The sequence below is a fragment of the Canis lupus genome, chromosome 5 (genome assembly GCF_048164855.1).
Source record: "Canis lupus baileyi chromosome 5, mCanLup2.hap1, whole genome shotgun sequence".
NCBI classification, from domain to species: domain Eukaryota; kingdom Metazoa; phylum Chordata; class Mammalia; order Carnivora; family Canidae; genus Canis; species Canis lupus.
The window spans coordinates 12,629,513-12,701,601 of NC_132842.1; the positions used below are offsets into that span (position 1 = coordinate 12,629,513).

Consider the following 72,089-nt stretch of genomic DNA (forward strand, 5'->3'; position numbering starts at 1 on the left):
TCAAGCTGTAGTATCTAAAAACTAAAGTAATCAAAATGTATGGTATTGGCATAAAAACAGACACACAGATCCGTGGGACAGAAAAGAGAGCCCAGTAATAAACCCAGACATATATGGCCAATTACTTTACAACAAAAGAGGCAAGAATATACAATGGAGGAAGACAATCTCCTCAATAAATGGTGCTGGTATAACTAGACACCTACATACAAAAGACTGAAACTGGACCATCATCTCATACCATACACAGAAATTAACTCAAAATGGATTAAAGACTTGAATGAAAGACCTGAAATCATTAAACTCCTAGAAGAAAACATAGGTGGTAAGCTCTCTGACATCGCTCTTGGAGTTTTTTTTTTTTTTCTTTTTGGATCTTATGATTCCAAAGGCAGTGGCATCAAAAAGCAAAAATAAATTAATGAGACTACATAAAATTAAAAAGCTTCTGCACAGCAAAGAAACCAACAATAAAAAAGGCAATCTGCTAAATGGAAGAACTGCCAATTCTATCCAATAAGGTGTTAACAGCCAAAATATATACATAAATTCATATAGCTCAGTATCAACAAGAAACAAACAATTCAATTTTAAAAAATGGACAAAGGATCTGAATAGATGTTTTCCCAAAGATGACATATACAGATCACCAACAGGCACATGGGAAAATGCTCAACATCACAAATCATCAGAGTAATGCAAATCAAAATCACAATGAGATATCGCTTCACACCTGTGAGAAAGGCCAATATTAAAAAGACAAGAAATAGCAAGTATTGAGGAGGCTGTGGGCAAAGGGGACCCTAGTGCACTGTTGGTGAGGTTGTAAATTGGTGCGGCCACCACAGAAAAGAATCTGGAGAACAGTCAAAAACTTAAAAATACAACACTCACATGATCCCACAATTCCACTTTTGGGTATTTATCTGAAGATTCAAAAAGATACATGTACCTCTATGTTCATTGCAGCATTATTTACAATAGCCAAGATATGGAAATAACCAAAGTGTCCTTTGAGGGATGAATGGGAAAAGATTTACACACACACACAAGAATACTATTCAGCCATAAGATAAATAAAATAAAACCTAGCCATTTGCAACTGGCATGAACCTGGAGGGTATTACGCTAAGTGAAAGAAATCAGAGAAAGACAAATATGGTATGATTTCACTTATACCTGAAATCTAAAAAACCAAGTCAGAAATACAGAGAATACACAGGTGGTTGCCAAAAGGGAAGGGGGTGAGGCTGCATGGGTAAAAATGGATAAAGGGGATCAAGAGGTACAAACTTCCACTTATAAAATGAAGTCATGCACAGCATGGTGACTATAGTCAATAATAACGTATTGCAAATTTGAAAGTTGTTTTCAGAAAATACATCTGAAAATTTCTTACCACAAGAAAACAAATGGCATGACTGCATGCAGAGAGATGTTAACTAGACTTACTATGGTGCTCATTGTGCAAGGTATACAAATGCCAAATTTTATGTTGCACGCCTGAAACTAGTATGTCATATGTCGATTATAATTTAATAAAATGAAAAAAAAAGAAAGGAAATAAAAACATGTACTGATACATGGAAAGACATAGTTTGATAGCCACAAACCCTCAATACAGGAGATTCTAGAGCTTTTTTACTTTAAACAGGTGAAAAATCAGCCTGGGTGACAAGGCTGAGCTGGAAGATGGACAGTAGAACAAACAAAATGGTGGTTATACTAAATGAATACTGACGTTGATGTAAAGCAAAATAAGGATGTCTTCAAGGTTGTGAGGGGTTTTTGTTTGTTTTCTAGAGAGAATTAAAATACAGGACACAAAAGCACTTACGTTGACAGGAAAGTATATGTGGCAAAAGTGTTCTAAGATCTCTGGATCTTTTCCAGATGACAATAGACAGATTAAGATAGGATTTTACAATAAAGGATTCACATCATAATTTCTAAGGTAGCCACTAAAAGAACAGAAAGAGAATGTATTAACTTCACAACTGTATGCAGGGAAAACCCTCACCAATCCAAAAGAAACAAAGAAAAATCAGGACAAGAAAACACAAAATATGTTAGATTTTAAATTTTAAAAATCATACATTATAATGAACTGTACTGAAGATATTCTAGTTGAAAGTAAAGACTTCGACTTGTTACCTATGAAAGCTCCAACTGTAATTCATAAAAGCTATAATAAAGCAGGAATACAGAAGAGTTGACAATAAAAAGATAGGAAAAGATATCATGCAAATAGCAACAAAAATGTATCTACTTTAAAATAAAGTCTATTAAAAAGTATAAAGTGTAGTAATTCACCCGCAAAATAACAAATTTATATTTAATAACAAATTTAAATATATGCAACAAAAACTGAACAGAGGGTGCCTGGGTGGCTCAGTTGGTTAAGCACCTGCCTTCAACTCAGGTCAGGATTCCAGGGTCCTCGAATCAAGGCCCGCATCAGGGTCCTCGCCTGCTTCTCCCTCTCCCTCTGCCTGTCACTCCTCCTGCTTGTTAAGTGTCAGATAAAATAGTTACCAATATCCTTATCAAAAAAGAAAATGTCCAGGCCCAAGTAACCCAACAAGTCAGTTCCGCTAAAGGAAAAACTAACTTCAGTCTTTCATAAACTTATCCACAGAAGAGTAGAGAGTTCCACCTCACAACATAAGGCTACCCAGGGTATTGTGAAAATCTGATGAGAGAGAACGAGAAAGCAAAATTATAGGCTGAAGTCTCATAAAAGGAGACATTAAAGTTATAAATAAACCATGAGTAAACTAACTCCAGCAGATTATATGAGAAGAATAATAAATCATGAACAAATTAGGTTATCTCAAATAATGGTCCAATGATAGTTGAACAGTCAAAAATCAGTAAAAAAAAAAAAAATGTAAAAACCCAATGAACTTTGCTATGTTGAGATTGACAGGAAACAAATCATATGATCATTACGATAAATAAATAAAAACCACTTGACAAAGTCCAATGGCTAGTCACTTAAAAAGTCATTTTACAAAGAAGAAAACTTCCTAAATTGAGTAAACGGCAAATACGAAAAAAATCTAGAGCAAATATGACAAAGAAGAAATGTTGAGAATTTCTTTTGAGATCCAGATTCACAAGTTACAAACAAAAATCCAGAGTAGTGAAATCAAAGTGAAAATGGAAAAGGGAATAGCTTTTTGGTCATAAGTAAGGAAATGTTTCATGAACACAATTCAGAAATCACTAACCTAAAGGAAAATGGTGCTCGACGAGTAACTTCTGCATAGAGAATAGGGGAGGACAGAACAAAGCATGAGATGACAAGCTATAGAAGAAGAGAAGGTGGTTTTAACACAGAACTACTCCAATTCATATGGTATAACCAATCCCATGTCTGAAGTTCAAAAATAAGGACTTCAGCTATAGCACCTGGGAGCTTTCATAAATCATAAACTAGGTTTTATGTCTAGTGTAAAACAGGAATCTTTTTTTAAACATCCACCGGTAAGGAGGTTGAAGAGATTGTGAACAGGAAGAAATAGGTTGCTTTCAGGATGCTTAGTTTCTTGAACCAGATGGTGATCACATGGCTACTGACATTTTAACCAATTTTAAAACTTTTAAAAGTTTTACGTAAAAAATAAATAAATAAATAAATGTTTTATGTGTATTTCTGTATGTATATTTCATGTTGTAAGATGTTTGAAAAAAATCAATTAACTTATACAACTAAAAATCACATAGGTACTATGCACAAAAGGAATGATTCCATAAGATCAGATGAGGAAATTGCAATAAGGCTAAGTGGTCACTGTGAAGTGACAGAGTTCAACCCAGGTTGAGCTGCCTACTGAGGTCATGCTGTTCCCAAACACATAGGCTTCTCTTTTAATAGAGTGGTGAATAATCACTCATAAATAGTGTACTTCCAGGGGCTTAGGAAATGGATGCTTCTGGGGATGAGTAGGAGACCGTGACCCAGAAGAGTTAGAGTAGCTTGGGTGAGTGTAAATAGGAGGAGATAGCATCAGGTTGTAATAGGCTGTGAGCGCTCTAGGCCCTAAGGTTCAGAAGATGAGAGCAAGGGGTCAGGTCATGACATCCTACAGGGGGTATGTACTTGTGCTGGTAGCCACTCTGCCAGCCACGTACCAAGGTGAGGTCTCCCATTCCGCAGAGTAGCTCCTGCTCAGCCTGTGTAGTTCCTATTATTACTATTGTTTCATAACTTCTATAAACAGCAGAGGGCTTGGACCTCTTGCCCTCGAGATCGAGTCACATGCTCTTCAGAGTGAGCCAGACAGGCGACTGGAGAATAACTATTTTTATGCCCATTTTTGTGGATGAGGAAATTGCGATAAGGCTAAGTGGTCACTGTGAAGTGACAGAGTTCAACACAGGTGGAGCTGCCTCTTGAGGTCATGCTCTTCCTAAACACATAGGCTTCTCTTTTAATAGAGTGGTGAATAATCACTCATAAATAGTGTACTTCCAGGGGCTTAGGAAATGGATGCTTCTGGGGATGAGTAGGAGACCGTGACCCAGAGGAGTTGAGTAGCTTGGCTGAGTGTAAAAGGGAGGTGAAACTTGTGGCATGTTTCCTTTAAATTCCCAGAATTTATATTGTGCTTCTTGGTGTAGTGCTGACAGGATGCACAATGGAAAGAACAGGCATGTGCGACTGTTCTGCCCTGACACGGTGCTGAGACGAGTCTTCAGGACAACAAGGGCAACACCGCTCACCGTTATGCGGCCTTTGAGGGGAATGTGTCAATACAGAAGCTGCTTTTTTTTTTTTAATTTTTTTATTTATTTATGATAGTCACAGAGAGAGAGAGAGAGGCAGATAGGCAGAGGGAGAAGCAGGCTCCATGCACCGGGAGCCCGATGTGGGACTCGATCCCGGGTCTCCAGGATCGCGCCCTGGGCCAAAGGCAGGCGCCAAACTGCTGCGCCACCCAGGGATCCCAGAGAAGCTGCTTTTATACAAAGGAAATACAGAGGCCAAAAACAAGGTACATATCAACCTGTTTTTTTTTTACAAGTAGTTGAGATTATAAATTATATATATATGTATATAGATTCAAAAGATTTTATATATATATATATATGTATGTATTTATGAACATATCGACACCGAATTTGATACATCAGGTTCTGTCATCATGGAAACAACTCCAAAACCACGGCAGGGGCAGGGAAAGAGAAAAGTAATGCATATAGAAAGGCAACATTCTGTCCACTAGCCGCCCTTCCACCCCAGAAGGAAAATCTTCCCATTCGTGCCTGGCAGTACACGGTTTGTTTAGGGCCCACAAAGGTTTGAAGATCTAGCAGGGAGTGTGGTGATGATGATGGCCGAATGTTGTGCAGGGGCTTAGGAAGTGGATGTTTCCGGGGATGAGTAGGAGACCGTGACCCAGAGGAGTAGAGTAGCTTGGGTGAGTGTAAAAGGGAGGTGAAACTTGTGGCATGTTTCCTTTGAATTCCCAGAATTTACTTTGTGCTTCTTGGTGTAGTCCTGACAGGGTGTACAATGGAAAGAACAGGCATGTGCGACGATTCTGCCCTGACACAGTGCTGATCCAAATGTTATGGACAAGAGCCACACCGCTCTACATTATGCGTCCTTTGAGGAGAATGTCTCAATAGAGAAGCTGTTTTTTACACAAAGCAAATAGAGATGCAAAAAACAAGGTACGTATCAACTTTTCGTTTACAAAGGAGTTGACATTATAAATATATATATAGCGGCAAAAGGTTTTATTCTATATATATACATATATATGAAAATATCGACACTGAGTTTTATACATCAGGTATTGTCATCATGGAACAACTCCAAAACCAAGGCAGGGGTAGGGAAGGAAAATGTAATGCATATAGACAGGGAACATTCTGTGCGCTAGCCGCCCTTCCACCCCAGAAAGAAAATCTTCCCATTCGTGCTTGGGAGTACACGGTTTGTTCAGGGCCCACAAAGGATTGAAGGCCTAGGGGGGAGTGTGGTGATGATGATGGTCGAATGCTGTGCAGGGTCTTAGGAAATGGATGCTTCTGGGGATGAGTAGGAGACCGTGACCCAGTGGAGTAGAGTAGCTTGGGTGAGTGTAAAAGGGAGGTGAAACTTGTGGCATGTTTCCTTTAAATTCCCAGAATTTGCATTCTGTTTCTTGGTGTAGTGCTGCCAGGCTATACAATGGAAAGAACAGACCTGTGCAACTCTTCTGCCCCGACACGGTGCTGAGAAAAGTCTTAAGGACAACAAGGGCAACACCTCTCACCGTTATGCGGCCTTTGAGGAGAATGTGTCAATAGAGAGCTGTTTTTATACAAAGGAGATACAGAGGCAAAAAAAAAGGTACATATCAACTTTTTTTCTACAAAGTAGTTGACATTATAAATATATATATACATATAGCTTCAAAAGGTTTTATTCTATATATATGTACGTATATATGAACAGATCGACACCGACTTTTATACATCAGGTCCTGTCATCATGGAAACAACTCCAAAACCAAGGCAGGGGGAGGGAAAGAGAAAAGTAATACATATAGAAAGGCTACATTCTGTCTGCCAGACGTCCTTCCACACCAGAAAGAAAATGTTCCCTTTCGTGCCTGGGAGTAGATGGTGCGCTCAGGGCCCACAAAGGATTGAAGGCCTAGAGGGGAGTGTGGATGATGATGGCCGAATGCTGTGCAGTGGCTTAGGAAATGGATGCTTCTGGGGATGAGTAGGAGACCGTGACCCAGAGGAGTTAGAGTAGCTTGGGTGAGTGTAAATGGGACGAGACAGCATCAGGTTGTAATAGGCCGTGGGCGCTCTAGGCCCTAAGGTTTAGAAGATGAGAGCAAGGGTATCAGGTCATGACATCCTACAGGGGGTATGTACTTGTGCTGGTAGCCACTCTGTCAGCCACGTACCAAGGTGAGGTCTCTCATTCCCAAGAGTAGCTCCTGCTCAGCCTATGTAGTTCTTCAGTGCGGTGGTAGGTGTTCGTGGTGAGTTGGTGATGACCACACTTGTCAGTGTCCCGTGCTTTGTTTGACATTCATTACCTTCAGCGCTGCCCTTGCAGAAACACTGTTGTGTGCCATAGATAGGGTCGATTTTTCTTATTCTGAAGGTCAAGCATTTTCTAAATGAAAATATTTTAAAATAATTGTCTAAGCTTTTGCTTTAAATAACTTTATATTTTTGAAGATTTTATTTATTTGAGAGAAAGATAGCATGAGAGAGAGCAAACATGAGTACGGGCAGGAAGGCTGAGGGGTAGGAGAAGAAGAGGCCTTCCCACTGAGCCAGGTGGCCTGATGCACGGGGCTTGATGTCATGACCATGACCAGAGGAGATGCTTGACCCACTTAGCCACCCAGGCTCACCATAATACTTCATCCTTCCTTCCTTCTATTTTTTTTGTTTTTTTTTTTTTTTAGATTATTTATTTTTTTTTTTTCAGCTCACACTCAGGGGTTTTTTATTTATTTTATGTTTTTGGGTTTCCTTTTTAAAAATTTTTTTGGTTGGAGTTCAGTTTGCAACATATAGCACAGCACCCAGTGCTCATCCCGTCAAGTGCCCCTTATTGGTGCCTGTCACTCAGTCGCCCCACCTCCCTTCCCACCACCCCTTGTTTGGTTCCCAGAGTTAGGAGTCTGTCATGTTTTGTCACCCTCACTGATATTTCCCACTCGTTTTCTGTTTTCCCCTTTATTCCCTTTCACTTTTTTATATTCCCCAAATGAATGAGACCATATAATGTTTGTCGTCCTCCTATTGACTTACTTCACTCAGCATAATACCCTCCAGTTCCATCCATGTTGAAGCAGATGGTGGGTTTTTTTTTTGTTTGTTTGTTTGTTTGTTTGTTTGTTTGTTTCTAATTGCTGAGTAATTTGTGGTATATGTACACAATGGAATATTACTCAGCCATGAGATTTTATTTATTTTAGAAGAAGTGAGTGAGCATGTGCAAGCAGGGGGTGGTGTGGGGGCAGAGGGAAAGAAAGAGGGTGAGGATCTGAAGTAAACTTTGCGCTGAGCCTGTCTCAGGGCTGGGTCTTATGACTGTGATCATCACTTTATATGAGACCAAGAGTCAGATGCTCAACGGACTGATGAGCCACTCAGTTGCCCCTAAATAATGATACCTCTAAAGAAGCATTAGAGAATGCCGCTTTCTTTTATGTGTTTATGGCAAATAATTATGAGAACACAGAATGTGTTCTGAAACTTTATTTTCAAAATATTTTCTCACCCAGTTTATTATTTAGTGTCAAACAACAGAGGAAAGCAAAATTTGCCTATAAATAGGCTTTGTCTTAAAACACAAAACAAATGTATTTTACAATATAAAATCTCGCTGCTGTTGAGAAGTTCCTATTTGATCAAAAAGTGATTTATTTACACAAAACAAAAAAATTTACAGAAAACAAAAACATATCAGAATTTATGATAAAGTGGCATTTTAAGCTAGGTGAGAAAAGATGGATTATTTAGAAGAAGGAAATAACTATTTTTTTAAACAGTTCTTAAATGTTGGGACGCCTGTGTGGCTTAGTTGCATTAGCCTCTGTTTATTTTTATTTTTTTTGTGTTTGTTGATTTCAGCTCATATTCTTCCATCTGTCTCTGTCTCCCTCTTGCTCTCAGAAAAAAAAAAAATTCTTAAATGTTGCACCACACTGCAAACTAAATCTTGGATTGATTAAAGATTAAATTGGGGAATAACCGCAAAAGATAAAAATAAAGAAAATGTAAGGCTGGGCCAAATGGGCGAATTATGAGGCATGCAGAAACGCGTTTTCATTTCATCTAGGGAATATGAATTGTTCTCCCCTTGTGAGCTTGCGCTTGATGATACACATTGCCACGTCTGACAATGAGAACAGTTTTCTGTTGGCTGCATCCGCTCCATTCCATGGAGACTGACAGGGGTCCCGAGGGATGTGGAAGAGGAATAAACTGAGGGAGAGCATTCGTTAGGGAAGTATTCTGGGGGAACGTGCTTTCATGCACTCTGGCCCTAGTCGTAATAAATACTACTTTTTTTTTCCTTAAGATTTCATTTATTTATTTATTTTTTTTTTTAAATTTTATTTATTTATTCATGAGAGGCACAGAGAGAGAGAGAGGCAGAGACACAGGCAGAGGGAGAAGCAGGCTCCACGCGGGGAGCCCGATGTGGGTCTCGATCCCGGGTCTCCAGGATCACGCCCCGGGCTGAAGGCGGCGCTAAACCGCTGAGCCACCCGGGCTGCCCCTCATTTATTTATTCATGAGAAACTCAGGGAGAGGGAGAGGCAGGCTCCCTGTGGGGAGTCCTGCGTGAGACTTGATCCCAAAATCCAGGATCAGGACTTGAGCTGAAAGCGGACACTCAACCACTGAGCCACTCAGGGACCCGGAAGACTGCTTTTCCACACCCCAGAGTCTTTCGCAAATGTCCCACAACACTCAGCCATCCCGCAATGTTTGAGGGGAAGCCAGCCCAGCTCAAGGGGATCGGAGATTTGAGAGGCTTGGGCCTCCTGGCACATGCGCTTTGGGCACTCTTGGCCATGGGCTCCTTGTGAGCAGGCGAGTGACGCCAGTTTCTGAGGTGCGCAGGCGCATTTGTGTTTAGCTGCATTGCTGGGGTACATTTGTTCTGCAGAGAGAGATTTTGAACCCCGGATCTCGGTCGCTGGGACATCGCCAGGAGGCTGGCTTGGCTTATCTGCAGCACTAAGTGTTGAGCTCTAGAGGTGGCGAAAACCTGTGTCTGTGAAGCCTGAAATCTTTGCGATGACGAAAATGTTTAGCTTTGGGGGTAAGAGGGGCGAGCTGCCCTTGGGCTTCAACATCAGCCCGCAGAGGGCCGGCTGGCGGCGCCTGAATAGTACCAAACTCGCCAACCCAGGGCCCCGGGAACCACATCCCAGAGATCTCAGATCCACAAAGCTGCCAGCAGAGGCAACGCAGTGTAAAGTGCAGGTGCCCCATATAATATCTTTACGTTGAAGTGACTCAATATATATTTAATGTATGAATGAGTGAACGTGAAAATTCATGGACCTATATATGCAAAAAGTACTCATTTTGTTTTATTTTTTAAAGAACGAATTTGTGAGACAGCAGGAGCAGGAGATGGGGGGGAGACAGGGAGGGAGAGAGGGGGTAAAAAAATCCTTTAAGCGGACTCTGTGCTGAGTGGGGAGCCCAATGCTAGGTTCAGTCCTGACAACCGTGAGATCATCACCTGAGCCAAAACCAAGACTTGGATGCTTAACCAACCAACTGAGCCACACTGATGCCTCATATATTTCATTTATGTTTTTGTTTTTCCTCTGATGTAGATTCTAATAGCTTATTGAAAATCCGGGATACAATCCGTTCATATGAAAGATTAAAAGAACTTGAAGAAAATGACTGTGAACAACTTACAAGAAAAATTTTTTAAATGGGATATAAGGTCAATGGATAACAAAAGAAGTTATCAGAAATAAAAGAAATCACAGAGCATCAAAAAAAGGAATGGGAACGAAAACTCAGCAGTTTGAGGTATAACATCTTGGTTTTAAGGAAATATTTCAACTATTTACTTTTGTTTGTTTGTTTTTAATAGACTCCACACTCAGCGTGGGGCTTGAACTCACAGCTGTGATCAAGAGTCACATGCTCTACCAACTGAGCCAGCCAGGAACCCCTTGAAATATTTACATTTATACTACAGATGTGAAGGAGAAGTTTTGTAATTGCTAATTTGCCTTCTGGGATTTTCTAGGGAGGAATGCTTCTTTGGAAATGTGAAGTATGAGATTCTTTGAAATGACACAGCGAGTTCTTAACAGTGAATACTTCTACTAATAATTCAATGTATATTCCAAGTCAGAATTTTAATGACCACATAGAAATCCATCATATAGAAACCTCTATATTATTTAACAATTTGAATGATGGTTGTTTTCCTTTTTTAAAAAATAAATTTATTTTTTATTGGTGTTCAATTTACCAACATACAGAATAACACCCAGTGCTCATCCCGTCAAGTGCCTCCCTCAGTGCCCGTCACCCATTCACCCCCACACCCCGCCCTCCTCCCCATCCACCACCCCTAGTTCGTTTCCCAGAGTTAGGAGTCTTCCATGTTCGGTCTCCCTTTCTGATATTTCCCACTTATTTTTTCTCCTTTCCCCTTTATTCCCTTTCATCATTATTTATATTCCCCAAATGAATGAGAACATATAATATTTGTCCTTCTCCGATTGACTTATTTCACTCAGCATAATACCCTCCAGTTCCATCCACGTTGAAGCAAATGGTGGGTATTTGTCATTTCTAATGGCTGAGTAATAATCCATTGTATACATAAACCACATCTTCTTTATCCATTCATCTTTCGATGGACACCGAGGCTCCTTTCACAGTTTGGCTATTGTGGACATTGCTGCTATAAACATTGGGGTGAAAGTGTCCCGGCATTTCATTGCATCTGTATCTTTAGGGTAAATCCCCAGCAGTGCAATTGCTGGGTTGTAGGGCAGGTCTACTTTAACTCTGAGGAACCTCCACACAGTTTTCCAGAGTGGCTGCACCAGTTCACATTTCCACCAACAGTGTAAGAGGGTTCCCTTTTCTCCACATCCTCTCCAACATTTGTGGTTTCCTGCATTGTTAATTTTCCTCATTCTCACTGGTGTGAGGTGGTATCTCATTGTGGTTTTGATTTGTATTTCCCTGATGGCAAGTGATGCAGAGCATTTTCTCATGTGCATGTTGGCCATGTCTGTGTCCTCCTCTGTGAGATTTCTGTTCATGTCTTTTGCCCATTTCATGATTGGATTATTTGTTTCTTTGGTGTGGAGTTTAATAAGTTCTTAATAGATCTTGGGAACTAGCCCTTTATCTGATACGTCATTTGCAAATATCTTCTCCCATTCTGTAGGTTGTCTTTTAGTTTTGTTGACTGTATCCTTTGCTGTGCAAAAGCTTCTTATCTTGATCAAGTCCCAATAGTTCACTTTTGCTTTTGTTTCTTTTGCGTTCATGGATGTATCTTGCAAGAAGTTACTGTGGCCGAGTTCAAAAAGGGTGTTGCCTGTGTTCTCCTCTAGGATTTTGATGGAATCTTGTCTCACATTTAGATCTTTCATCCATTTAGAGTTTATCTTTCTGTATGGTGCAAGAGAGTGGCCTAGTTTCATTCTTCTGCATGTGGATGTCCAATTTACCCAGCACCATTTATTGAAGAGACTGTCTTTCTTCCAATGGATAGTCTTTCCTCCTTTATTGAATATTAGTTGACCATAAATTCAGGGTCCACTTCTGGGTTCTCTATTCTGTTCCATTGATCTATGTGTCTGTTTTTGTGCCAGTCCCACACTGCCTTGATGACCACAGCTTTGTAGTACAACCTGAAATCTGGCATTGTGATGCCCCCAGCTATGGTTTTCTTTTTTAAAATTCCCCTGGCTATTCGGGGTCTTTTCTGATTCCACACAAATCATAAAATAATTTTTTCTAACTCTCTGAATAAAGTCCATGGTATTTTGATCGGGATTGCATTAAAAGTGTAAATTGCCCTGGGTACCATTGACATTTTCACAATATTAATTCTGCCAATCCATGAGCATGGAATATTTTTCCATCTCTTTGTGTCTTCCTCAATTTCTTTCAGAAGGGTTCTATAGTTTTTAGGGTATAGATCCTTTACCTCTTTGGTTAGGTTTATTCCTAGGTATCTTAGGCTTTTGGGTGCAATTGTAAATGGGATTGACTCCTTAATTTCTCTTTCTTCAGTCTCATTTGTAGTGTATAGAAATGCCATTGATTTCTGGGCATTGATTTTGTATCCTGCTACGCTACTAAATTGCTGTATGAGTTCTAGCAATCTTGGGGTGGAGGCTTTTGGGTTTTCTATGTAGAGTATCATGTCATCGGCGAAGAGGGAGAGTTTGACTTCTTCCTTGCCAATTTGAATGCCTTTAATGTCTTTTTGTTGTCTGATTGCTGAGGCTAGGACTTCCAGTACTATTTTGAATAGCAGTGGTGAGAGTGGACATCCCTGTCTTGTTCCTGATCTTAGGGGAAAGGCTCCCAGTGCTTCCCCATTGAGAATGATATTTGCTGTGGGCTTTTCGTAGATGGCATTTAAGATGTTGAGGAATGTCCCTCTATCCCTACACTCTGAAGAGTTGTGATCAGGAATGGATGCTGTATTTTGTCAAATGCTTTCTCTGCACCTAATGAGAGCATCACATGGTTCTTGGCTTTTCTCTTGCTGATATGATGAGTCACACTGATTGTTTTACGAGTGTTGAACCAGCCTTGTGTCCAGGGATAAATGCTACTTGGTCATGGTGAATAATTTTCTTAATGTATTGTTGGATCCTATTGGCTAGTATCTTGTTGAGAATTTTTGCATCCATGTCCATCAGGGATATTGATCTGTAATTCTTTGGTGGGGTCTTTGTCTGGTTTTGGAATTAAGGTGATGCTGGCCTCATAGAACGAATTTGGAAGTGCTCCATCTCTTTCTTTCCAAACAGCTTTAATAGAATAGGTATGGTTTCTTCTTTAAACGTTTGATAGAATTCTGCAGGGAACCCATCTGGCCCTGGACTTTTGTGTTTTGGGAGGTTTATGATGACTGCTTCAATTTCCTCCCTGGTTATTGGCCTCTTCAGGTTTTCTATTTCTTCCTGTTCCAGGTTTGGTAGTTTGTGGCTTTCCAGGAATGCGTCCATTTCTTCTAGATTGCCTAGTTTATTGGCGTATAGCTGTTCATAATATGTTTTTAAAATCGTTTGTATTTCCTTGGTGTTGGTAGTGATCTCTCCTTTCTCATTCATGATTTTATTAATTTGAGTCTTCTCTTCTCTTTTGAAGAAGGCTGGCTAATGGTTTATCTATCTTATTAATTCTTTCAAAGAACCAACTCCTGGTTCTGTTGATCTGTTCCACAGTTTTTCTGGTCTTGATTTTGTTGAGTTCTGCTCGAATCTTTATGAACTCTCTTCTGCTGGGTGTAGGATCTATTTGCTGTTTTCTCTCTCGCTCCTTTATGTGTAAGGTTAGCTTTTGTATTTGAGTTCTTTCCAGTTTTGAATGGATGCTTGTATTGCGATGTATTTTCCCCTTAGGACTGCTTTTGCTGCATCCCAAATATTCTGAACGGTTGTATCTTCATTCTCATTAGTTTCCATGAATCTTTTTAATTCTTCCTTAGTTTCCTGGTTGACCCTTTCATCTTTTAGCAGGATGGTCCTTAACCTCCACGTGTTTGAGGTCCTTCCAAACTTCTTGTTGTGATTTAGTTCTAATTTCAAGGCATTATGCTCTGAGAATATGCAGGGGACGATCCCAATCTTTTGACATAGGTCCAGACCCGATTTGTGACCCAGTATGTGGTCTATTCTGGAGAAAGTTCCATGTAGACTTGAGAAGAATGTTATTCAGTTGAGTTTGGATGTAAAGTTCTGTAGATATCTGTGAAATCCATCTGGTCCAGTGTGTCATTTAAAGCTCTTGTTTCTTTGGAGATGTGCTTAGAAGACCTATCGAGTATAGAAAGAGCTAGATTGAAGTCACCAAGTATAAGTGTATTATTATCTAAGTATTTCTTCACTTTGGTTATTAATTGATTTAAATATTTGGCAGCTCCCACATTCGGGGCATATATATTGAGGATTGTTAAGTCCTCTTGTTGGATAGATCCTTTAAGTATGAGATAGTGTCCCTCTTCATCTCTCACTACAGTCTTCGGGGTAAATTTTAGTTTATCTGATATAAGAATGGCTACCCCTTTCTTTTGAAGACCATTTGAATGGTAAATGGTTCTCCAACCTTTTATTTTCAGGCTGTAGGTGTCCTTCTGTCTAAAATGAGTCTCTTGTAGACAGCAAATAGATGGGTCCTGCTTTTTTATCCAGTCTGACACCCTGTGCCTTTTGATGGGGTCATTTAGCCCGTTCACGTTCAGAGTTACTATTGAAAGGTATGAGTTTAGTGGCATCATGATATCTATTCAGTCCTTGTTTTTGTGGATTGTTCCACTGAACTTCTTAAAGGGCAATTTTAAGAGTTCCCCTTAAAATTTCTTGCAGAGCTGGTTTGGAGGTCACATATTCTTTCAGTTCCTGCCTGTCTTGGAAGCTCTTTATCTCTCCTTCCATTCTGAATGAGAGCCTTGCTGGATAAAGTATTCTTGGCTGCATGTTCTTCTCATTTAGGACCCTGAATATATCCTTCCAGCCCTTTTTGGCCTGCCAGGTCTCGTGGAGAGGTCTGCTGTTACCCTAATACTCCTCCTCATAAAAGTCAGGTATTTCTTGTCTCTTGCTGCTTTAAGGATCTTCTCTTTATCTTTGGAATTTGCAAGCTTCACTATTAAATGTTGTGGTGTTGAACGGTTTTTATTGATCTTAGGGGGGAGATCTCTCCATTTCCTGCATCTGAATGCCTGTTTCCCTTCCCAGATTAGGAAAGTTTTCAGGTATGATTTGTTCAAATACATATTCTGGCCCTCTGTCCCTTCGGCGCCCTCGGGAACCCCAATTAAACGTAGGTTTTTCTTCCTCAGGCTGTCGTTTATTTCCCTTAATCTATCTTCATGGTCTTTTAATTGTTTGTCTCTTTTTTCCTGTTTCCCTCTTTGCCATCAACTTGTCTTCTATGTCACTCACTTGTTCTTCCACTTCGTTAACCCTCGTCATTAGGACTTCTAGTTTGGATTGCATCTCATTCAATTGATTTTTAATTTCTGCCTGATTAGCTCTAAATTCTGCAGTCATGAAGTCTCTTGAGTCCTTTATGCTTTTTTCTAGAGCCACCAGTAGCTGTATAATAGTGCTTCTGAATTGGCTTTCTGACAGTGAATTGTAATCCAGATTTTGTAACTCTGTGGGAGAGAGGACTGTTTCTGATTCTTTCTTTTGAGGTGAGGTTTTCCTTCTAGTCATTTTGCTCAGTGCAGAGTGGCCAGAAACAAGTTCTATTTGGAAAAGGAGAAAAAGAGAGGAGAGAAGGAAGGAAAGAAAAGAGACAAAAAAGGAAGAAAAAAAAAAAAAGAATAAAAAGAAATAAAAAGAAAGGAAAAAAAGGGGTGGGAGAAGCAAACAAAAGGAAAAAAAAAAACTACGGGGGAGTATCTTCTGATTCTGTATACTTTAAGTTCCTTGACTTCCCTTTGGAACTTGTCCGTCTACTTGGTCTTCTGGGGGAGGGGCCTGTTGTGATTTTCAGGTGTTAGCACTTGGGGGAGCTGCTGTGCCCCTGCCTGGTGCAGGGCTCAGTGGGGGTTGTTTACCCCGTGAGGCCCCAGGAGGAACAACCGTAGTGGCCGGGCCAGCTCTGGAGCCCTGGAGTCAGCTCCCATAGTAACTCCCGGAGCTCTCCGTCAGCAGGGCCTGGAGGCTCCGGGGCGGGCCGCTGATCTGCTCAGCTCGGGGCAGGAGCGTCCTTGCTGTCCTGGGCCCTCCCAGCCTCTGTCTGTCCCGGCGGGAGGCCGGATCCTGGGCTGTGTCCCGGCGCCCAGTCCTCCCGGCCTACGCTGTTGGATTCGGGCTCCCCGTGGCCCAGCCCCCTCCGCGGCGCCGTCGCCTGAGCCCCACCGAGGTGTTTCCGGAGCCGCGCAGACCCCTCCGCACAGAGCCTCTTCCTCTGCCCGAGCCCCTCCGAGCTACTCCCCGTCCCGCCGTGCGCGCTGCAGCCCTTAGGGAGCTCGGCGCACTCTCCCGGGGCGCAGGTGTCTGTTAGTGTCCCCGGGAGCCTGAGGGCATCCCCGCCCTCCTGGGTCCTGCTCCAACTCCCCGCGAGCCCCTTTCCGCCCGGGAAGGTCGGTGCAGCTCCTGCTCCTCCGGGACGGGGCTCTCCTGTCCTGGGGACACTCGCCCCGGCTTCAGCCCGGCTCCTCGCGGGGCCCCTCCCCGTTGGAGGCCTTTTGTTTATTTTTTTCCCCGTCTTCCTACCTTGATTAGAAGCGCGAACTCTTCTCGCTGTAGCATTCCAGGTGTTCTCTCTTTAAAATCTTAGGCCGAATTCGTAGATTTTCAGGATGATTTGAAGGTTATCTATGTATTGTGGTGGGGACAGGTGATTTGGGGACCCTACTCTTCCGCCATCTTGCCCCTCCTCCGTTTTCCATTTTTCTATATTTCAATTAATGCTATAAGGAATGCCTTTTATTTTGTTTCTACATTTTTGATTACCTGGAATAAATTCTTTAAAATAGTATTGTTGGGTAAAAGTATAAAAATTTTTAGCGAAGTCTCTGATCCATATTTTTAAATTGTTCACAGGAAAGTTTATATTAATTTACATGCCCACGAACAGTGTGTAAAATGGTCGATTTTTCTCTAGACAGAATTTTTTTTTTTAATTTTTATTTATTTATGATAGTCACACAGAGAGAGAGAGAGGCAGAGACACAGGCAGAGGGAGAAGCAGGCTCCATGCACCGGGAGCCCGACGTGGGATTCGATCCCGGGTCTCCAGGATCGCGCCCTGGGCCAAAGGCAGGCGCCAAACCACTGTGCCACCCAGGGATCCCCAGAAAATTTTTTTTAACTTCGGTTTTATCTTAGCATATGTAGGGATTAAAAAGCAAAAAGGAAAATGATTAATGGTTAAGCTTTTCCAACATTTCTCTCCTATTTAAAGAAAATTAATTCAAAAATCTATGCTGAAAGCACATATTACTTTTTATTCTTTACTTAATATGGATCCTGTGTTCTAAGAGAAGTTTTCAAATGATGTAAAATGTATAATAATCAGCAAGGTTGAGAATATTGGAGAAGAAACATAAAAAGTATGGGGCAATAGATATTAGACTCCCTAGTCTAGTGCTGGATCACAGTCATCTGCTGATGCCGTCTTACACTGCAGATCATTTTTAGAGGTACCTGTGACATTTTGTCAAGTAAAAATCTTTCTAGTGAATTTATAAACTTGTTGATAAATAGCAACTTCTTTTTAATTAGTAACTCAGTGATCTGTCCTAATTGAAGAATACTTACGACTATGTGGGGAAATGGTAATTTTCAACTCTAACTTCCCCAAATAATTTCAGAATTCCTTTCCTTCCATCATTTACCAGAGTTATTACTGACTAAACCTTACTAAGTGACATAATGCTTTCTCATTGCCTCTTTTCAACTATATTTGGGAGAGATTGAAGTGAGAAATTAACAACCGAAGCCCTAGAAAGGAAAAAAAAATTGACAATAGAAAAATTTCATTTGGATAATGAAACATATGTGGAACCAGATTATAAAATAAGCTTTTTATTGCTAACAAAACAAATTTTAAAATGAACACATGCATTTGCAGATTGACCTTAAAACAAGAACAAGAAAAAAGAAAAAGTGCTGATACGTTATATGAAAAGGGTAGGGAGCAATTAACAAGTAAAGAGCAATATAGTAAAGAAGTTGAAATGAAACAACTTGAACTTAATCTTAGAACACTAGACCTGAAGTTGAAGAGTGTAAAAGTTTATTTGAAGCAGGTAAATTTTGGACAAAAATTGTGTATTTCCATATTATTTATAATGTCCCTTTGGCTTAATCCATTATTAGATTTAAAATAGATTAAACATTTAATTTTATCCTAATAGGAATATCCGAGGAACTATGATATTTATAGCTACAGTTACTACCTTTTTGGAATTCTTGGCTTCTCATATATGTTCTATGTATATTTTCTGAACAAAGGGATAGAAGGTAAATTGAGATAAATGTGAATATTGGTTTTCTTTCTTTTTTTTTTTTTTTAAGAATTTATATATATTTTTAGACAGAGCATGGGCAGGGTAAAGAAGTAGAGTGAGAGGGAGGGAAAGGAATCTCCAGCAGACTCTGGTCTGAGCACAGAGCCTCACTTGGGGCTGAATCTCACAACCCTGAGATCATGAGATCATGAGATCATGACCTGAGCCAAAAAAAGAGTTGGACCTGAGCCCCCAGGTGCCACAGTTTGGGATTTTTTAATGTTAAAATAGAGGCTAGATGATGAAACAGGTTAAAAGTTGTATAAAGAAATTTTTTTTTCTTCTCAGTACTGTCTACTTGTATTTTTACTCTATGACAAATTTAGCTGTCATTTAAATGAAAATTTGAGTTATTCATGCAGGATGAATGAAAATCCTTATTTTAGGGATCCCTGGGTGACGCAACAGTTTGGCGCCTGCCTTTGGCCCAGGGCGCGATCCTGGAGACCCGGGATCAAATCCCATGTCGGGCTCCCGGTGCATGGAGCCTGCTTCTCCCTCTGCCTGAGTCTCTGCCTCTCTCTCTCTCTCTCTGTGACTATCATAAATAAATAAAAATTAAAAAAAAAAAAAGAAAATCCTTATTTTAAAAAAAGTCTACTTTTGAACAGTTTTTTAACTTCTCTTAAGGCTTCTGACCTTTTTTTTTTTTTTTTTTAAATGATATGATCCAAAATCCTAATGAAAATGTCTCTCTAGGTTATAGAAGAGCAAAATGAAGTTCAGAGGCAACTTTCTCAAGAACCAAATGCCAGAACATTACAAGATGGAATTCTGAACAATCAACATTGCAAATGGAAGGAGATAGAAATGTCTCCTACTGTCTACGGCCATACCACCCTGAACGCGCCCGATCTCGTCTGATCTCGGAAGCTAAGCAGGGTCGGGCCTGGTTAGTACTTGGATGGGAGAAATGTCTCCTACTAAAATGAATTCTGAGGTATTTTCCCTAGTTATTTTGAATTACATGTGTGCATAAATTTTTATGTATGTATAATACATTTTTGGAATTATTTTCTTCATGTATGTATATATATTTTAAAAACCAACACTGTACGTCATGGAAAGTACAGAGGGTTTTAAAAGAATATATATATATATTCTTATATATGTAGGGGGGAGTGGCATTTTTGGCCCATTAGTTAATTTAAGTGCATTTGTCTGCAAGGGTCAAATAGTGACATCCATAATGTCCTTATCTAAAGAAGTTTTTATTATTTTGGAAAATAGTATGGAATTTATGAGCTTTCCATAAGCTCAAAACTCGTGCTACTAACAACATATGTTTTAGTTTTTGGCAATTACTTGACCACCTCTGTATTAATAGAGAGGTTAGTTTCACACTTCCACTGATAAACAGGAGGAAAAGTGTAGCCCATTCAGAGACCTTACTTCAGAGACCTTACTTCAGATGTTCCTCTCCTACTTTTGAGAAGAGTAACAATTTGCTCCAAATAGTATCCGATTTCATTACAAGGAGCTTTTGAAACAATCATATGCTGTAATATATACTTACTGATAATTTATTGATAAGTCTTTTGTTCTTAATAAAATAGCTCAGTGTATTTTCCCCTATTTTACATTTATTGCCATTTTAAATTTTTTTTTTTTTTTTTTTATTTATGATAGTCACAGAGAGAGAGAGGCAGAGACACAGGCAGAGGGAGAAGCAGGCCCCATGCACCGGGAGCCCGATGTGGGACTCGATCCCGGGTCTCCAGGACTGCGCCCTGGGCCAAAGGCAGGCGCCAAACCGCTGCGCCACCCAGGGATCCCCATTTATTGCCATTTTAAACATCTGAAGAGGAAATAAAATTTGTTGCAGCCAGATAATCTCATGATTTTTCTAGGAGCTACGTAAATTTTACCTGAGTTAGCATTGGTATTTTGAAATGTAAGGCTGCTGCTGCTTTTTGTTTTTCTTTGTAAGAAATTTTATGGATTCATTTGACAGGGAGAGCACAAGCAGGGGGAACGGAGGCAGAGGGAGAGGGAGAAGCAGGCTTTCTGTGGAGCAGGGAGCCTGACATGTGACTTGATCTCCGGACTCAGGGACCATGACCCAGCCAAAGGCAGAGGCTTAACTGACTGAGCCACCCAGCCACTCCTGAAATATAAGGCTTCTTTTGTATTTATGACTTGAAGCAGGCTTTCTGTGGAGCAGGGAGCCTGACATGTGACTTGATCTCCGGACTCAGGGACCATGACCCAGCCAAAGGCAGAGGCTTAACTGACTGAGCCACCCAGCCACTCCTGAAATATAAGGCTTCTTTTGTATTTATGACTCACACTAGAGAAGTAGTGCAGTTAGATGCCAGAACAGTAGTAGTGGAGTACCAAAGACCTGGGGAATGTCCTGCAGATCACTTATGTATTTTTAACCTCTCCATTCTGGAATGCTGGCAACTAAAAGAGATCATCAATATGTACAGAAGGGTTTGTAGTACCATGTCTAGATTTATTAGTTATCAGTAGATATAATAATTATAACTGACTATAGAAATGTTAGATAAGTAGAATATTATGGAATATTCTCAGGAAAAAAAGGTTAGGAAATTGAATCTGTCCAAATATATGCAGAGCTAAGGATTTTCCTGTGGACTACGTTAGATATCAAACTGTAAACTCAATTTTAGTGTAGTCAGATGTATTAGTCTTTTATTTCAGGCTTTCTGGGTTTGTTGTAAATCAGAGAAGGACCTTTCCAATTCTGAGATTCTTAGGATTTTGTCATGATTTTTCTTTCGTGCATTGTCTTCAATTAAATTTTTGAACTTTGGGGAATTTATGCTTGTATAAAAGTTTGAGGCTCGGATCCACCTTTATGTTTTTCCACTTAACTACAACCTATTCCTTGTGTAAACATAGATTATTCTTTAATTTCAGAGAAAATCATGATAATGTCATTTTATTGAGTTCCAGCTAAAAGACTCTTGTTTTACTTAGGTTTCTCCTACTCATGAAAAAGAAAAAGGTCTGTTACATAAAAACCACGTTGGGGGCACCTGGGTGGCTTAGCGGTTTAGCGCTGCCTTTGGCCCAGGGCCTGATCCTGGGGTCCCGGGATCGAGTCCCGCGTCGGGCTCCCTGCGTGGAGCCTGCTTCTCCCTCTGCCTGTGTCTCTGCCTCTCTGTCTCTCTGTGTGTGTCTCTCATGAATAAATAAGTAAAATCTAAAAAAAAAAAAAAAAAAACCACATGTTGCAAGATGAAATTGCCATGCTAAGACTGGAAACAGACACAATAAGGAATCAGAAGCACGAAAAGGAAAAGAAATATTGTGAAGACACTGAAATTGAAAAAGAAAAGAATGAGTCTTCAAAACGCCATAAAACTGAATGAGGTAACATTAACAAATACACTATTCCAATCTACTGGGCAGCTGAATGTTGTGACAACTGAGAATACCATGCTCAACTCTAAATTGCAGGATGAAAAGCTAAACAGAGAAAGACTGGAAGCAAAACTTCAATCATACCGAGCTAGACTGGCTATTGCTAGACAGGATCATGATCAAAGTCAGGCATGAGAAAGAAACCTTAGCACTTGATTTCCAGAGAGCAGAAGATGAGTGGTGTCATTTACAGGACAAAATGAACTTTGATGTTCTAACCTAAAAGATACCAATGAGGTGCTTTCTCAGCAACTTTCTGAAGCTGAAAGTAAATTCAATACCCTGGAAATTGAGCTCCAGTATACAAGAGATGCCCTCAGAGAAAAGACTTGGGCTTTAAAACATGTACAAAGAAACATAAAACAAACACAGCGTCAGAAAAAGGAAATTGAACAGAAATATCAAAATGAGCAAGGTAAAGTGAATAAATACATTGGAAAGCAGAAATCCATAAAAGAGAGATTATCTCAACTACAAAGTGAAAATATGTGGCTCTAAGAGCAACTAGATGATGCCTACAGCAGTGTGCAGTGTAAAGAAAGACTAGAATTGATCTCCAAGACCAGGTTCAGGTTATTGCAAGAAATCTTCAAGCTGAAAGTGAAAAACAAAGTCTTATACTGCAAGGAAGAAATTGTGGGACCCAGGAAATTTAACAAAAATCCCCTACCCCTGGACAAGCAGAGCAGGACTAACTCCATTTTGTGCTACACCTGCCACCTCCTGTATCACCCCCACATGACCTGCTTATTGCTTAAGGCGCTGCCCCACCATAGTCAAGCCGCTGGGCACACCCTAATCAGAAATCGGCTCATAACAATGTAACCCTGCTTTGTGCCCGCCAAAACTGCGCACCAATTCTGACCAAAGTAATAGGCCAGCTCAAATGGATACTATAGGGTAAGGTGTAATTCAATTGGCCACCTGCATGTGGACTGACAGGACTGTGCAACTTTCTGTGTATCCCATTGGCCACTGGCCCCTATAAAGCTGCTACGCCTCTTAGTCTCAGGGTCCAAGTCCCTGCTCCGCTGTGTCGGGGACACTTGGACCCAAGCTCAAGCTTGTAAATAAACCCTCATGTGTTTGCATCGGTGTCGGCTCCTTGGTGGTTTCTAGGATTCGCAATCTTGGGCACAACCGATGCAGGGCTTGATGCCAGGACCCCAGGATCGTGACCTGAACTGAAGGCAGATGCTCAACTGCTGAGCCCTCATTGCCTAGATTCCTCAGGCTGTGGCTTTGACTCCCGTGAATTATTCATCACATAACTAGGAGCCTGTGTCTCCCATGCCCCTTCACCCATTCTGCCCATGCCCCCCACCCACCTCCCCTCTGACAACCATCAGTTTGCTTTCTGTACTTATAGGCCTGAGAACCAGTACTTTTTAAAAATGTAAATTCATGGACCCTTTGAGAAACTAACAACACAGAATGTGAGTGGGCTTGAAGAGCTATGCCTTGCATTTTTAAGGCCCCTCAAAAGAAGTAGCTTAGTGTGTGACTAAAAATAACATTCGGTGTGTTGCATTGACTGTCCTGAATCTGGCTTCCCCAGTGCCATGTGTAAGCAGCTGAGAAGGTCCTCAGTGTGGGCAGTGACTAGCACCATGATTTTAACAAAGCTGAATGACAAATTTGGAAATCTCATTCTTTGCTCTTTCAAGCATATCTATAACTTATCTTTGGCAGGTTTTGTCTCATCTTTATCCATCAATTATGATTTTTTTCCACTGTTTCCACTGAGGATTAGTTTTCTGTAAGAAGTGATTTTGATTTTCAAATACAGAGAAATCTTATTTTTTTTCCTCAAGACATTACCATGGAAGCCAGTCCTTCAGAAAAAAAATATATATATTTTCTTCGTTTTAGGTTTTATATAGTCCCACATTGTGTTCTAGTATATAAAATAAATGATTCAACTTTCTATAGTGGTTTGGGAAATTAACTACAGTTGTATAATGAGTAAGTTCTATGCTATTTGCCCCAGTTTAATGGAGTGCAAAATATTATTGCTTACATCTATCTCGAGGAATGATTAGAATGGAGTACTTCTAGTTTCTGGGGCAGTGGAAGGGTCATCATGGAAACAGCTGAGGCTACTCAGATTTGAAAAGGACTTTCCACACATAGCTGGCTCACTTGGTGCAAATCTAAAGTGCCTGTGTGACTCACACCTGGCTTGGTGATATTTTTGACCTGTATGTCCCAACCAGGGTTGAGTCCTGCTCCAAGAGTCACTGCATTCAGGGAAGTTCCAAAAGCATGGTGCACACATGAGATGCTCATGGTTCCCTGTAGCTCCTTGCAGACAAGCTGCAGTTTACAGGTCAGGGGTCATTCTTCTACCCCAGGTACTGTTGCTTGGCACTGTCGTCTCCAGAGTACAGAGCGAGAGAGCATGCTCCTCATGCAGCAGGAGAGCGGCCACTCCGACGCACATAGTGCTCAGGAGCAAAAATGCTTTCAAATACTTTCCGGGTGAAACATACCATTTCTCCCTCTTCCCCTTTCTACTTATTTCACTAAGGAGAAAAAAAAAAAGTTTAATTACACAAGTAATACATTGTCAAAGATGCATAGATAAAAAAAGGAAAAGAATTCTTTACCCGTTTTTCCCCTGCCCCCAATCTCATTTCTTTCACCGTTTGACGAGTATCCTTCAAGAATGTTCTGTGCATTAAACACCTATATAGGGATGTGCGTAAACATATTGTTTAATGCATCGAGCACTTCTAGATGGATATGAATAAATATATAGGGATGGACATACAGAAATCTATGTCTTTTTGTTTCCTTTTTAATCAGATTCTGTCCTACTCTGTGGATTGTTCTATAACTTTCTTTCTAGACCATGTAATGTGTCAGAGCTGTATTTCCATGGTGTGTGTGTGTGTGTCTGTCTAGATAACCTTTCTATACATACATCTGTATCTCTGTCATTCTTCTAAACTAAGGCATCCTCTTCCATCATATCACAGCTCAATGAACTATAGAATCATAATTCTGTTGATGAAAGCCCCAGCTTTGCCCCTTTTGTAATATTTTGGAAGAAAAGATGTAAATATTAAATGGATGTTATCAAATTGTCCTCCAGGGATCCCTGGGTGGCGCAGCGGTTTGGCGCCTGCCTTTGGCCCAGGGCGCGATCCTGGAGACCCGGGATTGAATCCCACGTCGGGCTCCCGGTGCATGGAGCCTGCTTCTCCTTCTGCCTATGTCTCTGCCTCTCTCTCTCTCTCTGTGTGACTATCATAAAAAAAAAAAAAAAAAAAAAAAATTTAAAAAAAAAAAAATTTAAAAAAAAAAAATTGTCCTCCAGAGGGTTTAAAGCACTTGATGACCGTGGACAGTGCACTAAAGATCTTTCTCTTGTAATTTTTCTGAGCTTCGGTATTATCAGCCTTTATCATTTTTATCCATCTGAGGGGTAAAACATGGCGTCTTAAGTGTTAAATGTGCATTACTACTCCTATTGAGCCTATTTCCACTTGTTTGATGGCCATTTGTTCCATGATTTGTTAATTCATCTCCTTTCCCATTTTTCTATTGATTAGCAGTTTCTTATGTTTTTTACACAATTTCTTTGTGTTTTGTATATGATGGGGCATTTTAGGTTGAAACACCATTTTTTTTCTGGCCACCCATTTGTCCTCTTTTTTCTTAAATGGTATTTCTTTTATTGAAGTTGGTAACTTTTATGTGGACAAATCAATCTTTTCTGTAGGGTTAATGCTTTTTTTCTTATGCTTTCCTACCTACTGCAAGATCATGAAGCTATTCTCTAAGATTTTCTTCTGATAGTGTAAACTGTTTTCACATACTTGAATTTTAGCCCAACTGTCATTTATATGTGGAGTGAAACTGTAATTCAATTTTATTTCCCATGTGAACAGCCAGTAGTCCCCAGATCACTAAAGGATAGACTACTCAGTCTACTGAGTAGTAGACTCAGTAGGATAGTCTGCTACTACCCAGTAGTTTATCCTTTAGACATAAATTTGTAATATCCTCTTTCTTGTACACCAGTATTACATATGTTTTGGTTTTTCTTTCTTGGCTTTTTAAAAAAAAATAATTTTAATGGACCTTATTTTTTGGAGCAATTTTAGATCTATAGAAAGATTATGAAGATAATACAGAGTTCCAGTATGCCTTATACCTTGTTTCCCTGATCGCTAACATCTTCCCTTAGATTGGTACATTCATTTCAGTTAGTGACTTGATATTGATTGATACACTGTTATTAACTATAATCTATACTTCATTCAGATTTTCTTAGTTTTCTGCTAATCTGCTAATATCCTTTTTTTTTTTTTTTTTTTTTTTTACTCCAGGATCTCCTCTTACATTTAGTTGTCATTGTCTCATTAGGCTCCTTTCAGCTGTGAAGGTTTCTCAGACTTTCCTTGTCTTTGGTGACCTTGACAGTTTTTAGTCATACTAGTCAGGTGTGTTGTAGAATTCCCCTCTATTGGCATTTGTCTACCTAAAGCACCATTTTTATCATATCAAGGGTACATACAATCAACTTGATTTGTGACTGTTGTTATTAGTCCCCAGGGTGAAATAGTCTCTGTCAGGTTTCTCCACTATAAAGTTGTTCTCTTTTCCCATTCTTTGCATACTGTATTGTTTGGAAGGAGGTCTCCATGTGCAGGCCACACTAGAGTAGTGTGTTATGCTCACCCTCCTTTAGAAGTTAAAGTATCTCTGTAATAAATTTGGAATATTTTCTCTTTCCTATTTATTCAGTCATTTCTTCATATCAGCATGGACTGGTGAACATTTATTGGTATTTGGCGCTCTAATCCAGTACTAAATTAATTTTGTTGTTCACACTGTTCCAGTTTTGGCTGTAAGGAGCTATTTCAGTTGGGTCCCATCAATGTGGGCTTGCTCGTTTCATTTTAACAGTTACTTATTTTGGAACTGCCGGGTGCCCCAGGCTCATTTTACAATGCTCCATTCCTGGGAATCAACCGTTTCTCCAGGGAGCCCTCTTGCCTTTGTTTGTTTGCATCTTTTAAGATTTTATTTATTTATCCATGAGAGACACACAGAGAGGCAAAGACACAGGGAGAGGGAAAAGCAGGCTCCATGCAGGGAGCCCGACGTGGGACTCAATCCCGGATCCCCAGGATCACGCCCTGGACTGAAGGCAGCGCTAAACCGCTGAGCCACCTGGGCTGCCCGCCCTCATGCTTTTTACTGCGCAGTGAGATTTGATCCCAGGATCTGGGTGATGGTCTGTACATTGCTACCAGAGTGTTCTTTCTTGTATGTCCTCTCATCTGACAAAGAAATACATATATATATACACTAACTCATGTAGAAAATACACATTGTCAACACTTTTTTGCGCAATCAGCTGTAACTATAGTGAGCTTAAGATGAATTCTTACTGATGTCACTAACTCTAAGTCATTAACAAACGGATTGTTTTAGCCTCCTTCCCTTGTCACCTCCCACTCCCAACAGTGAGAAGCCTGCTTGTCACCATGCATTTCCTCATTCAATTCCAGCGTACACATGAAGCAATATCAGAATCGCTAATCTACACCTCATGGAAAACAGCTTGTATCAACCAGAGTTGATGTTGTTTTTATTCATCGGATAGTATTATTCTGTTTTTCATCCACAAATATGGGCATAAAAATAGTTATTCTCGGGTCACCTGTCTGGCTCACTCTGAAGAGCATGTGACTCGATCTCGAGGGCCAGGGGTCCAAGATAAAACAGCCTGTCAGCACTGCACCAAGAAGCACAAAATAAACCCTGGTATTTTAAAGTAAACATGCCACAAGTTTCACCTCCCTTTGACACTCACCCAAGCTACTCTACTCCTCTAGGTTTCGGTCTCCTACTCATCCCCAGAAGCATCCATTTCCTAAGCCCCTGCACAGCATTCGGCCATCATCATCACCACACTCCCCTCTAGGCCTTCAATCCTGAGCGCACCATCTACTCCCAAGCACGAATGGGACGATTTTCTTTCTACGGTTTAAGGGTGGCAAGCGCACAGAATGTTGCCTTTCTATATGCATTCCTTTTCTCCTTCCCTACACCTGCCTTGGTTTTGGAGTCGTTTCCATGATGACAGGACCTGATGTATAAAATTCGGTGTCGATGTGTTCATATATGTGTGTGTGTGTGTGTGTATATATATATATATGTAGATAGATAGAGAGAATAAAACCTTTTGCTGCTATATATATATTTATAATGTCAACTCCTTTGTAAACAAAAAGTTGATACGTACCTTGTTTTTTGGGTCTGAATTTGCTTTGTGTAAAAAACAGCTTCTCTATTGAGACATTCTCCTCAAAGGACGCAGAATGTAGAGTGGTGTGGTTCTTGTTGTCCATAAAATTTGGATAAGCACCGTGTCAGGGCAGAATCGTCGCACATGCCTATTCTTTCCATTGTACACCCTGTCAGGAATACAGCAAGAAGCACAAAGTAAATTCTGGGAATTCAAAGGAAACATGACACAAATTTCACCTCCATTTACACTCACCGAAGCTACTCTACTCCTCTGGGTCACGGTCTCCTACTCATCCCCAGAAGCATCCACTTCCTAAGCCCCTGCCGGCACAACATTCGGCCGTCATCATCACCACACTCCCTGCTAGGCCTTCAATCCTTTGTGGGCCCTGAACGCACCGTGTACTGCCAGGCACGAATGGGAAGATTTTCTTTCTGGTGTGAAAGGGAGGCTAGCGGACAGAATGTAGCCTTTCTATATGCATTACTTTTTCCCTTTCCCAACCCCTGCCTTGGTTTTGGAGTTGTTTCCATGATAACAGGACCTGATGTATAAAAGTCGGTGTCGATGTCTTCATAAATACGTACATATATATAGAATAAAACCTTTTGAATATATATATAGATAGATATAGATATATATAATTTATAATCTCAACTACTTGCAAAAAAAAAAGGTTGATGTGTACCTTGTTTTTGGCCTTTGCATTTCCTTTGTATAAAAGCAGCTTCTCTATCGACACATTCTCCTCAAAGGCCACATAACGTTGAGGTGTTGCCCTTGTTGTCCTTAACACTTTTCTCAGCACCGTGTCGGGGCAGAAGAGTAGCACAGGGTTGTTCTTTACGTTGTATACCCTGTCAGTACTACACCAAGAAACAGAATGCAAATTCTGGGAATTTAAAGGAAACATGCCACAAGTTTCACCTCCTTTAACACTCACCCAAGCTACTCTACTCCTCTGGGTCACGATCTCCTACTCATCCCCGGAAGCATCCACTTCCTAAGCCCCTACCTGCACGGCATTCGGCCATCATCATCATCACACTCCCCGCTAGGCCTTCAATCCTTTGTGGGCCCTGAACGCACCGTGTAGTGCCAGGCATGAATGGGAAGATTTTCTCTCTGGTGTGGAAGGGCGTCTGGCAGACAGAATGTAGCCTTTCTATATGCATTACTTTTCCCTTTCCCTGCCTTGGTTTTGGAGATGTTTCCATGAGACAGGACCTGATGTATAAAAGTCGGTGTCGATCTGTTCATATATACGTATATATATATAGAATAAAAGCTTTTGAAGCTATATATATATATATATATATATATATACACCTAAAATGTCAACTATGTTGTAGAAAAAAAAGTTGATATGTACCTTGTTTTATGCCTCCGTATCTCCTTTGTATAAAAACAGCTTCTGGAGGAGGCACAAGGTAGCGGAAGAGTAGGGTCTCCAAATCACCTGTCCCCACCAAATTACCTAGATAACCTTCAAATTATCCTGAAAATCTATGAATTCGGCCTAAGATTTAAAGAGAGAACAGCTGGAATGCTACAGTGAAAGAGTTCACCCTTCTATCAAGGTAGGAAGACGGGGGGGGGGGGGGGGGGGGGGGGGGAAGAAACAAAAGGCACCCAGAGGGGAGGGACCCCGCGAGGAGCCGAGCTAAGGCTGGGGCGAGTGTCCCAGGAAAGGAGAGCTCTGGCCCGGAGAAGCAGGAGCTACACCAATCTTCCAGGGCGGAAAGGTCTTGCAGGGATTTGGAGAAGGACCCCAGGAGTGAGGGGATGCCCTCAGGCTCCCTGGGATAGTAACAGAGCAACTGCGCCCCGGGGAGAGTGCACCGAGCTCCCTAAAGGGCCGCAGCACGGGCATGGCTGGACCAGGGAGCAGCTCAGGGGGGCTCGGTCGGTAGCTCCGCGGAGAGGGGGCTGCGTGGCCAGGGAGCAGCTCAGAGGCGGCTCCCGCAGAGGAAGAGGCTCTGTGCAGAGGGGGCTGCTCCACTCTGGGAGCAGCTCGGAGGGCCTCGGGCGATGGCTCCGCGGAAGGGGGCTGTGCCACCTGGAGCGTGAATCCAACAGCACAGGCCCGGGAGCACTGGGCGCCAGGACACAACCCAGGTTCCGGCCTCCCCCCGGGACAGGCAGAGGCGGGGAGGGCCCAGAACAGCAAGGACGCTCCTGCCTGGAGCTGAGCAGATCAGCTGCCCGTCCCCGGAGCCTCCAGGCACTGCAGACTGAGAGCTCCCTAGTTACTGCAGGAGCTGAATCCAGGGCTCCAGAGCTGGCCGCCGCCAATAATGATGTTCCTCCTGGGGCCTCACAGAGTAAACAACCCCCACTGAGCCCTACACCAGGCAGAGGGCAGAGAGCTCCAAGTGCCAACACCCGAAAATCAGCACAACAGGCCACTCCCCCAGAAGACCAACTAGATGGACAAGTTCCAGGGTAAGTCAAGGGACTTAAAGTATACAGAATCAGAAGATACTCCCCCCGTGTTTTTTTCTTCTTTATTTCCTTTTTGATTTGTTTGCTTCCCCCACCCTTTTTTTCCTTTATTTTTCTTTCTTTTCATTTTTCTTCCTTTTTTCTTTTTCCTTTTTCTCTTTTCTTTCCTTCTTTCTCTCCTCTCTTTTTCTCCTTTTCCAAATACAACTTGTTTCTGGCCACTCTGCACTGAGCAAAATGACTAGAAGGAAAACCTCACCTCAAAAGAAAGAATCAGAAACAGTCCTCTCTCCCACAGAGTTACAAAATCTGGATTACAATTCAATGTCAGAAAGCCAATTTAGAAGCACTATTATACAGCTACTGGTGGCTCTAGAAAAAAGCATAAAGGACTCAAGAGACTTCATGACTGCAGAATTTAGATCCAATCAGGCAGAAATTAAAAATCAATTGAATGAGATGCAATCCAAACTAGAAGTCCTAACGACGAGGGTTAATGAGGTGGAAGAACGAGTGACATAGAAGACAAGTTGATGGAAAAGAGGGAAACTGAGGAAAAAAGAGACAATTAAAAGACCATTAGGATAGACTAAGGGAAATAAACGACAACCTGAAGAACAAAAACCTACGTTTAATTGGAATTCCCGAGGGCGCTGAAGGGACAGAGGGCCAGAATATGTATTTGAACAAATCACAGCTAAAAACTTTCCTAATATGGGAAGGGAAACAGGCATTCAGATCCAGGAAATAGAGAGATCCCCCCCTAAAATCAATAAAAACCGTTCAACACCACAACATTTAATAGTGAAGCTTGCAAATTCCAAAGATAAAGAGAAGATCCTTAAAGCAGCAAGAGACAAGAAATGCCTGACTTTTATGGGGAGGAGTATTAGGGTAACAGCAGACCTCTCCACAGAGACCTGGCAGGCCAGAAAGGGCTGTCAGGATATATTCAGGGTCCTAAATGAGAAGAACATGCAACCAAGAATACTTTATCCAGCAAGGATCTCATTCAGAATGGAAGGAGAGATAAAGAGCTTCCAAGACAGGCAGGAACTGAAAGAATATGTGACCTCCAAACCAGCTCTGCAAGAAATTTTAAGGGGGACTCTTAAAATTGCCCTTTAAGAAGTTCAGTGGAACAATCCACAAAAACAAGGACTGAATAGTTATCATGATGCTACTAAACTCATACCTTTCAATAGTAACTCTGAACATGAACGGGCTTAATGACCCCATCAAAAGGCGCAGGGTGTCAGACTGGATAAAAAAGCAGGACCCATCTATTTGCTGTCTACAAGAGACTCATTTTAGACAGAAGGACACCTACAGCCTGAAAATAAAAGGTTGGAGAACCATTTACCATTCAAATGGTCTTCAAAAGAAAGGGGTAGCCATTCTTATATCAGATAAACTAAAATTTACCCCGAAGACTGTAGTGAGAGATGAAGAGGGACACTATCTCATACTTAAAGGATCTATCCAACAAGAGGACTTAACAATCCTCAATATATATGCCCCGAATGTGGGAGCTGCCAAATATTTAAATCAATTAATAACCAAAGTGAAGAAATACTTAGATAATAATACACTTATACTTGGTGACTTCAATCTAGCTCTTTCTATACTCGATAGGTCTTCTAAGCACAACATCTCCAAAGAAACGAGAGCTTTAAATGACACACTGGACCAGATGGATTTCACAGATATCTACAGAACTTTACACCCAAACTCAATTGAATACACATTCTTCTCAAGTACACATGGAACTCTCTTCAGAATAGACCATATACTGGGTCACAAATCGGGTCTGAACCGATACCAAAAGATTGGGATCGTCCCCTGCATATTCTCAGACCATAATGCCTTGAAATTAGAACTAAATCACAACAAGAAGTTTGGAAGGACCTCAAACACGTGGAGGTTAAGGACCATCCTGCTAAAAGATGAAAGGGTCAACCAGGAAACTAAGGAAGAATTAAAAAGATTCATGGAAACTAATGAGAATGAAGATACAACCGTTCAAAATCTTTGGGATGCAGCAAAAGCAGTCCTAAGGGGGAAATGCATCGCAATACAAACATCCATTCAAAAACTGGAAAGAACCAAATACAAAATCTAACCTTACACATAAAGGAGCTAGAGAAAAAACAGCAAATACATCCTACACCCAGCAGAAAAAGAGAGTTAATAAAGATTTGAGCAGAATTCAACGAAATCGAGACCAGAAGAACTGTGGAACAGATCAACAGAACCAGGAGTTGGTTCTTTGAAAGAATTAATAAGATAGATAAACCATTAGCCAGCCCTATTAAAAAAAGATGGAGAAGACTCAAATTAATAAAATTATGAATGAGAAAGGAGAGACCACTACCAACACCAAGGAAATACAAACGATTTTAAAAACATATTATGGGGGATCCTTGGGTGGCTCAGAGGTTTGGCGCCTGCCTTTGGCCCAGGGCACGATCCTGGACTCCTGGGATCGAGTCCCACGTCAGGCTTCTGGCATGGAGCCTGCTTCTCCCTCCTCCTGTGTCTCTGCCTCTCTCTCTCTCTATGTCTATCATAAATAAATAAATCCTTAAAAAAATAAAATAAATAAAAACATATTATGAACAGCTATACGCAAATAAATTAGGCAATCTAGAAGAAATGGACGCATTCCTAGAAAGCCACAAACTACCAAAACTGGAACAGGAAGAAATAGAAAACCTGAAGAGGCCAATAACCAGGGAGGAAATTGAAGCAGTCATCAAAAACCTCCCAAGACACAAAAGTCCAGGGCCAGATGGCTTCGCTGGGGAATTCTATCAAACGTTTAAAGAAGAAACCATACCTATTCTTCTAAAGCTGTTTGGAAAGATAGAAACAGATGGAGTACTTCCAAATTCGTTCTATGAGGCCAGCATCACCTTAATTCCAAAACCAGACAAAGACCCCACCAAAAAGGAGAATTAATTATAGACCAATATCCCTGATGAATATAGATGCAAAAATTTTCAACAAGATACTAGCCAATAGGATCCAACAATACATTAAGAAAATTATTCACCATGACCAAGTAGGATTTATCCCTGGGACACAAGGCTGGTTCAACACTCGTAAAACAATCAATGTGATTCATCATATCAGCAAGAGAAAAACCAAGAACCATATGATCCTCTCATTAGATGCAGAGAAAGCATTTGACAAAATACAGCATCCATTCCTGATCAAAACTCTTCAGAGTGTAGGGATAGGGGGAACATGCCTCAGCATTTTAAAAGCCACCTATGAAAAGCCCACAGCAAATATCATTCTCAATGGGGAAACACTAGGAGCCTTTCCCCTAAGATCAAGAACAAGACAGGGATGTCCACTCTCACTACTGCTATTCAACATAGTACTAGAATCCCTAGTCCCAGCAATCAGACAACAAAAGACAGAAAAGGCATTCACACTGGCAAAGAAGTCAAACTCTCCCTCTTCGCCGATGACATGATACTCTACATAGAAAACCCAAAAGACTCCACCCCAAGATTGCTAGAACTCATACAGCAATTTGGTAGCGTGGCAGGATACAAAATCAATGCCCAGAAATCAATGGCATTTCTATACACTACCAATGAGACTGAAGAAAGAGAAATTAAGGAGTCAATCCCATTTACAATTGCACCCAAAAGCCTAAGATACCTAGGAATAAACCTAACCAAGGAGGTAAAGGATCTATATGCTAAAAACTATAGAACACTTCTGAAAGAAATTGAGGAAGACAGAGAGATGGAAAAATATTCAATGCTCATGGATTGGCAGAATTAATATTGTGAAAATGTCAATGGTACCCAGGGCAATTTACACGTTTAATGCAATCCCTATCAAAATACCATGGACTTTCTTCAGAGAGTTAGAACAAATTATTTTAAGATTTGTGTGGAATCAGAAAAGACCCCGAATAGCCAGGGGAATTTAAAAAAGAAAACCGTATCTGGGGGCATCACAATGCCAGATTTCAGGTTGTACTACCAAGCTGTGGTCATCAAGATAGTGTGGGACTGGCACAAAAACAGACACATAGATCAATAGAACAGAATAGAGAACCCAGAAGTGGACCCTCAACTTTATGGTCAACTAATATTCGATAAAGGAGGAAAGACTATCCATTGGAAGAAAGACAGTCTCTTCAATAAACGGTGCTGGGTAAATTGGACATCCACATGCAGAAGAATGAAACTAGACCACTCCCTTGCACCATACACAAAGATAAACTCAAAATGGATTAAAGATCTAAATGTGAGACAATATTCCATCAAAATCCTAGAGGAGAACACAGGCAACACCCTTTTTGAACTCGGCCACAGTAACTTCTTGCAAGATCCATCCACGAAGGCAAAAGAAACAAAAGCAAAATGAACTATTGGGACTTCATCAAGATAAGAAGGGCCAGGAGTCCAAGCCCCCTGCTGTTTATAGAGGTTATGAAACAATAGTAATAATAGGAACTACACAGGCTGAGCAGGAGCTACTCTTGGGAATGAGAGACCTCACCTTGGTATGTGGCTGGCAGAGTGGCTACCAGCACAAGTACATACCCCCTGTAGGATGCCATGACCTGATCCCCTTGCTCTCATCTTCTAAACCTTAGGGCCTAGAGCTCCCATGGCCTATTACAACCTGATGCTATCTCCTCCCATTTACACTCACCCAAGCTACTCTAAGTCCTCTGGGTCACGGTCTCCTACTAATCCCCAGAAGCATCCATTTCCAAAGCCCCTGCACAGCATTCATCCATCATCATCCACACTCCCCTCTAGGCCTTCAATCCTTTGTGGGCCCTGAGCGCACCATCTACTCCCAGGCACGAAAGGGAAGATTTTCTTTCTGGTGTGGAAGGGCGTCTGGCAGACAGAATGTAGCCTTTCTATATGCATTACTTTTCTCTTTCTCTCCCCCTGCCTTGGTTTTGGAGTTGTTTCCATGATGACAGGACCTGATTTATAAAATTCAGTGTCGATGTGTTCATATATATGTACATATATATAGAATAAACCTTTTGCAGCTATATATATATAATATATATATATTTATAATGTCAACTACACTGTAAGAAAAAAGTTGATCTGTACCTTGCATTTTGCATCTGCATCACCTTTGTGTAAAAAATAGCTTCCCTATTGAGATATTATCCTCAAAGGCCACATAATGGAGAGTGTTGTTGCCCTTGTTGTCCATACGATTTGCATCAGCACAGTTTCAGGGCAGAATAGTCGCACATGCCTGTTCTCTGCATTGTACAACCTGTCAGCACTACACCAAGAAACAGAATGTAAATTCTGGGAATTTAAAGGAAACATGCCACAATTTTTTGTCATTTCTAATGGCTGAGTAATATTCCATTGTATACATAAACCACATCTTCTTTATCCATTCATCTTTCAATGGACACTGAGGCTCCTTCCACAGTTTGGCTATTGTGGACATTGCTGCCATAAACATCGGGGTGGAGGTGTCCTGGCGTTTCACTGCATCTGTATCTTTGGGGTAAATCCCCAGCAGTGCAATTGCTGGGTCGTATGTAGGGCAGATCTATTTTCAACTCTTTGAGGAACCTCCACACAGTTTTCCAGAGTGGCTGCACCAACTGACATTCCCACCAACAGTGCAAGAGGGTTCCCCTTTCTCCACATCCTCTCCAGCATTTGTTGTTTCCTGAACAGGCCAATACCCAGGGAGTAAATTGAAGCAGTCATCAAAAACCTCCCAAGACACAAAAGTCCAGGGCCAGATGGCTTCGCTGGGGAATTCTATGAAATGTTTAAAGAAGAAACCATACCTATTCTACTAAAGCTGTTCAGAAAATACAAAGAGATGGAGTACTTCCAAACTCATTCTATGAGGCCTGCATCACCCTAATTCCAAAACCAGACAAAGACCCCACCAAAAAGGAGAATTATAGACCAATAATCATGATGAACACAGATGCAAAAATTCTCAACAAGATATTAGCCACTAGGATCCAACAATATATTAAGAAGATGATTCACCATGACCAAGTAGGATTTATCCCCAGGATGCAAGGCTGGTTCAACACTTGTAAAGCAATCAATGTTATTGATCATATCAGCAAGAGAAAAACCAAGAACCATATGATCCTCTCATTAGATGCAGAGAAACCATTCGACAAAATACAGCATCCATTCCTGATCAAAACTCAGAGTGTAGCGATAGAGGGAACATGCCTCAGCATTTTAAAAGCCACCTATGAAAAGCCCACAGCAAATATCATTATCAATGGGAAACACTAGGAGCCTTTCCCCTAAGATCAAGAACAAGACAGGGATGTCCACTCTCACTACTGCTATTCAACATAGTACTAGAAGCCCTAGTCCCAGCAATCAGACAACAAAAGACAGAAAAGGCATTCACACTGGCAAAGAAGTCAAACTCTCCCTCTTCGCCGATGACATGATACTCTACATAGAAAACCCAAAAGACTCCACCCCAAGTTGCTAGAACTCATACAGCAATTCGGCAGTGTGGCAGGATACAAAATCAATGCCCAGAAGTCAGTGGCATTTCTATACACTACCAATGAGACTGAAGAAAGAGAAATTAAGGAGTCAATCCCATTTACAATTGCACCCAAAAGCCTAAGATACCTAGGAATAAACTTAACCAAAGAAGTAAAGGATCTATACCCTAAAAACTACAGAACACTTCTGAAAGAAATTGAGGAAGACACAAAGAGATGGAAAAATACTCCATGGTGTTGGATTGGAAGAATTAATATATTGAAAATCTAAATGCTACCTAGGGCAATTTACACATTTAATGCAATCCCTATCAAAATACCATGGACTTTCTTCAGAGAGCTGGAACAAATTATCTTAAGATTTATATGGAAAGGTAATTTTTTTAAATTAATGTGGCTATGAACTGCTGCCATCCTTAACGTCAGAAAATATATTCCTTCTAATTTTTGCTGTGACCATTCATCTACTCAAGTTAAATTCCAGCTCATGAATATTGTCCATTAGGAGCCTAAACCTTCCTGCTATTATTTCATATTCTTCGTCTAAACAAGGGCAGGACCACGTTGGCTTCATTAGTGCACACAGCCAGATCACCACCATTAAGGGAAATATTCTAGGTATTTTTGGTAGAATCTTTAACAACTTCCATGCCTATCAGGGAAGTGGAACAAGGCTGATTTGTTCTGCTTTGCAGAAGGCAACAATTTGATCTCTGGTTTATGAGACGGTGCTCAAGATATTTTTCCATATGTTTTCCCACCAAGAGAATCTGACATCAGCATGGTTTTACCTTTACCAGTGAATGCAGGATTTTCTCACCAAACATATCCCAGAGGAAGGTCAGGTCTTCCTGGCTGTCCACACGTGGCCCCAGCTGGCCTGGCACAAGAGCCAACAGCTCATACAGACCTAGAAAGTGAAAATAAAACACAAAGCGTAATCGTAGAGTGATCTCATTAATTTCACTTAAGGTGTGTGTGAAGGATGGCTGGAACATGTCGTTTTTACTGGATCAGTATTCTGGGCCATCAAGCAGAATGCTTCTCTGAGAAAGCCAAGGAACCTTTTTGATTTTTAAAGCCGAAACAAATATGCAGCATCAACAGGCTAGCCTAACCTCTTGTTTGTCAACATTCTCCAGGCATCCAAGTGGACACAACCCGAGGCAGAAAACGTGTACAAGCTTTCAGAGGAAGAAGAAAACTAAATTGTCACTACATTTCCCTCAGTGTTAGCCGAAGAGCAAAATGAGTCATGAATAGGAAAAACTTCCTTAGAAGAGCAGAAAATTGATAGAGTGGCCCATTAAAAAGGTTTTGTGGTTTCCAAAGAGTTCCTAATGATATATAGCTTCAAAACCATTTCCGTTATCTACATCCAAATTCAAGTTCCAAAAAGCTAAGGCCTATTAAGCCATACGTGGTGTTGCTTTCTTGTAGCTGCTCATTTCTCAAAAACAACCACAAGCTACACAGAACTGAGTTTACCTTTAACTCCAATCTGGGCGTATGCCGTACCCTCTGAAAGCGTTAAGAAAAAGGATGCAGGTTCCTAGGGGCCCTCCTCACTAGAAGCTTCCTGGGGCTAGACAGTAGCACCCTATTCCACCAGTAGCCTGTTGCAGAAACCCTCCACCTCCTTTGGGGGCCATCAGACTCCTGTTCAAGAACTGTTACAACAGTGCCTGCCTGGGGCCTCTTCAGGGAGGTAACCTAGAAGAAGTCAGTATCAACTCTCAGCACACATTTCACTTTCCAGTGGGATTATACGAGGTAAAAAGGAGAAACTTCCTTTTATTTCTGTCTGCTGTCTACAAGAGCACCGAAACCCCCTGGGATCTACGACACAGGAGCGTGTTGTTACTCCTGCTCTGAAGTGCTGCTGTTCATCACAGGGACAGCTTTACAAGATATGTAACTAGCAAAGAATAGTAAATTATGGCCTGCTGATTAGTATATCTATTATCTTCCTAAAGTATTATCATATTCTGATAATCAGTGATCATTCACCAAATGTATTCGCTTTCCCTTGGAAAGCTGGATCTGTAACTTGAGACGTTAAACTCAAACATTCCTGGGACTGCATGTGGCCAAAAAGATCTATTCTACTTTAGGGGGAAGAAAATGTCTCCCTATTACATTCTTAAGTATTCTTGATGATTTACACTTATTCCCTTAAAAACCTGGCATCGTGCCTAAGCTAGCTCTTATTTATGATTTCATAAAACTATCTGTAAGGTGTCTCAACATAATTCGATGTATAATAATACAGGTCTCACTTTACACATACACAGATACACACACCTTCAAAAACACGACAATTGCCAAGATCAGTGGTTAAGGTCAGAGGTTCAAATTGAACATTATGTAAAAAGGAGGTAGAATTTCAGTATTTTATTATTGATTTCAGGAGCAATAAAGGGAATTCCTTGTTCCTGGGAAATATGGTTAGTTTAATCAATAATACTAGTTCAACTATAACATAATTTATGAGGTATAGTTCTTGGGGGGGGGGGCGTTAACTGAGGTAATATATTAGAACAGCCCCGGCACATGGTAAATAGTCTATTTCATATGTAACTCGGTGAGCTTCAGCTATTGTTGTTATTATTACTGTTATTCATCAGGACTGTTATTTCTTTTAAGATTATTTTACAGAGAGGCAGGGGACAGGGGCAGAGGGAGACAGAATCTTTTTTTTTTTTTTTTTTTTTTATGATAGTCACACAGAGAGACAGAGAGAGAGAGAGAGAGAGAGGCAGAGACATAGGCAGAGGGAGAAGGAGGCTCCATGCACCAGGAGCCCGACGTGGGATTCGATCCTGGGAGGGAGACAGAATCTTAAGCAGACTCCACGCTCAGCATGGAGCTTGACACAAAGCTCCAAATCATGACCCTGATCATGGTTGGAGCTGAGACCAAGAGTCAGACACTCAACCCACTGCATCACCCAGGAGTGCCCATCACTACTGCTATTGAAAAATCAAAACTCTGAGTCAAACAGACCTAGATTCAAACAAGGTCTATACTTCATTTACCTCCCATAACTTACCTCAGCCTTCTTTCCATCATATGTTCAAAAGAAACGGTAATCTACACATGTAGTAAACTGGACAGGAAAAAATACACAAACGTATGCACATACACAAGTGTGTGCATATAATACAGGTAAAATCTGAAAAAGCCTAAGGGGCTGCATCAGTGACGACGTACCCACGTGGTTACCATAACTATGCGAGATGTCACCACTGGAGGAAGCAGGGTCAAGGGTACACGAGATCTGTATTACGTCTTTCAACACATGAATCCACAGTTATCTCAAAGTACAGTTAAAGCAAGAGGAAAAGTGGTGGTTAATGTGATTGTTATAAGAATGCAAGGGAACAAGGCACATAGTCCTGTGGTTGGCACAAAAGAGGCATTTGATGAATTTTTTAAAGATTTTATTTATTCATGAGACAGACAGAGAGAGAGAGGCAGACATAGGCAGAAAGAGAAGCAGGCTCCATGCAGGCAGCCCAAAGTGGGACTCGATCCCAGGACTCCAGGATCACACCCTGGGCTGAAGGCTGACGCTTCAGCACTGAGCCACCCAGGCGTCCCTGATAAAAACGTTTTAAAAATTGGGCAGCCCGGGTGGCCCAGCAGTTTAGCACTGCCTTTGGGCCAGGGCTTGATCCTGGAGACCCAGGATCAAGTCCCACTGTGGGCTCCCTGCATGGAGCCTGCTTCTCCCTCTGCCTGTGTCTGTCTCTGTGTCTCTCTTATGAATAAATAAAATCTTAAAAAAAAAAAACGCTTTAAAAAATAATAAAGTGACTTCTTAAGACTTCCTCAAGTGGCAATTGCCCCTTACTAGAATTCTGTCTATACCTTTACTCAACTTCACTTCAAAAAGTTTGGTTCTCTAATGAAGAACCAAGAGAAGCAGAGGAATAAGCATCCGCATAAAACACATAAAGTGAAAGATCCCTATAATTTCTAATCTGTGGATAAAACCTGAAAGGAGTCTGGGGGACTAACCAAATAGCAAATCACTTCGAGATTGATGACATACGCCTTATTATCTAAATTAAAATAGAAAACACAGGGACACCTGGGTGATTGAGAAGCTGAGCGACTAACTTTGGCTCAGGGCGTGATTCTGGCCCAGGATCCAGCCCCACACTGGGCTTCCTATGGGGAGCCTGCTTCTCCCTCTGTGTCTCTGCCTCTCTCTGTCTCTCACAAGTCAGTAAGTAAAATCTTTTACAAATAAAATAGAAAACACAGGTAAGAAAATCAACTTCTGAAGATGATCGATTTTTTTTTAATTATACGGCCCCGATATTTAAACTATGGCTTTTTAAAATCATAAACAAGGAAAAAATTTTTTAAAGCAACAGATAAGTCCTAGGAGATCATGAAAACCAGCCCAGCGCAGCCCGCGACCGTGCGCCCCGCTGCTCGGGGTCCTTGCCCGCGCCCCGCCCGCGGCTCGCACCTTCCTCAGCGCAGACATCCTCGGGCGCAGAGCGACATGGCCTTAGTCACGGTACCCAGCCCGGCGCACGCTCGGAGCCCCTCGCCGGCGCCTGCGCACTGGGCGCTCGGGAGACCTGGCGCGCTGGGGGGCGGCGGAGGCATCTGGGGAGGGGCCAGGACCCGCCGCCCGCCGCCGCCCGCCGCCGCCCGCCGCCGCGCAGGCCCCGCCCCGGATGCCACCTGTGCTGCGCGCCAGAGGCGGCGGGTAACCCGGGGCGCGTGCCACTCGCCGGCAGCCCCGCGGTCCCAGCGCCGCCCGCGCGGCCGGTGCCAGGGCGCCGCTAAGTTAGCGCGCGGCTCCACACGTGCCTCGGCGCCCCGCATCCGTTGGACGGACCGGCAGCAGGTGCGGCGGGCCGTGTGGCCGGAGGCTCCCGAGCCGTCCAGGGACCGTCCGTCCTGCCGCTGGCGCTGCCCCAAACCCGAGCCGCTTCCGTGTTCCCTCGCCGCTGCCCCGCGGGAGCCGGACGCCGCCCCCTCCTCAGGCCCCGCAGCTCCCCCAGCCCGCCCGTCCGCCCCGCACAGCCCGCGCCGCACCCACGCCCCGGGAGCGCAGGGTCGGGGAACCCCCGCCGGCGAGGGACGAGGCCGCCGCGCAGCACGACCCGGCCACGGCCCCGCGGCTCGCACCTTCCTCAGCGCTGACATCCTCGGGCGCTCGGAGTTCAGCAGGCGCAGGGCGACACGGCGGGCGGCCCGACCTCCCGTCAGTCCGCGGGGCAACCGCCGCCGCGCGCTCCGACCGCGCTCCATCTCGGCGCACGCTCGGAGCCCCCCGCCGGCGCCTGCGCACTGGGCGCTCGGGAGGCCTGGCGCGCTGGAGGGCGGCGGGCGCGCGGAGGCATCTGGGGAGGGGCCAGGCCCCCGCCGCGGAGCCCAGGCCACGCCCCCGCCGCCCGACGGCGCGCAGGCCCCGCCCCGGATGCCACCTGTGGCGCGGGCCGTCGCCGGCCTCCCGAGAGTCCCGGCACCTATGTTCCAGGCTGTACCTTAGGTCCTTCACTGCATCTTCTGCCTTGAGTGCAAAGACAAGACAAGAGCAAGCACACATCATCCCAGGAGGGTTTAAAAATAATGATAAGCACAACACTTTTTTGTTGCCCAATTTTTTTGTTTGTTTGGTGTACCTCACAGATACCTTGATTCATGTCACAAAGGAAATGACATGTTTACAAGTTTACAGCAATGCTCCATGTCCCCATCTAACAGAGCTTGCTGAGCTTTACAGCCAGACTGATGTTCCATCTGGTGTGTATTCTAAGTAAAGCTGCTTAGTGATGACCATGAGCAGGTGCAGGACTAGAAGCTTTCAGAGCTTTACTTCCTTCATCAGCACTCCTAATTTTATAAATGATGAAGCCCATCAACCCCATTCCTACTCAAATCTTCTGATAAACTTGGGTAGAATAGGGCTTCATGGGGACCCAAATATTTTTAAAAAGACTTTGAAACATTTGGTATAGGACCCCTGGTGCATGCCTCAGGGATCTGCCCGGCCAAGGACTCGGAAAGGTCACTGGGTGCTATATTGCCTAGTTCTTAAAGCACTGACCCTGAATGAAGGCTCAGGAACCCCACGCACTGTCTGGTTACATTTAGGTAATCGAAAATCCAGTAGTCAAAATGTCCAGTCTTCTGTAATTAGCAAAGTTGTGAACATGACGTGAGGTTAATTAGTTTTCCTATCTAGAACTTGAGCCTGTGGCAGATGGTTTGCAGTGGGAGAGTGAATATAGTCATTAAAGCTTCGCTATTTTTAATCTCCCCTCCTTCTCACTATTCTGTAGACATTTTAGAGGAAAAACCCCTGTTATTATGTTCATTATATAGCTTGATGAATTTTCACAAAGTAAAACAATGTAAAAAGTCATGTAATGCAGATTCTTTGGGTGTTGTCCATTATGAAATATCTTATTTTTTTCTTTCTCTTTTCCCTCAATACTTGAAATACTTCCCTCCACTCCTTTTCCTGCTTGCATGGTTTCTGAGTAGGATGTGATTCTTATCTTTGTTCCTCTATAGGTAATGTGTTATTTTGCTCTCCTGCTTCTTTCAAGATTTTTTTTTTTTTTTTTTTTTTTGGTCTTTGATTTTCTTTGGTTTGAAGATGATATTCCTAGGTGTAGATATTTTGACATTTATCCTCTTTGGTGTTCTCTGAACTTCCTGGAGCTGTGGATAGGTGTCTGACATTAATTTGGGTAAATTCTCAGTCATTATTGTTTCATATTTTCTTCTGTCCCTTTCTTCTCCTTTTGGTATTCTCATTATGTGTACGTTACACCTTTTGTAGTTGCCAACAGTCCCTAGAATTCTGTTCTCCATTTCTCATCTTTGTTCTCTTTGCTTTTTAGTTTTTGATGTTTCTATTGCTATATCCTCTAGCTCACCGATTCTTTCCTCAGTTATGTACAGTCTGTATAAACTTATGAAAGTCATTCTTCATTTCTCTTACAGTGTTTTTTTTTATCTTTTTTTTATCTCTAGCATTTTGGGAGGTTCTTTATTAGAATTTTTATCTCTTAGCTTACATTGCTCCTCTGTTCTTGTATGCTTTCTACTTTATCCATTAAAGTTCTTAGCATATTAATCAGAGTCATTTCAAATACTCAGTCTGATGATTCCAATATCCCTGGCATATCTGGTGCATTTCTGGTGTACCAAGCATCCTGGTGCTTGTTCTGCCCTTTCAAACTGTATTTTTGCCTTTTGGTATATCTTTTAATTTTTTCTTGATAATCACACATGGGTACTGGGTAAAAGCAACTCCAGTGAATAGGCCTCTACTGGTGGAGAGGTTTGGGAAAGGGGAAGCATTTTAAGGTCGGTGATTAGGTCTATATCTCAGTCATCCTGTGTTTCTGGGCAGTGAACTTTGCAAGGGCTTTTCTGTTTCTTCTTCCCATTTAAGTGAGACAGGATGACACCAATGAACTAGAGTTGGGTATTGTCTTTTTCCCAGGCAATTTAGCCTTTGATAATACCACAGCAGCTTAGGTTCTGGTTAACTAGATTTCCCTAAGAACAGGCCTGTGAAGAAGAACAGAGTACTCTGGTTTATTTCAAAATGGTTCCTTAGGGATCCCTGGGTGGCGCAGCGGTTTGGCGCCTGCCTTTGGCCCAGGGCGCGATCCTGGAGACCCGGGATCGAATCCCACGTCGGGCTCCCGGTGCATGGAGCCTGCTTCTCCCTCTGCCTGTGTCTCTGCGCCTCTCTCTCTCTCTCTGTGACTATCATAAATAAATAAAAATTTAAAAAAAAAAAAAAAAAAAAAAAAAAAAAAAAAAAAAAAAAAAAAAAAAAACAAAATGGTTCCTTATTCTCTCCTTGCAGAAAGCCTGAGGGGATTGATTTTTTCCCACTATTTACTATGGGAATCTGGTTGAGCTCCTAGAGGTGAATCTCACAATGTTGTGGATCTTCCCTCTGCCTTGGTCCCCTTGGAGTTTTTAACTCTGAGAGTTGTCTACACTGAGCCTCCAGCAATTCTTTCAATTACAGTTCAAAATTTCTTACCCCAGCACTGGTTCTTGTGGCAATTTCTTCATGAGTCTCTGCTCTGGGAAGCTCTGGTGATCTGTGTTCACCCATCTCTCCAGTCGAGGCAGCAGTTTGTCTTTTGTCTTCTCCTCTCCCCCAAGGAGAGTTGTTGATTTTTTAGTCTGTTTAGTTTGTACTTGTTGGAACACAGTGGTGACTTCCAAGCTCCTTAAACTTTCACCATCATTATTGATGTTCACTTGGTATAGAATTCTAAGTTGTATTAATTTCAGTAATTATATATTTTTTTAAATTCTAGACTTTCCACTTAATTTTTCACAGATTCAGTTTCTCTGGTGAAATCATCATCTTGATTCAGTTTTCCTGAACATACTAATCACAGTTATTTTATTTTATTTTTTTAGATTTTATTTATTTATTCATAGACACAGAGAGAGAGAGGCAGAGACACAGGCAGAGGGAGAAGCAGGCTCCATGCAGGGAGCCGGATGTGGAACTCAATCCCGGGTCTCCAGGATCACACCCCAGGCTGCAGGCAGCTCTAAACCGCTGCGCCACTGCGGCTGCCCAATCACACTTATTTTAAAGTCCGCGTCTGGTAGCTCAAATATCTGGATCACCCATAGGTCTGTTTCTTTTAATTCTTTTTCTTTTGTGTCTCTTTATACCCTTGGTAACCCTGAATGCCACACATTCTGTTAACAAATATTAGAGTCTATGGATGCTGTTATATTTTTCCATAAAAGATTTTGTTTGTTTTCTGGCCAAATAATTAGCTGATTTAAGGCTGAGTTTCTAGTCCTTGTAAGATCTGGTCCATTTTTGCTTTGTTCTAACTCTAGAGTGTGATCCTGCAGAGATTCTGCACTGAAGAATATAATTAAAGAATATAATTATATATAAATTATATATATAAATTAAAGATTATTATTAATTATATTAATTATTATATTATATTAATATAATTAATATAATATACTAATATAATATATTATATTAATATATTAATATACTATATAATATATAATATAATATATTATATTAAAATTATATTAATTATATTAATTATATATTATTATTAATTATATATATAAATTAAAATTATATATAAATTATATATATAAATTAAAGAATATAATTAAACTTCTGATTTTATTCCCCAGTGTGATGTAGTGCCATAAGATATGCTTAGCTTTTCTGTTTCCCAGGAGCTTCTTTCTGTCTTGTCTCTCCAAATTTGGCCACTTTGTTATACACATTGGTAAATGATTAGATTGATGTAAGTAGTATAGAAAGTCATGCTCACTTCGGTGATTTGTTTCTGTTTGGTAGCATCACGGTTTTTTTAAGTCCCATCTCCCCAAATAAGTGCCATGCCTTCTAACATCTTTGATGGCTTCAAAGAGATTGTTTTTAGTTGTTGTTTTGTTTTGTTTTGCTTTGTTTTTCCATTCCATCTAATTTTTCTAGTTGTTCTCATTTGAAGAATTGGTCTGCCAGAACTAATACATTAGATCCGGAAGTGTTTTAGATGTAGTATACATCATATTCTTTCAGATTCTATTGGCCAAAAGAGATCTCATGGCTCCTCCTAGATACAAGGTGGGCTACAAAATGTAGTCTTCCTATGTGCCCAGGAAGAAAATTAAGTAATTTAGTGAAAATATAACATGTTTTTCTGTTGTAGGCAATGACTTAGGGATTTATTATTTGGAGATTTCAGTGTGATCTTTATGCATTTTCAGCCCAATTTTAAACAAATGCTTAAAGATAGGGAAAGGGGCCATAGAATAATCTGTGTATATATTTTTTTAAAAATTCAGTACTTATTAAATTTATTTTTTGTTTCGAGCACTATAGGCACATTCACATCTGTCCTATTCTTGAATCCTCATTTGGATCCTGCAAAGTACATGTTACTATTTTCCACATTTGTATATGGTATGTGTGAGATTGAAGTGGTTAATTTGTGCTTTGTGATGGGAGTAAAGACTGATTAATTCATTCCATAAGATAATTTTTCTTTTTTATTGTTGCAAGTCACTCTTATTACATCTAGATGCAAGATAATAGAGTAATTGAAACCAAGAGCCTGGAACTAGGCTGCTGGGTTTTAGTCCTGTCTCTACCACTTCCTGATTGGTTCAACCAGCAGACAATTTACTTCATTTCCCTTGCCTCGGTTTCCTGTTCTGTACAAATAGAGATAATAATAGATTGTTGCATTGAATAAATTAATTTGAAAAGAGCCCAGGAAGTGCCTATTATATAATAAACACTCAATAATTATTAACTATTAACATTATGTGGAAGCAGATGATTTCATTGCTATTTTTATTACCTATTTATATAATGCATTGTAGCTTTATAAGAGCTGTCCTAGAATACAAGTCCTATGAGTTCAGGGACTTTTTTCCTCAGTAGGAAGTACAACATTTGGCACCAATGAAAGATGCAGGTTATTGAATTTCAAATCATAAAAGGAGAAAGGTTTGGCTGCCTTTTTTCATCTAGCTTTGTCATTTCCAGGTAATAGTGTCTATCATATATTTTTCCCTCTTTTATTTGTCTCCTCCCCTTTTTTGGCAAAGAATCTATTTTCCCCAGTGTTAAAGTCCTAAATAGCTCTGAATATATCAGTTATAAACTTATCTCTCTTGAATTAGAGATTACTGCAAATCATGATTAAAGAGTTGAGAGGAGCACATGTGATTTGGATGAGGTAGTAGATACCTACTTGCTAACATGATGTAAAATGTATGCATTTATACTGTCACAAACCATCTTGTACTATGACTTGTTTCATAATATCTGTACTCAATACCATGTACTTTTGACAGTTCTTTCCTGTTTCGGACAGATTTTTTTCCTTTTTAGAAGTAAAGAAGGCACACATTTCTTCTGTACTTTGCTTCGCTTGTAGTATCATTTCTCTCTTATCATACAAAATATTGTTATCTGTCAATCAGTATTTACGAAGCACTTAGTGCGTCTCTACATACATATCCCTGCTAGGGTCTGATGATTGGAAAAAGAGCACAAAAGCAGAAGAAAAGAATCTCACCTTAAATTGTTGGAAATGTGTTAACCTATGCAAAGCACATTGAAAATAAGTGAGATCTTGTTTTATTATTGTTCATATCTGGTATATTAATTTCCTAGGGCTGCTATAATGAATTACCATAAACTGGATGGCTTCAGACAACAGAAAGTAATCCGCCTTCAGTTTTGAAGACCTGAAGTTCAAAATCAAGATGTCATTGGGCTTGGTTTCTTCTGGAAGCTCTAGGAGAATCTGTTCCATACCTCTCATGGCTTCTGATGGCTGTGGATAGTCCTTTGCATTGTTTGGCTCACTGACACTTGGTACTAACCTATGCCTTTGTCTTCGCATCACCTTCTCCACTGTTTCTACTCTTCTGTTAGTATCTCCTTCTCTTATAAAGGCACTTGTCATTACATTTAGAGCCCACTCAGGGGCGAGGATGATCTCATATCAAGATACGTAACTTAATTACATCTCCAAAGACCATTTCTTTTTCCACATATCATTACATTCACAGGTTCTCAGTAGATATATCTTTTATGGGACCATCAATCAATCTACTATGTTAGGTATATGTTATTTTTCCCTGAGTTTCCCTTGTTTCAAGGTCATAGAAATCTCCCTCAAGGACAAGGAACATATCTTATATCTTTTGGGCTCCCTACAGCCCAGTCAAGTGCTCCACCCAGTAAAACTCTCTTCATGTATTAGGATGTATATGTATCTTAATGCATTTTAAGAGCTATTAAAGGAATGGATAGTACACACATTCAAACAATCTCAAGACATGTAATGACATAGAAATTAGTGATAAGATTACTGAACAGGAAAACAGTGTGTTTTATGAGTGGTAAGTGCTATGATATGACTAAGTACATATAGAAAGTCATCTTATGCTAGTCTAGGGGGTGCTAGAAAGGCTTCCTGGAGAGAAGGAGGCATAGCTAATGAATTTTGAAGGACTGAACAGTAAGTGACCAATGAGAACAATGAGGATGTGTATTCTAGGCACAGAGAACAACACATGCAGAGATTTCCAGTGTGAAGCTTCTGGAACCATCAGGAAGTATTCTGTGTGGCCAGAAGATATGATGCATGAGGTGGGGAGCTGACTCATCAGAGTAGAGGATAAATGGCAAGAGATAACACTGGGGTTTCATGAAGGCTGCATCATGAAGGATCTTATATGCTCTAACAAGGAGTTTATATTTATTCATAAAAATAAGAATGAATTGATACGGTGGCTTAGACATTTCAGATTAACTTTTCACAAAATGGTGGTAGTTGGGAAAGAGATTGGGCATTAGTGAGACCAGAGGCAGGTTGGTCCATTTTACATTGCTGGAATAATCTGGATATAAATGATGGAGTGATGGTTGCCTCAGTTATGACAGTCTACGCAGAGGGTAGGGTATGTCATCTGAGCATTATGAAAATGATGCAGGCATGGTGGCTGATTGGACTTAGGCCATATGGAAAAGAGAGAGGTCAAGGATGATTTTCAAATATCTGGTTTGTTTGACTCTAATAGACAAGTAATGGTATCATTCATGGCAACTGAAGACAGAGAAGGGGGAGCACTGAAACTTTCTGTGCCTCATTTCCCTCATCTGTACAATGACTAAGTAAACCCTACCCTCCCTCTCTTGTAACATTATTAGCAACAAATAAGATATAACATTTTAGATATCTTTAAAGTTTTTATTTTTTTTAAAGATTATTTATTCATGAGGGACACAAAGAGAGAGGCAGAGACAGAAGCAGAGGGAGAAGCAGGCTTCCTGCAGGGAGCTGGATGTGGGACTTGATCCCAGGGTCCTGGGATCATGCCCTGAGCTGAGGGCAAACACTCAACCACTGGCTGAGCCACCCAGGTGTCCCTACATATCTTTAAAGTTATAAAGCAAGCTCACAAATTATTCTTTAAGATTGATTTACAGGGCTGCCCCCGTGGCGCAGCAGTTTAGCACTGCCTGCAGCCTGGGGTGTGATCCCAGAGACCCAGGATCGAGTCCCATGTAGGGCTCCCTGCATGGAGCCTGCTTCTCTCTCTGCCTGTGTCTCTGCCTCTCTTTCGCTCTCTCTGAATAAATAAATAAATAAATCTTTAAAAAAATTGATTTACATTTAACCAAAATTTATAATTAAAAAAATTGTAAAGGAGTGTATATATAGCTATATAAGGGCAAAAGTATATTTTTAAATAGACGGAACTTATTTTTTGGAGATGGCAAGAAATATTTATCTACAGTCCAGACTCTCCTTTCCCTCTCTTTGTTTTTCTATCCTACACTGTGATCTCATCATGCCACAGAGTGAAGAAAAAAAATCCACAACCATACTCTAATGCCTGTTTTCCTCATACCAAGACTCTGCAGCTTCCCACTCAAGGTTTCTTGGTACCTTGTGATGTCACCAAGTGACCATCCCAACTCCACCCTGGCATCGGCATGGCCCCGCTGCCCTCTATGTGCGGGCGCGCACACACACACACACACACACACACACACACACACAGATTGAACTCAGTAATCCCCAGGTAAAAATCTTGGGCACCATATCAGTGTTCTCATCTACAAAATGGGTGTAATTTTTATCTGTTTCACATGACTGATGACCAGATGAAATTAAATATATACAACATGGCAAAGCACTCAATACAAACTTTGCAGACAGATCTACCTTACCCTTGGAAATCCTTCCTGCTCTGCAACTTTATAAATTACTGGAAACCCTGATGGGCTTTGATCTCTGCATTTGAACTAACCTGCCTCATGGATCACTTGTTTCCCCTACTCTACTCTACCCTCCACCCCCCACCTCGTCTTTCTGAATTCCCTAATAGTTAGGGTCTGTTTCATAATATTCAATACTAAATCATTGCATGTCTGCTCTGTGTTCACTTTTGTTTTATTTTTTTTATTTGAGTGTAGATGACACATAATGTTATATTAGTTCCCATTATAAAACTTAGTGATTTAACAAGTTTAAACAGTATGCATGTTCACCAGGAGTGTAGCTACCATCTGTCCTGTTACATGGCTATTACTTCACTTTTTCTTTTTAAAGTAGACCCAGAATTCTTCAGGTGGATGTATTTAGCACAGTGCAGGGCACCCACAAGATACAGCAAATTGGAAGTTTGAGAATCAACACATATTTCTGATCTTCACCTACCAGTCTCTTCTATGGGGGTCTTCTTGAATTTTTACTGTCCAGCCCTCTCTCTGTATATTTAAGTCAACCATGCTTTAAATGAAGAGAGAAAGTGAAAAAATGAGGTGGGAGATACCATTTTTTAAAACTTTGATCTCAAAATGGGGGAGAATGTTGGTTTTAGAACATTTTGATCTCCTTGGATTTATTTTTATTTTCATTCTCTGACAATTCAAAAATTGCAATGATAATTGCATTGTTCTCTAAATGCCCTAGTTAGAACCAGAGTCAAGATTATTTCATCCTACTTAGGGAAGAGCTGTAGGAAGGAGCCCATAAAACATCCTTGTTTTCTTGATGAGAATGCAGATCACTTCACTGCTGGAAGAAAATCAGCCTCAGGCAGTGGAAGTATTGGCCAGTCTGAACTGAATGGCATCAGCAAAATGCCTGGAGCAACAGAATGGTGGCACTGAGAGGTTGCTTGAGATGGAAGTGGATTTATGTGACAACTCTTTAATTTCATTTTGGGGGATCCTTGGGTGGCGCAGTGGTTTAGCGCCTGCCTTTGGCCCGGGGCACAATCCTGGAGACCCAGGATCGAATCCCACGTCAGGCTCCTGGTGCATAGAGCCTGCTTCTCCCTCTGCCTATGTCTCTGCCTCTCTCTCTCTCTCTCTGTGACTATCATAAATTAAAAAAAATAATAAAAATAAAAAATAATTTCATTTTGTAATTCTATTCATGGAATCTAAAGGTTATATAACTTCAGGAAAATACTCAGGCAACCTTTTGAGTTCAGGCTCTGGTATATTTAATAAGAGCAAATTTGCTTATCCTCTTCAAGCTCAGTTCTCTTCTCTGTGAAATGGGAATGAAAATATTTTCTTCCAAAGAAAACATTTAATATCTTTCTACGTAGGCATTTGGAGAGTAATAATAATAAGACAACAATCTGTCTCTGAGGTATTTGAGCACTGTAAGCTACTCAAATATTTTGGCAACTCTTCCAGTTTTCTCCCAAAGTATAATTTAAAAAAATTTAAAACATGACTATCATGTCAAAGACTTATTTAACTCATTAACGAAGGAAGCAGCAGGATATTAAAGCTGATTCAAAGAGAATTTGAAAAGCTAAGTATACACAGGCTCTGAAAGAATTACTGCTGAAATAAGATTGCTAAATTTAAATATAAAATTGTTCACTTCCTACAGGGCAATAAAACTGACAAAATGGTAAGAATATAAATATTAAAAATGATAACTTTTGGCCTAACTGTTTCTACCATTCAGATATCATTTGTATTTTTATCAAAGATTAAAGTTAACATTTAACGTCTAAGATTATGAGTTCTAATCGATGGTAAATAGTCAAACAAAGGCACCTTCTCCTAGAAAATTAAGTAATCCTGGGGAAAACCTGCTAGACAATATTCCTATGACATCCAAAGGACATGCAGTCATTTTTTTATCTTGTTACCATGTTTTGAAAATATATTTTAATATTACCTATTTATTTTCAGTTTTTCTTTTCATCTCATTCCTGATTGGTAGATTCACTTCTTCTGTTTTATACTTAATTTTCTTCTGTCTGATGCTGTAATTCTACATGTCTCTAATTCTCTTTTTCCCATCAGCCATTTATTGCCAAATTATATCCTCAGATCTTTTCTGATTTTGCTCCCTAATTAAGCCATTATTTGAGTCTGCTTTAGTTCTTACATTAAAACCTGACTTAAACCTAATTGGTGATGCACAACCATTCGCTTCCTTTTAGTATTAGAGATAGGTAATATTTGTGATTCCACTCTTGGTATCTTAGTATGGTATAAGGAAAACAAGGGTGGAAGGAGAGCTAAAATTTTTTAAACTTCCTGTTCATGTAAGAGTAGGAATATATCAGCTGTATTTGAGCCCGCCCTTGTATCTTGAACACCATCATTTTCACTACTGAAAGCCCATATCTAATGTCCATTATGCTTATTAACAAGCCATTGATTTCACCAATGAAAATCTATGTATAATATTCATTATGCTAATTAACAAGCTTCTGTGTTGATCAGACATAGACCTGGCTGAAGCCTTAGAGATACCATCTCTCGGGCATTGTCTTCTGAATAAGTGTCCACTAATCACCCCTAGAATATCCTCAAATAGGGGAATTATACTCTGGGGGCCTAGAGGCATCACATTCATTTACATTACATGATCTAGGTTGCAAGTAGTTTAAAATAAAATGTAGTCTATGTCACAACCGGTACTTGGCCTGTTTCTAAATGGAGTTAACACAACCTAGCAGTCTTTGTGGAAGGCAGGGATGACTGGTACTTGCTACCTTGCAAGTTTTCTGTCTCTAAGCTCCAGAAGCTGGGACGCTGGCAACACTTTTTTGGAAATATGGGTTCCATTGACTAAACTGGCCACAGGAAGTTGAATAGGAAAGCACTGAAATCTGAACTTTCCCCTGGAGGATTGGGATATTTCCCCAGGAGGAGACCTCATCACCCCACAATGGCCATGGCTATTGGCTACTGGGAAAATATGAGGAAATGCAGCATTCTGATTTAGTAAAAAGAAACAGTATCTTTTTACATTGCTCATTTCCTTTGGGCGCCAGTGTCTGTTAGAGCTAACTGGAAAAACAAAGACCAAAAGCAACTCTGGTTTAAATTCTGTTGTAATTGCGTCAGGTTTTATATTATGATAAAATATTAGCCTCCTTACAAGGAGAAGGAGGTTAAATCCCTAGTTGATTCAAAGTGAATTTAGTTTCTCCAAAGATGAGCAGGATGAGACAAAAACATGACCCATTTTTTTTCTCCTCAGAGTCCAAACTTTTGCTCTATTTTTTAATTCTCTCCTCTATCTCAGGAAGGTTTCTTACAGCCAGCAGTGCAGAGGCATGCCCTTGCTGCTTGCAGAGCAGAAAGATTCATGGCTTCCTCTAACATATAAGATCCTGTATTATTTTAGGCAAAAAGAACAGCCCAGAGTGATTCATTGGGCAATGTGCATGTTGTGCCCTGGCCAGAGCTGTTACCTATTTATGAGAATATAATTTCATTTGCTTTTGGAGATGCACTTTATGCCCTGTCTGTCAGACTAACCCAGAAATATGTCCACCAGGCAAGATGCTTAACCTCTTCCAGTGATCTACACTGCATAGAGCCTGGAGTAGCAGGAGTAGCATTGGCAGTTGATTTTGATTCTTCTTTGTAGAAGTGAAGGGGTTGCAACAGTTGCTGAAACTCCCCAAATTTGTGGTTATGAAATTTCTGAGTCCATGCTATAGCATGATCGGCATGCAAGGATTTATACTGCCTACATTTGGAAACACAATTTAAATGATTATTTAAATAATGTTCTAATGTTAGAATCATTTTTTGCCATGTGAATGGTGGTATACAGTGTCTGATTTTTGTGTACTAACCCTACCCTGGGTCTTACCTTACTTTATTCCACATTTTTCCTATTTTCTAAGTCCTTAAAAAAATAACTTAATTTTTAAAGATTTTACACATACGAATGAATTTAATGCAAACATAATGAACCCTGATGGATGCCCCCTTCTACCCTTATTAGATCATGGTATTTTCCCAAAGGATACTAATTCCTTTCCTTTGTCTTCCTCTCTAGAAAGAACTATTAGCATGAATATGATATTTATTTATTCTCATGCATGCTTCCATATTTTTAATACATACTTTTATATCCCTAATGAGAAATAGTTTTGCTATGCAGGTTTTAAATTTTTATAACTATTGTGTCATTTTCTTTTGTATGATTTTGCCATAATTTATTTATCCATTTTCTTAGGGTGTCTCCAGTATTTCACCATTACAAGCAATGCTGCAAAGAACATTCTTAACCATGTTTCCATGTGTAAGGGTTCTCTGGAGGAACAGACTACAATGGAATTGCTAAGTTTTTGGATATGAATATCTTCATCTTTATCAAATATTGCTGAATTGTTCTCCAAAGAAAAATGTTAGAATTCTTTATATATTCAGGGTTCTAAAGTATTGTTGGTTATATGCACAGCAAATATATTTTCCTGTCTGTGGTTTGCCTTTTCCTTTTCTTCAGAGTAAGTTTTAAAAGTAATGTTAATTTTGATGTATTCAAAGGTATGGAGTTTTTTTAATGTTTTGTGCACATTGTATCTCATTCTAACGATCTTTCATTTTACGTGATCGTAAAGGAAACTCATCCTCTGGTTTCTTAGTCTAGGTGAGGACACTTCATGGATTACCCTATGTTATATGAGTACTGGTTTAAACCATGCTGATCTAGGTGTAAAAGTTACCCCCTTGATATTCTCAAATTCCTTAGTGGGCAAAGTGGTTTTTATGATATTGACGAAGGAGGAGTTCACATCTACTCCACATTGGAGAAAGCAACAGCTCCTGTTAGCTTTTCTGTTTTCTCTCTTTGTTAAATCTTGACCTTACCAGTACTTTCTCTACCAGAATTAGTTCGCTTTTTTCTCCCTTTGGGGAGCAAAAAATAACTCTTCACTTTGTTTCATGAAAAACTCCACCTGTTTTGCGATAAAATATGGGTAAGAGTTGACTTATAAATTAACAAGCAACAAGAATATAAAAGTGTCATCTCACTAACAGTGGGTCTCTCACTCTAAGAAGTTATCACAATCATTTAGTCATATCTATTAAGCATGAACTAAGTGTCAAGTATTATGCAAGATACTGAGTGAACAATGTCCTAGATGGAAAAGATGGTGGAGGGAGATTTTCGAAGGCTTCTCTGAGGAAGGGATATTTAAAGTGAGGTAGGAAGAGTAAGGAACTAGCTATTCTAAGGTGGGGGAAAATATTTAACAGGAGGTTACATGACAAATGCAAAAGCCAAATGCAATGAAAAGAGCTTGGCATGTCAGGGGAACCTGAAAGAAAGCATGGCGATTATAGCTAAAAGGAAATTTTGAAGGAAGAAAGGGATATGGAATGTGGATAGAGAGCATAAGAGTGAAATAAAGGTTTAGGATAGAGAGCATAGGGGTGAAATTTTAAGCTTTCATAAACAGAGGCTAATTATTTAATTTTGGATTTTAAAATATAGCATTGGCTGTATTTAGTACATAGACTGGCTGTACCCAAAAACAGAAGAAGGAAACCATGTAGGAAGCTGTGGCTGGGGTTCAAGTGAAAGGCAATGAAGACCAAGAGTAGTTTTGTAAAAGAAACATAGAGAGATACACTTAGAGGGAGAGATAACAGAGCTTTCTGAAGAGATACATAGAGTAAGGAAGAAAATGTAATCAAAGATGGCTCCTGGTGATATGGCATGGATCAGGATGGGTGACAAACACTGAGATAGTGACAACTACCCATTGAGGTTTAGGGTAGGAGAGGGATGGCGCAGGTAAGAGTTTTGTCTTTTGCACATCATTTTCAGATGCCTGTGAAACATCCATGTGGAGACTTTTGAGTATTTAGTTGGATTGGAGCTCAGAGAAGAGGTACATTTAGGAGCATCAGCTAGTAGAAAAAGACTTTTATATGATATGAAAAAGGAATGAAGCGAGATCTTTCTTCAGTTTCAACCTAAACTTTACTTTAGTTTCAACCTAAACTTCATATTCCCATGACTATTAGCCTTAGCCTTGAGTTTCTGTGCATGGATAGGGATCTTAGACTGTTTTTCAGAAAGCCCAGGGAAAGTCAGAAGTGGGCAATCATCCATTTGTTCCCATTTACAAATCTCATTGCTTCTCTAGTTTTTTGGTTTTTAGAATTCTCAGAATTAAGTGCTAGGAAGTACTGCACCAGTGTACTACAAAAGTAATGAGGTTGATTGCACACTTTATTATTTTTTAATTAATTTTTTATTTTTTAAAAAAGATTTTATTTTTATTTGAGAGGGAGAGAGATATAGGCTTGATCCCAGGACCCTGAGATCACAACCTGAGCTGAAATCAAGCTGCTTAACACATTGAGCCACTCAGGTGCCTCTGATTGCACACGTTAAAGGAAAAATTGAATTATATTACTGGAAGTTTGAGAGTTTTATATCATAGTAGATCTCTGTTAATAGGTAGCAAAACTGGCATGCCTGTTCTCTGCAACATTAACAGTTCCAAAACTTTAATTTGGGGTTCTATTACTATTCCTGAAGTAGATTAGTCAATTATATCTGTGTAGTCGACAAGGAGTTTAGTACTTCAGTAGATTATGCTTACTTTTTCTCGTTGCAGGTAGAATGTTGACTAATTGAGGTTCTCTGGCAGAATGTTCTATATGGCCATAGATAGATTGGCAGCTAATGTTTTATGTTTATTATAAATGTTTACTCCACTTATATTTACCTTCAGCTGCTTGCACACAAAATTCTGGTTGTCTAGTGGTTACTAAGGACAAGTATATCTATTAGGCAGAAAATATTGGGTACCTACTATGAACCAGCTGCTGTGGTACCCATGAGAGTTACCAGAAAACTAGGTCATCATTCTTGAGTCCAAGAAACTTACAGTCTGGAAAAGAAACAGGTTTGTAATTACCTACATACATTGCAAGATAGAATGGAAAAACGGTTATAACAGATTGAAAAAATATATGCTGTGTCACTTCTGGATAACAATGACTGCATGGCATGGCTTTACAGAATATCCCTAATGAAATGAATGAAAACTAGTAAAAACTAGAAGTAAACAAAAAGCAGATCACTAGTAGAACAAAATAAGGAAAAGGGAATAATTGAATGCCCTACATTTCTCAAGTGGCAGCTAAGAAAAGAATTAAAATATTGTAATGTGACATGACAGGTCACTGACCCACAGCTACGAAATTCAAGAAACAATACTGGTGAATGTATTCTTCAGGGTAAGCTAATAGTTGAAACATGCAATGCTAAAAGCTCAGTGTTTTACATGCTACGGGCAACTTCCTTTTCCACTCATTATGTACCCAAATGGTTATTCTTGTGAGGTAGCTACAAGGTTCTTTCCATCTATGGATTCTTCCTCTTATAGATCCTCAAAGTTCTCTCACTAAGAGGAAGTAGAGAATCAGAAATGACAAATTTTTATGGAATCAGCTTAGAAGTAGCTAACTTCACCTGGCCAGACCTCCTTAACCACCAGGGAGATTGGGAAAGTTAGTCTTTCTGTGTGCCCACCAGGAGACAGAAAGGTTTTGGTGACCATAACAGTCTCTGCCACAGAGTCCAAACAATCTCTGTTATTTCCATTAACCATCCTCAAACTGGAAAGAAATAAAACAAAGAACACCCTGCCCCTATTTTTCCCTCTTTTGACTGGGTTGAGGGTAGTATCAAAGCTAAATGAGAAGTGAGCAACTGATGATGACCCTCCCTGGAGAATGAAAGACTCCAGGGCCTCTCCATCAGCGCCCAGTCTGAACACCCAGCACAGCTCCCAGGGCCTTGGGATACACTGTTATGTTGGTGTCATGGGCCCTGGTTTAGAACAGGCATCTGTTAAAATCAGGAAACTCTAGAGAATCCAAGTCTTCTAATAACAGCTGCTTACTTCCTCCGCTGAGCTCTCCTTCATTCTCTTTTAGCTCTTCCACTCAAGCTTGCTAGACCCACCAAAAGGAAAACAAAAACAACTGGCTAGGACCTGGGATGCCCAGGCTTTATTTGTAGTTTAGAGAGATATAAATAGGCCTCAGTGGAAAAGAACTTAAAGGGAACTCACTCACACTATAGTGGATCAAATAGAAATTCTGGACAAGTGTCTCATGATAACCATGAGATGAGAAAGAAAACCACATGGAAGCTGTAAAACGCTCTGCAGAGGGGGAAAAGGCATAACAGGAAAAGACAAAGAACCTAGTCTAAAAGAAAACTATAACTCAGGGAATAAAAGGAAATCCCATGCATATGCTTTGTGTTATAGAAGAACATAATAGGATTGAAGCAATTAAAAAAGAACTCAAAAATTAAATCACAAGGTCATGGGGTGTAGTTAAAAGGGGAAGGGGCTGTGGGTGGTGATAATCCCACTCTCAGTCCCCAAGGCACAGAGTAGGACAGAAGACAGCAAGGACTCGACCTGAGGGACAGAGAGGCAATAATCATCATGCTCTTCTAGGTATTAGAAGGAACTAAATGTTTCCTGAAATCAAGGACAAGAATAAAGCCAGGCTGCCAGGATAAAGCAGAACTGAAGCTTGGGAAGCCCCCAGGACTCACACTATTTCTTGCTTTTGCTGCTGTGTTGTAAAACTTCTCTCTCTGAAGAGGCTTCACAGGTTCTTCGTCCACATGGAAGAATATGGTTTATGCTCTGCTCCCAGCAACAAATAGACTGACTAGCTGGCTCTGAGTCACAATGCCAAATTCCCAGGAGAAAAATCTGATAGATCCAGCTTATGTTACGGCCAGTCAGCTATAGAAGAGAGACATAAAATCATAAAGCAACACTAGTTTACAATTCCTGAGTGTGAACTGGGTGTCAGCCACTGCCAAGTGCTTACGATGGGGCATCTCATACAACCGACACGTGGGAGAGATAGTACTTATATCATTTTTTAATTGGATGCTGCTGTTGTAGCTCAGAAAATTTAAGTTGCTTATCCCGTGTCACACAGGTGTCTTGTCTCAGAGTCAGGTTTCAAGCCTAGGTTGTGAGCTCCAAAATCTGCCCTCAACCTTTGTGCTGTATTACCAGTACACCTGGGAGCCAGTTATCAAAAGGATAGTCAGTCAGTGGGTTAGACAGATCTCCTAAAAAATTGACCATTATTTTCCTAAAATTTTCCTCAGGGTAGATACTAACAAGAAGACTTACTGGGTCATGGGTTCTATTGCCCAGTGGCTTTCCCGAAAACTTACTCCAATTTACATCCCTGAGAAGTGTACAGAAGTGTTTCTCTCATCATATTATTGCCAACATTGAGTAATAACATTTTATACATTTTATTTCATTTTATTTCATCTTCGCCCATGCAGTAGGAGCTAGATTTGGAAGAATTTATTCTGGCTGGGGGGTTGGGGAAATTGTCACAGGGGAGGTCCATGAGGGTATATATATATATATATATATTCTTTCCTCTTCCACCTCCCGTCCCCTCCATACAATCATTTTCAAACAAGTAACTGTTTTGTTTAAAAAATGATGAGGTTCATATAGGATTGCTTGTAGTAGGATAAAATAAATTCACTAACAGGATGACAGGAACAAGGGGTTTTCGGCTTTGAAATGTATTTGACTAGCGACATTTGCATTCTATGAGAAATCTATGCTAATATAACATTCACACGCAGAGGAGAACTTTAAATTGCAAATTTTGAAAAGCTTGAAGTCAGTAAATAATATTTTTGGGAGAGGGGTGATAATGCCAAGGCGAAGTCAGGGAGCAAGGCTCAATAGAAGGTGTGCATTTGCTGGGTGTGAACTCTCTGGGAGCTGCAATTGCCTGGGAAGACTGGCCCTAGTGAACTCCGCTCCTCTCAACAGTGGATTGCACACCTTAGAGTGCATCAGAATCACCTGGAGAGCTTGTAAAACCCAATTGCTAGGTGCCCCTTCTCCTCCCCACCCCCCCCCACCCCCCCCCCACCCCCGCCCCGGAGTTTTTGACTTAAGAGGGTTGGGAGTCAGTGGGGAGGAATTCACATCTGGAAATTCATTCCCTGGTGATGCCTGCCCAGTGGGCTACACTTTGAGAGCACCATTGCTCTAAGAAAATCTGAATAGCATATTTGCTGGTCAAAACAGCAAAGAGAATCACCAAATAATAGTAATAACTAAAGGCTCTGCCCGATTCACTTAAGTCCGGCTAAATGTTTCTCCATAGCTTCGAAAGGGTCCTTTACTTCTGGGAAGGGCCTGACAGAAGGAAGAAGCCAGGGCAAGAGGCAAGTAGGGAGAACTCCCTCCCTCACCCTCTTGGGGACCAGCCCTGGCCCCCAGCTCCTCCCTCTTCCTCAGAGCTACCAGTTTGGAGGAGAGAGATCCAAGTCTCCAGGCTGCTGCAGCCTCTGCTGAGAGCAGCGTCTTATGCCAGCTTTCCCTGGCGGCTTCCGACCCAGCCAGCCGCTCACCCCCTCACCCCGGGTGATGATGTCAGCACTCTCTGCTCCATCACACCTGGCTGAAGGAATCAGATAAGCTCCACAGGAAGAGACCTGAGGAAGGAGCACAGTGTTGACAGGTGAACCAAAGACCCTTTTGTCTTCTGGGCCGGCCTGCAGCCAGCTCTGTGGATTTCTGACAGTCAGCTGGCTGCTACACTTGCCTGCCTCTCTCTTTTCCCAAAAAAAGAAACCGTTAGCGATTTGCAAAGCTGCTCCAGAGCACATGGGGCTCTAATGGGAGACCGGGATCGAGTTAGGATTGTGTAGCCAGCTCCTGGCTTTGGTGGGAAGCCACCTTTGGGAGTGGAGCTTATGAACTCAGGCAGCCAAGGGAGCCGGGCAGGTAGGCAGATGCCTACTTGGCAGTGACAGTTTGCCTGGAATCTTTTCATAGAATTCCTGAGCAGTGCCCTTCCAGGTGCAGTGTGGGCTGAAAGTGTCCCCAAGAAGGAGCCGAGCAGCAGTTATATGTTCAATCCTTCATGGCACGTGACTCACTTGGGATGGTTGTCCTGTCAGATGCGCTCCCCCCCCCTTGGGACCCCAGTGATTTTTTTTTTTTTTTTTTTTACCCATCATGGTTGTTACTCTTTATTTCTAGTGGAACTCACAGTGGCATCTTTGAGAGTTAGAGTCTTTAAGGAAAATGTTCTTTGTGTTAGAGGATTCTCTACTCATTTTGAATCAGCCCACATGGCAATAGGCTAACCTCAGCATCTGGTTTTATTTCTCACCCTGTAGTTTGTTGGGTGTGTGAGGATACAGAGCAGAGCAGTGGCAGAGGAGGGTGACTTCCTCTCTGGTTATGATTGATTCACACATTAGACAGTTTGTAAAGGGAGGATTTTTTTCTTTTTTCTTTCATTTTCATATGTCTTTCTTTTACATTATTACAATTGTTTATAGGCTGAGAATGGTCTTAAGAATATTCTCCTTAGGGAGAAGAATAAGAGCGCCAGGGTATATATCTTTTCTGTGTGCCAGATTGAAGAGTGACTTGAGAGACTTACTATGAGTTACCTGGACTAACAGCTGGAACTACGGTCTGTCTGGTCCTAGCAAGAGGAGCTCACCCCAACCTCAGCTTCTCACAGGACTGTGGCTTCTTCTCCTCCCAGGGAAGCTGCATGTTCCATGGGCCCAGAGCTTCCAGGTGCTGGGCAGATGGTGCTGAGATAACTCTTATAAATAGCTGACATCCAATTTGAGACTAACTAGTACCAGAGTGGTCTGATCATCCTCCACAGAATTGTTCTCATGCTTGCTCTATGACATTTCTCAGCCTTGACATTACTGATGTTTGGGCCCAGGTAATTCTTTGTTGAAGAGGGCTGTCCCATGCATTGTATGATGTTTAGCTGTACTCTGACCTTAATGCATTGGATGCTAGTAGCAACTCTCATCCCTAGTTGGGACATTTGAAAATGTTTCCAGATAGAACCAAATGTCTCTAAGGGCTCAAAATTGCCTCTAGTTAAGAACTACTGATCTATAAGGATCTATAAGGAACATGGGTGGGAATTCCCCAGTGGAACAAATAACAATTGCTGCATGACCATGTGATGGTTCAGGATCCATAGTGAGAGTGGGAGGGTAGGGACTTCTGCCTTCTTTTCCCTCGCTGACCCAATGCCTTTGTTCTATTTTGTCCAAAAGCAGAGCCCAAGATATGGGTTAAGGTAGTTTATTGGGGAGAACAAGGAAACAGGTGAAAAGAGAGGAAAGCTAATAAAACATAGGTTAAATAATAGGTTACTGCTGTGGAAAAATGAGATTCAATGACTCTGGGACCTTCTGAAGAACAATATAGAATGTCCATCAGTGTCCTTCTGAAGAATGGAGAATTGGGAGTTTATCCATTCACTCCCATCCCACAACTGGTAGGGACTGTCCCAGAGGATGTTAATTCCCCTGCATTTCTCAGTTGCAAGCTCTGGTGGTGCTGGGAGAAACCCCTTAGGCAGAGTTGAAGAGAGATGGCAGGGGCTTGAGGTGAGAAGGTCTCAATGTGCTGGAAACTGTCAAGCACAGCTGTAGGCAAAGTCAGGTGTGCTAAGAGGATCAATAGGTTGGGACCTCAGCACCATCTTCTATATCCTGTCTTTGTGTCTCTTTCCCCAATAGAATCTGTTTCTCAACCCATGGCATATGATATGGAAGGAATTTGTTCCAGTTCCTGATACAAGAGAAGTAGGACACATAAAAGGACCCCACTTGCAAGACATTCTCTGACTGTCATTCTATTTGCTAGGGAGATGGTTTTCAGAATCGACCCTGATTAAGGTTACCAAGAACTACAAGTGGATGCAGGGAAGAGAGAAACTCAGTGCTTTCTGAAAATGTCAGGGTGTTTGAAAATGTTTTGGGGGTGGCCTACAAAGTGTTAAAATGAAATGTTTATTTTTTTCTATGTTATCTGTCCTTAAAGGGGTTTGTGATCATCGAGGACATGCATGTGTCAATTGGAAGTCCCTGAGACTTAGTATGCAGACAGCATGCTTACTAGATACTCTGTATTCTAGCAAGTCTGATGAAAGATGGGAATTAGAGTTATTGCTGTCTTCTGTGAATGAGGAAATTGAGATGCAACGTGGAGGGTCCAGAGGGATTTCAAAGACCTCTGGTGTTGTGAAAGGCCACAATGCCTAGGATTATTACTCTTGCTTATGGGCAGACAGGTTTGAATGCCAAACGGAAGGGTTTGGATTAGATATGACAAGCCACAGGAAGATTCTGAGGCTTGCCTGGTAAGGAAATGACATGATGAAAATGGTGTTGGAGGGCTTCATTCTCACAGCTGATGGAGGACAATTATTCCCATAGCTGCCTAGCTACAGAAAGAGTGGGAGAGACATCCAAGAAGCTGTTACAATAATACAGGGATGAGATGGTGAAGATTGTAGAGTCAAATCTGAATCTAGATAAGATTTTCAATCTTCTGGCAGCCCTTTCTAGGTCTAAAAATAGTGAGGCAATATCAGACTGTCCTGTTATTAATGTAGAAAATGTTCTCAGAGAAGTCTCCCTGTAAGCCATGGAATCATTTCCTGTTGTAGTTGGAAAGATCTAGGGTCATCTACTCCAGTAGTGGCTAATTTGGATGCCTAAAAAGCCCAGAGAGGGGAAAGTAGCATGTGAAATAGGTATATGGGTTTGATTCATGTACTTACATTGTGTGGGTGTAGAGCGTTGACCATTGTGTGGTGGTATGCTGGAACCAGCTTGTACCAGCTCATGAGAGCCAATTGTTAACTTTTCAGGAAATGTGTAAGATGGATGATGCTCCAGTGGTAGCTTGCAATCAACTATGGCAGGAGTATTTATACCACAAAAACTGGCAAACACTACCAGTTAGGTCTCCCTCCCTCCCAAGAGCTGGTTGTTAAAGATTTCCAGCAGCCCACCGTTGGCACTGTGACAAACTAGAGCATACATGACCCAGTATCTGCTACTCTACTTCAGCCTCACCCGCCTCAGTGGCTTGGTGGGCTTATTGTTCCCAGATGTTCTAATTTCTTAGGAGCCAAACACCTTCATGATGTGATGCAGGCCTAGATGAGTGTGGCATACTTGAGGAAAAGCTAGGAGCCCACAGTAGAGGGACTGAGGGTAAGGCACAGTAGTCAAACAGCATACCATTAAAGGCATTCCTACTTCTCTGTCTGTTGCTGTAAATGAGTTGAACAAATGGCACTACACAGAATAGGAAAAAGAGAAGAGATCATGGTATTCTTCTTCAGCCTAAGTATGTAACATTTCTTCTGTATTACCATCAGGTTAAGTGTGCATAGCTCAAGAACTGACAAGAAGTGATCAGAGGCTACCAAGTAACTGAGGGCAGTGCTGCTACTTTAAATACTTGGCTACTCTCACTGCAGAGCAAGTACAAGTGCAAAATATAAGCAAAATTAGATACTTTGAGGTTTGACTTTTGAGTGGATCATCATGGTTCTTTTTTTTTTTTTTTTTCATCATGGTTCTTAAATTCCTTCTATATCCATGGAAACAAATTGTCAATTTCTGTGATCCCTCTTAATTTAAACCTGGAGGACAATTTTGCATGGCTCATGTGGATGGCTTATGCTTGCATTACTTCAATACTATGTCAATAGACATAGATTGTGATCTCTTACATCCCTCCCCTCCACCTTATTCAGAACTTCTTGTCATTCTAGGCAACTCACAGGCAAGTGGAGAAGGATCCTAAATTTAGCTAATCTCATAAGCAAGGATCACTTGCTTCAGCAGTGAAGTGTACACTTCAGTAGCTACAAACATGCTGAATAACAAAAGAAGGCTCTCCTAATTAGCTGTTGTGTGTGTGGAAGGTCCTGGGGAAAGAAATAACAATTAAGTTAAAAGCTACCTTTGCATCATAAATCTAAGTACCTTGAAAGAGATGACTTATTTTAAGTTAATTGCAAAGAATTTTTATGATACAGAATTTTGAAAGACTTTCTTCATAGAATAATATAAGCAAATAGTGAGATTCTTTCTCTTTACTTGGGCACTTTAATTAAGGTTTTGTATTCCATAACCTTGTCAGATCACTGTCCTGGCTCAGTCTTAAAATAAGTTTTATGGCCTTCCTGACCTTCATTTACCTTAGAAGTAGACACAAGCCAACTTTCTCTTCCTCAAAGTGAAAGTAGAAAAGGTCCATACATTTGAAAATACTGCAGGCTTCCATGGCTGATGACTTAGGTTTTAACAGTTCTTCAGAGTTCTCTTGGAAAAGCTTGCTCGCTCATTAACCACTGCTATACCCTCTTTAATTGCTATCTTTATGCCATTAGAAGTTCCGCCCTTTCCAAAACCAGTTTAACACAAGAGGCCACCAGAAAGGGATTGATTTCATTGACTGAGAACAGTCACCAGAGCCACACACTATCTGTGGGTTAGATGAAGTCAGGCCTGAAAGGAAGGACAGGAGTTCTTCCACAGCCAAGTCTCTCCTCTGCTGAGCACATGGGACAGCACTTCTTAGACCCTTGGCAAGTCCAGGCCTATGAGCAGTTCTAATCAGCGAGCTGTGAATGGAAGTGACAGGTGCTACTTCTGGGGTGGAGCATTTTTTTAAATTTGTTTTTATTGAAGTTTGATTTGCCAACATATAGTATAACACCCAGTGCTCATCCCATCAAGTGGCCTCCTCAGTGCCCATCACCCAGTTACCCCAACCCTCCGCCCCCCTCCCCTTCTGTAACCCTTTGTTCATTTCCTAGAGTTAGGAGTCTCTCATGGTTTGTCTCCCTCTCTAATTTTTTCCCACTCAGTTCCCTTCCTTTCCCCTATAATCCCTTTCACTATTTTTTATATTCCATGTATGAGTGAAACCATATGATGATTGTCCTTCTCTGATTGACTTATTTCATTCAGCATAATACCCTCCAGTTCCATCCAGGTTGAAGCAAATGATCTTTATGCATTCATGTGTCGAAGGACATTGTGGCTCCATCCACAGTTTGGCTATTGTGGATATTGCTGTTATGAACCTTGGGGTGCAGGTGTCCCAGTGTTTTACTACATCTGTATCTTTGGGGTAAATCCCCAGCAGTGCAATAGCTGGGTCATAGGGTAGTTCTATTTTTAACTCTGAGGAACCTCCACACAGTTTTCCAGAGTGGCTGCACCAGTTCACATTCCCACCAACAGTGCAAGAGGGTTCCCCTTTCTCCACATCCTCTCCAACATTTGTGGTTTCCTGTCTTGTCAACTTTCACCATTTTCATTGGAGTGAGGTGGTATCTCATTGTGGTTTTGATTTGTAATTTCCCTGATGGCAAGTGATGTAGAGCATTTTCTCATGTGCTTGTTGGCCATGTGTATATCTTCGGTGAAATTTCTGTTCATGTCTCCTGCCCATTTCATGATTGGATTTTTTGTTTCTTGAATGTTGAGTTTGATAAATTCTTTATAGATCTTGGATACTAGCCCTTTATCTTACATGTCATTTGCAAATATCTTCTCCATTCTGTAGGTTGACTTTTAGTGTTCTTGACTTTCTTTTGCTGTGCAGAAGCTTTTTATCCTGATTAAGTCCTAATAGTTCATTTTTTTCTTTTGTTTCCTTTGCCTTTAGAGATGTATCTTGCAAGAAGTTCCTGTGGCCAAATTCAGAAAGGTTGTTGCCTCTGTTCTCCTCTAGGATTTTGATGGATTCTTGTCTCACATTTAGATCTTTCAACCATTTTGAGTTTATCTTTGTGTATGATGTAAGAGAATGGTCTAGTTTCATTCATCTACATGTGGGCTGGAGCATTTGATTGCTGATGCTAGAGCCTCTGGAACATTCTCACTCTGATTTGGCAGTTACTGATGAGCAACATTGAGATCAATAGCTGAACACTCAGCTGGGCCACTGAGGGAATGACTTTGAGAGAAAAGTGCCTCTATCCCACTCCTCCTGATCCACAATGGCTATGTAGGAAAAGCAAGGAATGATTTTGGGAAAGTGAGATTTGGGGTTTATTGTTACTGCAGCACAATCTATCCTGTTCTGGATGATACATTTTTCCAGCAGGCCTGTGATACTGAAAGAAGTGTCTCAAAGTGGAAGGAAGTGACTTTTATCTGGTGTGCTTTGTTTCTGCCCAGTCATTTGATAACTAGGGTGTGTAAGTTCAGAGAACCCTTCAGTCATGTAGAACATTGACGGCCACTTTTGATGACTATTACTAGAACTGCCATCTTTTTCTCTGTTTTTTTTTTTTTTTAATTGATATTTGAGCTAAGACCTAAGAGGTGAGAAGAAGCCAATATGTTTATGGTCGAGATGAGGTAATATTTTCAGGCTAGAACAGCAGGTGCAAAGGCACAGGGGTGAGGAAGTTTGATGTGTTAGCTTGTATGAGAGGGAAGGAAGTTTACTGTAATGGATGCCATGGGTGCCCCTCTCAGACCAGTTCCATGACAGTACTCATGTGTTGATTCCTGACAGCTCCCAGCAGCCACCTTCTTTGAACATTGCCCTCCACCATTTGGAGTCACCAAGGAAAGAAGGTCATAGCCCCCCTTACCTCTGCACCAAGGAGGGATAGCTGATGGCCAACGACTGGTTGACTTTGGCAGCAAAATGCTGGCAATGTAAATGCTTTGTAATTATGTCTCAGAGCTTCTCTTCATCCCCAGTCAGGCAAAAGCTGGACTCTCTCTAAAACTCTATCCTTACATGGCCCCTTTGCTCTTTTCTATCCTGTCCTCATTCTGCTACGTTTTTTTCAATAAACTGCATGCATCCAGGTCCCTTCTCAGGCTCTGCTTTTTGAGAATTCAACAGAAGACATGGACTAAGATAGGAAAGGGTCCCATGGGCCAAACATATGGTGGAAGCACTGGATGCTATTGACTTCTCTTGGAAGTTCCTTATAAATATTTGGGCACTAAATCCTCTTAAGTCCTACAACAGGGAAATTTGTTTAACCTCAAATAACCTACACAACTTTGTGAAATTAAGAAGATTGGACACAGAGTTGGGCCTCTTAGTTTCACACCCCCTACTTTGCTGTTATTTGTTGTGTAACATTGGGCTAAGTACCCGATTCTGCTTTATCTCCCGCTCCTCTCAGGAAAATGGGAATCTGTTCACTGCTGGTGGAAAGACAGGTATGTAAAATGACATAGCCCCTTGGGAAAAGAGCCTGGTAGTTTCTTATAGAGTTAAACATAAACTTATCCCCAGTTCTACTAGTTTTTTTTTTTTTTTAAGATTTTATTTATTTTTTCATGAGGGACAGAGAGAGAGGCAGAGTACACAGGCAAAGGGAGAAGCAGGCTCCATGCAGGGAGCCTGATGTAGGACTCGATCCCAGGACTCCGAGGTCACACCCTGAGCCAAAGGCAGACATTCAACCACTGAGCCACCCAGGAGTCCCTCTACTAGGTTTCTACCCATGAAGACAATTGATAATTTATGTCAACACGAAGACACATGCACAGCTTGTCATTGTAGTGCCATTCATAACCACACCCAAATGGAGACAACCCAAATTTTCATCACCTGTGGTTTAACTATATGATGGAATAGCACTCAGCAATAACAAAGAACTGACACATGCTACAAAATAGACCTCCCAAACATTGTGCTACATGAAAGAAGGCAGGCGCATACTGAAGGCTATATAGTGTATGATCCTACGTATATGAAATCTCTAGATCAGGGGTGGCTTGGGCCTTGGCCTGGGGGGTGGGTAAGTGGGGATTGACCGTAGACACCAGGGAACTTTTGGGGGTGATGGAAATGTTCTAACACGGGATTGTGGAGGTAGTTGTATACTGTATACTTTTCCTAAATGTCATTTGCATTGTTTACTCCCAGTGACCAAATTTTATGGTATGTATGCCATACCTCATTAGAGCCACCATATAGAAACCCTTTGAGAATATAAATGTATGTGTGGTTTCTTACTCTAACATCCCCTAAAAATATTATTTGGAGATCTGGGAATATGTTCCTTATACATGAAAAGACAAGTTCCATAAAATAGTGAAAAGAAGTGGGGAGTCTGCAATAGTTACCTTCTGGGGTTCCTGTGAGGATTACCTGACATTCAACACACGTCAACTGTCAATGCTATTTTTGTTGTATCCGAGTCAGCATTTCCTCACAGATTTTTAAGAGGAAAACTTTTTGTTGTTGTTGTTGGAATGCTTGACAATGGGTTACCTTCAGATCTGTTGTAGGAGACTTTCTGTCCATATGCTATTTGCCCATTTAACACTTTAATTTTTTTCTTATAACTTGAGAAGGGTATATTTAATTTGAGAAAAGCTTTTTTTATTCCCTGTGTACAGTCAGGTTACAAAACCTGGTGATCTCTCAGTATTTCAGAGGCGATAAAATGTTAACTTGTGGCGTCTAGGAAGGACACAGAATTCTCCGACAGGCATTACATTCTGATAAAACTCATATTATTTTTGAGAAAATTGAATACAGTATGTTGGGCCAAATGTCTCTGAAAAACCAATTCATACATTCCCTTTAGATCTCTTTGACATTAGACAGAAAAATCCCACCTAGATGACCTTGTATTTTCAAAAGGCAACTGTATTTCTGGTGTGCTGTTTCTGGCTTAGCCAGAAATGATTGTTAATTTTGCCCTTAAAAAGGCAGGTTACCAAAATACATTAGTGTTTTGGGCATGTGCAGTATAGACCAATTTGGCCCAAATTAGCCATCAGAGCAAGACTGCACCCAAACAGAAGTGCTTATAGAAATGAATTGATGACTCCAGTAGTTTTAAATCAATGCATGCTGGGCAATCAGACTCCCTTATCGCTCCCCAAAATGACCTGCTTAAAGAAAATTGAAGCACTGTTATAGTTGAGATAGCTGTGCAATCCACATGCTCAAAGTGGTGATCACCTTCAAATTCAAGCACTTAATTTAAGAGTTCCAATAATTTTAAATTGCTATGTGCCACAAAGAGTGACAGATGGTTACCAGAGTGCACCAGTATTTTTAAAACAGTTCAGTATTCGGTGCAGTATATTTCTGTGGAAAGGTTCACAGCAAGTTGAAGCAAATTTCCAAATTAACATTGAAAAATGAAAAGCGACATTGCAACAAACTTCAGTTTGGTTCTCTTTTATCTTTCCCACCCCCTCCCCACACTCCCAGCCAAAAAGAAGCCTAGTCACTCATCTTTCTGTTTTGGATTGAAAAACCTTGAGGATTTGTCAGGAGCTAAAAATAAGCCCGACTTTTTAAGTATGGAACCTCCTGGCAAAGATGCACTTGGCACTAGAATAGCTCTGTAGACAGAAGTAGGGAGTATGGCCCATGGAGCCAAAGGAAGAGGGACAACTTGCATATTTAGAGTTTAGAGTTCCCTACCAGAGTTTTGAAGCATTGAGGGTGGGAACTAGAAGCCAGCCTGCAGGGTGGTGAAATGTAGAGGATCCCATCTGGTTGGTCCAGGAAAACAGAGGCAATGTCTGGAAGCGTCTCTGTATTCAGATACCTCATCTCTCCTGTCCTGAAGTTCTTTAGCATGTCAGGTTCCTTGCATGGAACCTCAATCTACCCCGCCTCCCTCCCTTGGAGATTCTGCGCACCTGGCCAGGGCCCCACCCCTCTATCTGCCTCTTTATCATCTTCTTGCCTCTTTCTGCTTTTTTCTCCCCTTCACAGGAAAGTCCCTTGCACTCTCTCTGTGTATCTAAATCATGAATAATGGCTCAGCCCTGGTCCCCCCTCCTCCCCACACTCTCTACTTTTAGCTCTATCCATCTCATCCCACAATGTTTGTCCGTTTTCTAATTGAGTTGAATTTTAGCCCCCTATTATTGGATGCACAGTCAACAGACGCTTTCAACTCTTAATTAAAAACTGAAGCCTAGGGATCCCTGGGTGGCGCAGCGGTTTGGCGCCTGCCTTTGGCCCAGGGCGCGATCCTGGAGACCCGGGATTGAATCCCACATCGGGCTCCCGGTGCATGGAGC

At 41.0% G+C, this 72,089-nt stretch overlaps 1 protein-coding gene, 1 long non-coding RNA gene and 1 pseudogene across 2 annotated transcripts; all 3 read right to left on the bottom strand.

Annotated features, from left to right (window-relative positions):
• Nucleotides 1-11,232: 11,232 nt before the first annotated feature.
• Nucleotides 11,233-20,350, bottom strand: LOC140633226 (uncharacterized). Its single transcript, XR_012030855.1, has 2 exons — nt 16,941-20,350; nt 11,233-15,964 (listed from the first exon to the last, which is right to left on the bottom strand). It is a non-coding gene; the product is annotated as an uncharacterized lncRNA (long non-coding RNA).
• Nucleotides 20,351-24,102: 3,752 nt separating this feature from the next.
• Nucleotides 24,103-42,931, bottom strand: LOC140633120 (uncharacterized). The gene is made up of 5 exons (XM_072825145.1): nt 42,511-42,931; nt 38,148-38,266; nt 29,089-29,292; nt 28,395-28,566; nt 24,103-24,657 (listed from the first exon to the last, which is right to left on the bottom strand). Exons 1-4 carry the CDS (start codon nt 42,929-42,931, stop codon nt 28,546-28,548), a joined length of 765 nt encoding a protein of 254 aa, XP_072681246.1. The 3' UTR covers nt 24,103-24,657; nt 28,395-28,545.
• Nucleotides 42,932-43,151: 220 nt separating this feature from the next.
• Nucleotides 43,152-43,334, bottom strand: LOC140633225 (ATP synthase subunit ATP5MJ, mitochondrial pseudogene; annotated as a pseudogene).
• Nucleotides 43,335-72,089: the final 28,755 nt, after the last annotated feature.

What these genes read in the sequence shown, in the direction of transcription:
- LOC140633120 (XM_072825145.1), bottom strand. Translation starts at nt 42,931, where the DNA reads ATGTGTGCTTGCTCTTGTCTTGTCTTTGCACTCAAGGCAGAAGATGCA. An exon ending in GGATGTCAGCGCTGAGGAAG is followed by an intron (nt 38,267 to 42,510) that starts GTGCGAGCCGCG and finishes TTCACTTTCTAG; the next exon opens with GTCTGTATGAGCTGTTGGCT. An exon ending in ATGCAAAGGCCAAAAACAAG is followed by an intron (nt 28,567 to 29,088) that starts GTACACATCAAC and finishes TATTCCTGACAG; the next exon opens with GGTGTACAATGGAAAGAATA.